The following is a 72,089-nucleotide window of genomic DNA, read 5'->3' on the forward strand; positions in this document are numbered from 1 at the left end:
ATCACCGATCTTCCCAGCAGGGCAGCACACTCATTAGAGAAAGCAATATATTGTGATCTTCAGTCTGCCATTAATCTGGGCACAAAGCGCTGCCCTCCCTCACTTGACAAGCTCTCACATCATTAGCTCCAACACATTGATTAAGACTGGGAGTAGGAGAGCAATCGCCTGCAGGAAGTAGATAGTGTACAGGAGCGCGGAGCCTTCTGGGAGATGTAGTCCTGGAGCCGGACACCAGCTGTAGGGGGGCGGTAGAGAGGACTTCATTTCCCAGCAGCAGTGCGGCGTGTCCAGTGCCTGCTCAGAGCTGTGCTCACATCTCAATCCATTGTACTGTGTTGTTGGTGCTTTTCACATTCCACTGGACGGTGAAGTGTAAAGTGCAGAGCATGGGAGATGAACAGGAGATCATGTGTAAGCTGGAGAGCATCAAGGAGATCAGGTACTGTGTGTATGGCCGATCGGCGGGGGATTCTCTTCTGCATGGACACTATCGTTGTTTTAGGAGGAATTCGGATAATCGGAGACGATCATTAGATGAGAGCGATTGGAAGTCAGCAGGGGGTCGGGTGGTCCAGCAGGTGCTGCAGCCAGCATGTGGATATAATGGAGGTAGAGGAGCCATTCCCCATTGGGGATCCCTGGCTGTCAGGATGGATCTCCGCACAGCGATCACTTGTAGATCTGATCCATTCGATCATCCTGGTTTGCTTTCTCTCTTTAGTAGATTTATGACAGATCAGGGGGCGAGAACAATGAGCCCCAATCAGAGGAGTGGGCTGAGTGTCCAGTGTGGACAGGTTCGATCCCCATTCATTTCCATGGATGTTGGACACAAAAGCCATCTGATTTCTTCCTGCTGGCCTCCAACATAAGGAGAAGAGAGATGATTGTGTCCCTTTGTAACCTGTGTCTGATGGAAGCTGTACTGATTTTTAAACATCCCTCTGTATTGTCTGTAACTATGCCGTGTCCAAGTGACATTAAAGTTGGCCATACGTTACAAAAAATCTGAGCCGATTTCCCCATCTACACATTGGAGGTGGATGGGGGAATCCTCCCCGCTGTGTCCTTGTAGCTCTGCAGCCCATCAGATCGAACCAGATGACCTTTGTAGAAAGCGCGCATTTGTGTGTCATTTTTTTTAATGACACTCCAAATGCGCTAAACGTTTCATTGGGAAAATACAAAAAATGTGTAAAAACGCATTATTCAAAAATGTGTCGGCTCCAAAAAAAAAAAAAAAAAAAAAAAAAAGCACTGGAGCTACTTGAGGTGCGTTGAGGTTTCTTCTTCAGGGGCGCCTTGGCAAAATGCCTAAAAATTGCCCAAAAATTGTATACAAGTCAGTGGATGGATGAGACCTGCTTTTTAGTTACACAAAGCCACAGGTTTTCATTGTACACCATTACGACCTTCTAGCCGCTGGCATCCTAACAACCAATGACATCATCAGTTGATAAGGAGGATGTCCGTACAGCATCCTGGTTTGATGCTCCTCTTAGTGATGGAGAAAAATTGAGGAATAAAAGAAACATTGGAATACTAATTAGTACCAATGTGCAAAAGTATATTTAATTTGGCAGAATAAAAAACCTCTAACGTTGGGTGTGCTATGTGTGTGGATGTTGGTACATTAAGTTAAAACTATTAGAATAGCTTTTACATTTTAGAATGGGGTGCCTTGAGACTATCCATAATTTTAGAGGATGCCTTGACTGAAAAAAAAAAGGTTGAAAAACACTGCAGTATATGCAATTTTTTTTAGGTGCACCCCCATTAACTTCTCTTAGACCATGCATTTTCATGAAAGCGCATCAAAGTTCTGCATGGTTGATGCACTTTCAGTCTAATGCCTAGTACACACGATGAGAAAATCGGATGAAAAATACCGCTTTCAGAGCGTTCGTTTGATCATTGGTAGACCGCTTTCGGGAGCCGATCACAGCAGTTCATGCAAAATTATCCAAAGGGGCAAGCACGAAAATTTTTCTTGTACGTTAACAGAACAAACTATTTTCATGTAATTAGTTTAGTATTTGTTAAAAAAAATAAAATCGTGTGACCAAGACTACGCATGCTCGGAAATGAAGGGATACATTACATCACTTCCAAAGCTGTATTCTGTCGTATGAGAATTTTCGTATCTTTAGTAACCTATTGGGTTTCCATATGAGACTAGAATGCAAAAAAAAAAATAGACAATCATTCGTCGGATATTTTTATTGTGTGTACAGGGCTTAATAGAAGTAAATGGGAGTGCACGTAAACCGCACATACAATTGTACTGTGCGTCAACTGCAGCGCACCGGTGTGAACCCGGCCTTACTGTGATTTTTCTGACACACACCTAGGAAGTGAGCAAAAGAGAGTCACTAGGTTCCTGCTTTCAATGGGACCATTGAGAATGAATATAGCAACCCTGTAACAGGAAGTCCGATCACACGGGTAACAAAAAAATACATTTTGAGGCATGGAAAATGCTGAAAGCAAAAGAAGTTGGTGTGTGTGTGTGTGTGTGTTTTTTTTTTTTTTTTTTGTACGATGACATAGTTGAATAGAATATTTTTAAAACGGGTATTATACCCAAAAACATGTATTATGTCACAGCTTTCCAATTCTTGGATGTGGTGGCTGCATTCTTTTTCTTTTTAGGCTTTCTTTCCTTACTGGCAGGGTCACTTGAGGACCTAGCGACCCTGCCAGTAAGTGTTATTTTTCCACAGAACAAGTTGTCCTGCAAAAGTAGCAGTTGGAGAGTTGAGACAAATCATTTATCACTAAAAGGGGTGCTTACAACGATCAGCTTTTATTTATGTACAATCTTTATTCTAAAAGATGAAAAAACAATTGCTGTAACTGCTTAACCACTTAACGCCAAATCACGTACATGTACAGCATTTGGCTTTAAGTGCAGCTACAGGCATTATCCCGGTATTTATTTCTGCTGGCGGACGACTTTTATGTAAAAGCCATCCTAGCGGCTAATTAGCCGCTGGATGTCTTTTATAGGCGGCAGGATGGGTCCCCCTCCCGGAATGAAAGCCAGCGCACCAGTGCTTACCGTAGAGATCGTTGAGGACCGGAAGGTCCCCAATGCTCTCTGTGGTATAGAAAACCAGAAGAGATGAGCAGTTTTGTCACTTCCAGTTTCCCGGTTTTAAACAACACCATTTTTAAATTGCTAAAGCATCTGAACACATGGATCTTTGTGTGATCAGATGCTTGTCTAATAAACCCCAGATCTTTCCATAAAGAGTACTTGTCGCTGCCTATTGCTGTCACAAGGGATATTTACATTCCTTGTGATGGCAAGAAGTGATTAAAAGGAAAAAAAAAAAAAAACAGTATAAAAAATAAATGTAAAAATGTAATAAACATTTTTTAAAGTGCTACCTGTCCCCCCCATGCTCATGCGCAAAGGCGAATGCATGCATACCTAAATGCCGATCGCACCACACGTGAGCTATTGCCGTGAACGTCAGAGTGAGAGTAATAATTCTAGCACCAGACTTCCTCTATAATTGTAAAGGCTTTTAAAGCAGCGCCTATGGCGAAGTAGTATGTCGCCATTCTACGAACGTGCACAATTTTAAAGCATACCATGTTGGGTATCTATTTACTCAGCGTAACCCCATATTTTATATTTTGCAAAAAATTGGGTATCACATTGTATTTGTGTGCATTAATATTTATTAAAGTGTATTTTTTTCCCAAAACATTTGTGTTGGAAAGACTGCTTCCACAAATACAACGTGACATATAAATCGTCAAAATCCACCGTTTTATTCTCTAGGGCCTCTGCTACAAAAAATATATAATGTTTGGGGGTTCTAGCAAAAATACAGATTTTTACCTGTAAACAAAACGTGTCAGAAAAAAGCCTGGTCTTCAAGTGGCTAAAGAGTGTTAGCTGGAGTTTGGCTTTGATTTTTTTTTTTTAAATATACTTTATATATAAAGTGTGTAAAAAAACAAATAAGGGGTACTTTCTCCCCTGTACTGCAACACAGCACATAAATACACCACATAACAATACAGTCCAATCATGCAAATCAATGACTTTCACTCAGCTGTGTGATTTCCAATATGTTGTGCAGAGCAAAGTTCCCTGAACCATCAGTTCACGCATGACGCCTCTTTATCCCGTAAGCTTCTTGGTTATCACAAAAAACCTCGTGGGGCCTTGTCAGGTGTGCAGCGCCTGAGATGAACACCTGCTTCACATGTTTTACATGCCATGGCAACAACAAACTAACTGTACAACATGCTTTAACCACTTCAGCCCCTTCCTGACCAGAGCACTTTTTACAATCTGGCACTGCGTCGCTTTAACTGACAATTGCGCGGTCATGCAATTCTGTACCCAAACAAAATTTGCGTCATTTCTTTCCCACAATTAGAGCTTTCTTTTGGTGGTATTTGATCACCTCTGCCGTTTTTATTTTTTGTGCTTTAAACAAAAAAAAGTGCCAATTTTGGAAAAAAAAAATATTTTTTACTTTTTGCTATAATATCCCCCCAATTTAAAAAAATAAATAAATTTCTTCATCAGTTTAGGCCAATACCGTATATACTCGAGTATAAGTCGACCCGAATGTAAGCCGAGGCACCTAATTTTACCACAAAAAACTGGGAAAACTTATTGACTCGAGTATAAGCCTAGGGTGAGAAATGCGCAGCTACTGTAAGTGGAAAAGAGGGTCAACAATGCCCTCACTGTGCCCATTTGCATGCCTCACTGTGCCCATTTGCAGCCATAGGTCCTCCGAACTTCAAACTCTGTTGTTAAGGGTTCCTAGATGCCCCCTAGCTGCAGCCAAAATTTGGAGTCTCTGGACCCAAAGGGTCCCGAAATGACTTTGCTGCAGATGGACACAGTTGACCGACTTTGGGGCCCCGTATCCCAGGGCCACCTGGTGTGCAAACCCAGTGGAACTAGCGCTACAACATATCCAAAGTTGGGGTTCCTAGCACCAAGTGGCCCCGAGATACGGGGCCCCAAATTTGGTTCGGAAAATGTCAAGCACTTTTCTGCAGCAGAGTGACATTTTCTGAACTGATTTTGGGGCCCTATATCTCAGGGCCAGTTAGTGCTAGGAACCCCAGCTTTGGCTATGCTGTAGTGCTAGTTCCACTGGGTTTGCATACCTACTTTGGGGTTCCTAGCACCAAGTGGCCCCGAGATACGGAGCCCCAAAGTCGGCTCGGAAAATGTCAAGCACTTTTCTGCAGCAGAGAATGACATTTTCCAAACCAGCTTTGGGACCACTTCATGCTAGGAACCCCATCTTTGGATATGTTGTAGTGCTACAGTTTACACTGTTTACACACCAAATTTGGGGTTCCTAGCACCAAGTGGCCCCGAGATACAGGGCCCCAAAATCATTTTGGAAAATGTCATTCTTTGCACCAGAAAAGTGCTTGACTCGAGTATAAGCCGAGGGGGGCACTTTCAGCACAAAAAAAATGTGCTGAAAAACTCGGCTTATACTCGAGTATATACGGTATGTATTCTTTTACATATTTTTGGTAAAAAAAAATCGCAATAAGAGTTTATTGGTTGGTTTGCGCAAAAGTTATAGCGTCTACAAACTATGGGAAAGTTTTATGGTGTTTATATTATTTTATTTTTTTACTAGTAATGTCGATGATCTGCAAAATTTTTTTTTTTTTTTTTTTAGCGGTATTGCGACGGACAGATCGGAGATTATTGACATTTATAGAGTGATCAGCGCTATAAATATGCACTGATTACTGTATAAATGTCACTGGCAGGGAAGGGGTTAATACTAGGGGATGATCAAGGGGTTAACTGTGTTCCCTGGGTGTGTTCTAACTGTAGGGAGGATGGGACTAACTAGGTAAGATGACAGATCACTGTTCCTACTTTGTAGGAACACACAATCTGTCTCCTCTCCTCTCCTCTGATAGCACAGGGATTGGTGTGCTCTCGTGCATTCGATTGTGTGTGGCTGGTGGCGATCGCGCCCGCCAGCCCCGCGCATCGGGTCCGTGCTGTGCCATTCTGCTGCAGTATATCTGCGTGAGCCGGTCGGGAACCAGTGAAAAAAAGCAATGGGGGTGAGAAGGAGGGCTTCAGTTTGTTAGTGCATCTAAATCTGCTGGTACATCTAAAACTACCCTCTCCGTAGGTTGGGGGTCTCCAAACTTTCTAAACAAAGGGCCAGTTTACAGTTTTTCAGACTTTAGGGGGGACGGACTGTGGCCTGTCGGAATATAATTTTTTTTTTTCCTGGCATCAGTGGGAGTAGACAGTACTTGTATCATTGGGATGAATAGTGCCCAAAGGGCCTAATAAAAACAAGCAAAGGGCTGCATCTGGCCTCTGGGCCGCAGTTTGGAGACCACTGCCCTAGATTACTAATGCTGCCATCCAAAGATGTCTTTGTCACTCCAGCCAGACTGCAGACACCCTAAAGGCCAGTACACACGATACAAAAATCTGAAGCAAAATTTTGTCCGACGAACTGAGCAAAATCAGAGAGAGCACCACTCTCCTATAAGGTGATGGGACTTTCACGGATATGTCACTGTCTCTGAGGTAAGCACATACACAGTGGGTAATAATAAAATATAACTTTGTTACTGTACAAAATATACAAAGCATAAAAACTATTTGACAGTAACATTAGGCCATATAGAGAATTGACCAAAAATGATACTCAATCCACATAAAATCTTGAAAGATGCTTGTGTATGCAGTAAGCCGACGCGTTTCGCAGACTTATCTGCTTTTTTTGGGCAGCTCAACATGCACAATTAATCGTTAAAAAATCGTGATCTTGATTCACCTCCCCTGACGATCTCTCCTGCTGAGTTTGCCGATTCTTTCATATAAACAAGTGGAGAGATTATCCAGGCAGTCTGCCAAGTTTAGAACTTGAAACATTGTATCTAACTTCCTTCTTAGATCAAAGGGATAAACTTCTCTGTGTAAACAAATAACCTGGGCAGTCTACCAAGCTTTAAACAACGTGTAAATGCAGGAAGTTTAACCACTTAAAGTCTAAGCCCGGGTTCACACCTATGCGAATTAGATGCGGCTTACACCGCATCTAATTCGCAGGACATTTTAAAATACATTCATATGAATGTATCTGGTTCACATATGTGCGTTGCATTCGCACTGCGCATTGCACAAAAAACGTGTGCGTTTTTTGGGCATTGCGGTGCGAACTACAAGCCTATTATCTCCTATGGGAACGCATCTGATTCGCAGATGCATTGCGTTCTGAACAAGGATTTTCTCTTTCTCCTCACTACACCTCCCCCTCTCCCCCCCCCCCTCCCTCCCCCTCTCCCTGCTCTCTAATCCTGAGCAAAAACGCAATGAATCCGTTGAACAGGAGATTGTTATCTCCCCAGTGAAACCTGAGCTTCAATTCGCACCGCACATGTGTGAAACCAGGCTAAATCTTTTTCTGACACTTCTTTCTTAAGTTAAAATCAATATTTTTTGCTAAAAAAAATTACTTGGAACCCCCAAACATAATAAATAAATATATATATATATATATATATATATATATTCAATATTTTTGGGGGAAAAAATACACTTCAATAAATAAAAAAAAAAAAAAAAACGAAACAGTAAAGTTAGCACAATTTTTTTTTGTTTTAATGTGAAAGATGATGTTACGCCGCGAGAATCGTGATCTATCCTCTAAGCAAAAAAATCGTGATTCTCATTTTAGCCAGAATAGTGCAGCTCTAAAATATATATATATATATATATATATATATATATATATTATTATATTCAGATGCAAAATCCTTTACATCATCATATATGTAGGAGCATAAAAACGACGAACGATCTGCTGATTTTCTGATCAACAACCGAACAACTGGATGTGCAAGCTATAAAATTTTTGTCGAATGTGAACGCAACGTCTGATTTTCATTGAATTAGTACAGTTTACATTTTAAAAAAATCGTAAGAGCAAGACTACGCATGCTCAAAAACGAAGAAACACATACAACGCAATTCAACACATTACGTCACTTCTGAAGTTGTACGAGAATTTTCGTATGTTGAGTAACCTTTTTCACTTGAGACTAGCATGCAACAAAAATCGGACGAAATCTGATCATGTGTACCTGGCTTAAGACAGGAAGTGTTACTGGTCAGACCACCAGGTCAAAATTAAGGAAAAAGCCTAAAAACGAAAAATACTGCAGCCACAGCATTTAAGGATTGGTAAGCTGCAATATATTTAGTTTTGGGTTTAATACTGCTTTTAGTGTCATTTTAAATGACATTACTATTTGCTGATGTCTGGTGAATCTCCCCCATTCCAATGTAGGTTCCTGTCCATAGGTCATGCAGTGATCATTGATGTGTATTAGAAATTAGCAGCCCCAAGGCGCAAAAGATCAGTCAGCAGTTTTTGAATGTAAGCGGGACCTGGGAATTAATAAAAGAAAATCAAGAAATGCTCACAGCGAAGTAAATTACTGTTCTTAATCTGCCCATGTATATACTTTGATTCTTTTTGGTGTGATCTATTTTTAAAGCTGATTTCCAGGTTTTGTTTAAAGGATAAGTTGACCTTTAAGCACCTTCCTGTCCGGCGACGTACCCGTGTGTCGCTGTACTTTTGGTGGCTATACACTTTTTTTTTTTTTTTTTTCCCTGCAAAATGCAGTGTTTTGCATGTAATAGACTTCAATAGACCAGCATCCAAAATGCAAGTACCGCGTTTTTGCCACGATTTTTGCCACGACTTGCGTTTTGCAGTGTGTGTGTGTGTGTGTGTTTTTTTTTTTTTTTTTTTTGCTGTACATTCACTTATATTACTGGTTGCTAAGGAGGAGGCCCGGGAAGCCAGCCACTGTGTCCTTAACAACTGAGTCATCAGCTGTCACCGAGCTTCCCTGCTGACAGCTGAATGTAAAAAAAAAGAACTGCCAACAAAAAAAAATTGTGAAAAAAAACCAGCGTGGGTCCTTTGGGTCTAGTATGGATTCGGAGGGGACCCCCCCCATACTTCCTGGACCATACCAGACTGCATGCCCTCAATGCCCCTCACCTTGCCCCCATGTTGATGGGGACAAGAGCCTCTTTCCGACAACCCTTACCCAGTGGTTGTCAGGGTCTGCCAGCGGGGGGGGGGCTTATCGGAATCTGGAAGCCCCCTTTTAACAAGGGGGCCCCCAGATCCCACCCTCCCCCCTATGTGAATGAGTATGGGATACATTGTACCCCTACCCATTCACCAAAAAAAAAAAAAGTAGTGTACAGGCAGTCCCCGAGTTACGAACACCCGAGTTACGAACGACTCCTACTTACGAACGGCCTCATATGCCGGCCACTTGTCCTCCATGCGGGTCCTGTATACCTTTTCGAGCACTTCCGAACACATCCTACACTGCCGTACTACGCCCCAGATAACATAACAAGCGCCCGGAACATCCCACATCCATGCACAGGCGGCAGTTACACTTACGAACGCAGTGTTCCGACCGGAAGTTACACTTACAAATGCAGTGTTGCAACTTACGAACAACTTCGACTTACGAACAAACCTGCAGTTCCTATTGTGTTCGTAACCCGGGGACTGCCTGTAGTGTGAAAAAAATACAGTAGACAGTTTTTGACAATTCTTTTATTAAAAATATCTTCTTCCTGCATCTTCCTCCTCCTGGCTTCTTCTTCCGCTCTTCTTCTTTCTACTGTCTTCTTTGTCTGGTATGCTTCTTCCTCCTGCCGACGACCCTCTTCCGATGCTGCTTCCTGCTGATCTGTCCGCGTTGATGTCAAGCATTTCTTAGATAACGATGGGGGTGTGGCCATAGGATGATGTCATCCAGCGGCCTGCCCTCTTGTGACATCACTGACCCATCAATGCCACGGGCGGAAACGTCACAAGGGAAACGTCACAAGGGGGTGGGGCCTCTGGATGACATCATCCTATGCCACGCCCCCATCGTTATCTAAGAAATGCTTGACATCGGCGCGGACAGATCAGCAGGACGCGGCATCGGAGGAGAGTCGACGGCGGGAGAGGCAGCAGAGGAAGAAGCACACTGGACAAGGAGGACAGGAGAAAGAAGAAGTGGGAGGAGGAGAAGCCCGGTGGAGGAGGAAGATGCAGGAAGACCGGAGGAAGAAGATATTTTTAATAAAAGACTTGTCAAAAACTGTCTACTGTATTTTTTCACACTACACTACTTTTTTTTTTTTTTGTGAATGGGTATGGCTACAATGTACCCCATACTCTCACATGGGGGGGGGGGGCTTCTTAAAGGGGGCTTTCAGATTCCGATAAACCCCCCGTCCGCAGACCCCGACAACCACAGGGCAAGGGTTGTCGGGAAGAGGCCCTTGTCCCCATCAACATGGGGGGGAAATGTGCTTTGGGGGGAGGGGCACAGAGCCCCCGCCCCAACACCCACCCCTCCATGTTGAGGGCATGTGGTCTGGTATGGTTGGGGGGGGGCGTTCGCTCGTTCGCTGGGGGAGGGGGGACCCCATGCCATTTTTTATCTATATATTTTTTTTTTTTTTTTGGCGTGGGGGGGAACTCTCCGAATCCATACTAGACCCAAGGGTCTGGTATGGACCTGGGAGGGGGGACCCCATGCTGTGTGTGTGTGTGTTTTTTTTTTTTTTTTTTTTTTTTTTTTTTTTTTTCCCCTTCAGCTGTCAGCTGATGACTCATCGGTTGTTAAGGACGCGGCGGGCGGCTTCCCAGGCCCCCTCCTTAGCAACAAGCTATATACAGTGTAAAAAAACCCCCGAAAATCGCGGGAAAAAACGTGTGTCCAAGAACGCAGCAAGCACCGCAAAAAGCACTGCAGAAACGCTCAAAAGCAACATGCCTAGATGTGAATAGAGCCTTACAACTGATCCTTTCAGGTTAAGAATTGATTGCCTGGGTTCAATATTCCTGAATGATTACTGATAAGCCTGCAATGGATGTTGTATTGCAGAGCTCCCCTTGCGTCTTTGTAGGTTTAACCACTTAAAGTGGATGTAAACCCAGTGTCATCCTTTCTAAACTACTGCCATAGGGGTTATCTATAAGGATATACATGCCTCCTGCATGTATCTTTACCTGTCAAATGTCTCCCCTCTGTCTATTAGACCCGAAAAATCATATTCTGTGGGTGGGTCTGTTGTCTGGAGCTCGGTGGGTGGAGTCATGATGTCAGTAGACTCCCCGCCCACCTCTACACTCCCCTTGTCAATATGCATTTTCTCCTGTGTATTTCTTACACTGAACTTCTGCTAGGATCTCTAACATCCAGTGAAAAGACAGGAAAGTAACCACATGACTTCAGCATGCCAAATCATACTGAGGTGTGGAACAGCCAATCCTTGCAGAGCTGCTGAAGAAAGGAGTGGGGGTGGGAATTAAAAAATAATGCATGTCTTAGGCTAGTGCACGAGATATGTAAATCACCTGTCACTCACAGCAAGGGGGAGGATTTGACAACGTTTTTCTCTGTTTGTAAAGTTTTATCTCACTGAACAATGAAATAGGATTGCTCAGAGATGGATTAACTCTTTGTGGCAAGACTGGGCTCAAATGATAGAAATTCTTATACTCTACATTATGACTAAAAAAAAAAAAACAATTTCGGGTTTACATCCACTTTAAGGACCAGGCCTTTTCTGACACTTTTTTTTGTTTTACAAGTAGAAATCAGTATTTTTTGCTAGAAAATTACTTGGAACCTCCAAACATTATATACAGTGCCTTGCAAAAGTATTTCATTTTTCGTGTTTTGCCTCACAACCTGGAATTAACATGGATTGTTTGAGGATTTGCATCATTTAATTTGCAGAACATGCCCACAACTTTGAATATGGTGTGTGTTTTTTTTTTTTTTTTGGTTGGTTTGTTTGTTTTTTTATTGTGAAGCAAACAACAAATAGGACAAAATAACAGAAAAAGTCAATGTGCATAACTATTCACCCCCCTAAAGTCAATACTTTGTAGAGCCACCTTTTGCGGTTATCACAGCTCCAAGTCGCTTTGGATAAGTCTCTATGAGCTTGCCACATCTTACCACTGGGATTTTTGCCTATTCCGCCTTGCAAAATTGCTCCAGCTCCTTCAAATTGGATGGTTTGCGCTTGTGAACAGCAATCTTTAAGTCTGACCACAGATTTTCTATTGGATTGAGGTCTGGGCTTTGACTAGGCCATTCCAAGACATTTACATGTTTCCCCTTAAACCACTCAAGTGTTGATTTAGCAGTGTGTTTGGGGTCATTGTCCTGCTGGAAGGTGAACCTGCGTCCTAGCCTCCAAATCACACACAGAGTGGTACAGGTTTTGCTCAAGAATATCCCTGTATTTAGCACCACCCATCATTCCCTCAACTCTGACCAGTTTCCCAGTCCCGACTGCTGAAAAACATCCCCACAGCATGATGCTGCCACCACCATGTTTCACTGTGGGGATGGTGTTCTTTGGATGATGTGATGGGTTTGCGCAAGACATAGCGTTTTCTTTGGAGCACCTTTCTCCATACATTTTGGGAGTCTCCCACATGCCTTTTCGCAAACTCAAAACGTGCCATTTTGTTTTTTGCTGAAAGTAATGGCTTTCTTCTGGCCACTCCACCATAAAGCCCAACTCTATAGAGCGTACAGCTTATTGTCGTCCTATGTACAGATGCTCTAATCTCTGCTGTGGAACTCTGCAGCTCCTCCAGGGTTACCTTAAGTCTCTATGCTGTCTCTCTGATTAATGCCCTCCTTGCCCGATCCGTGAGTTTGGTGTGCGGCCGTCTAATGGCAGGTTTGCTGTTGTGCCATGTTTTTTCCATTTGGTTATGATAGATTTGATGGCCCTCCTAGGGATCATCAAAGATTTGGATATTGTTTTTATAACCTAACCCTGACTTGTACGTCTCAAAAACATTGTCCCTTACTTGTTTGGAGAGTTCCTTGGTCTTCATGGCAGTGTTTGGTTAGTGGTGCCTCTTGCTTAGGTGTTGCAGCCTCTGGGGCCTTTCAAAAAGGTGTGTGTGTGTATATGTAATGACAGATCATGTGACACTTAGATTGCACACAGGTAGACATCATTTCACTAATTATGTGACTTCTGAAGGTAATTGGTTGCTTTTTATGGGCTTCATAACAAAGGGGGTGAATACATACACACATGCCAATTATCATTTTTTTTATTTCTGAAAAATAGTTTTATGTATATATTTTCTAATTTTATTTCACCAATTTAGACTATTGTGTTCTGAACCATCACATATTTGAAAATATAAAAAAACATTGAACCTAAGTCTGTAATGTAACAAAATAGGTAAAAAAGCCAAGGGGGTGAATACTTTTGCAAGGCACGAGAGAGAGAGAGAGAGAGAATGAGAATGAATATATATGAATGAATAAAATGGCAATCGTTGCAGTTTTTTATGTCGCACAGTATTTGCGCAGCAGTTTTCCAAACCAAATGTTTTTGGAAAATATACACTTTGATAAATATTGTGTTTTTTTTTTTTTTGTATTAACAGTTAACCCATTTTTGGGTAAAATACAAAAGATGATGTTACGACGGGTAAATAGATACCAAGGGGAAGCCAAGGGGGAAAAGCCTCCCTCTTCTTTTTGGTTCTGGTTTGTGGTGCTCAGATGTGGTGTAGTTCCGCTTTAAGAAAAAAGTATTCAATGCCCTTATTTTTGCAGGGGGAAAAAAAAAAAAGTGCGTTTTTATTTATTTATTTTTTTTACTTTCCCCTCAGGAACTTGCAAAGCATTGTGCCCACGATCAGTGGATTGCAGGTACAAAGTCGGACTCATGCAAGCTCTTCTCTAGCTCCCTACCTGTAATTCTGTACAGGCTTTTCAGTTAGAGAACTGGATGAAGTGTCAATGTACTATGAGTGCGCTGATTGCTGTACTCATGTTTTATTCATAACTACATGTCTGTGCTGCAGAGGCAGATGGGACTTGTAGTTTATTAATTCGCAGTTCTTTGAATAACGGCTCGAGGGGTAGGGGGATGCTTAGCACACAGCCATCAAATATCTCAGCACTATAATATCCAAGCATCTTCATGGAACCTACTCACTGAATTTTCCTCCCTTATCGATAAAAGTTCAATTCTTACTTAACCATTGCTTACTGGGCACCTAAACCCCCTTCCTGCCCAGACCAATTTTCAGCTTTTAGCGCTGTCACTCTTTGAATGACAATTGCGCGGTCATACAATACTGTACCAAAATGAAATTTTTATCATTTTTTTCCCACAAATAGAGCTTTCTTTTGGTGGTATTTGATCACCTCTGGGGTTTTTTATTTTTTGTTAAAAATATTAAAAAACACCGGAAAAAAAAAAAAATACAAAACCGTTTTATATTTTGTTAATAAATTTTGCAAACGGGTAATTTTTCTCCTTTATTGATATACGCTGATGAGGCTACACTGATGGCCACCGATAGGCTGCATTGATGGGCACTGATAAGGCGACACTGATGAGGTGGCACTGGTAGGTCACACTGATAGGCAGCACTGCTAGCTGACACTGAGGCACTGATAGGTGGCACTGATTGCCGGCACTTATGTACTGGTGAACACTGATTCGTGGCACTGGCAGGCGGTACTGGTGGGCACATTTGAGGCGGCTCCGCCTCCTCCTCTTCGGGACCGATGTCCCTTCAACAGAAGCCAGTGATCGGCTTTTTTTTCTCCTCACGCTGTTAGTGTGAGAAGAAAAAAAAAACTATTACCGATCTTTTGTTTACATCACGTGATCAGCTGTCATTGGCTGACAGCTGATCACGTGGTAAGGGGCTGGGATCGACACCTTACTCCGATCTGTGATCACCCGAGTCTCATTGACTCGGATGATCACAGCGCACGCCCTTCAGAGGGGCGTGGCGAGCGTGCAAAGGGGAGGACGTCTCTTGATGGCCTCCCGGCAAAGCAGATGCGCGCTGTAGCCGTCATTCGGGTATATCGCGGATCTGAAGGGGTTAAACACTGGAGTGCTGCTCTGTTTTCTTTGTTCAGACTCTGCAATATAAAATGACTAAATATATTCTCGAGAATCCCTCCTAAAAATCATTCCTGGTGTTCTTCTACTTTACCAACTCATTTTAAAAACTCACCCGCTCATCAGCCCACCCAATGAACGAACTCTGACGAAAAACAATCAAACACTACAAGCTTGCTCTGCATCCTTCTACTGTTTTCCCTATAGTGGGCAACCCAAATTTTTCCCAAGGTTTGAAGGACCCCTGTTTTCAGAGACTGTTTGTTTATTGCTGACATAATGTAACATAACCTGATAGTTGACCACATCTCCAGCAGGTTCAGGGAGTGTCAGGGTACATGGAGGGGAATTGATCAAAACTGAAGCAGACAGAATCTGAAGCATGTGTGCATGATGACTAATCGGTTTCTATCTTTTATTTTCAAAATTTAACTGAACAAGCTGAAGATAGAAGCGGATTGGTTGCTATGCACAACTGCTCCAGATTTGATAAATTCCCCCCATGGTGTTTGCAACTGTTGGGGTGCGGTACCAGTAGGTAGCGATTTTGGATTAAGATTCTTGGTTTCTGTGGATGACTTGTAAGAAAGTGTGAGTGTTTTGGCACTGCTAGTAATCTACCAGACAGATGTCAAAGTGGCTGCACTAACCCATGGCTCTGTGCAATGGTACACTATGATAACAGCTCACATTAATGATGTTTTGTTGGGTCTTCATTAGAGGTCGACCAATATGGGTTTTTCTCTGGCCGATGCTGATATTTAGAAATCACGGCGGACGATGGCAGATATGTTAGGCCGATTTTTTTTTTTTTTTTTTTTCCCCCTTCATCACATAAAATCTAACAGTTAGACCCCTTTCACACTGGGGCATTTTTCAGGCGCTTTTGGGCTAAAAATAGTGCCTGTAAAGTGCCTGCAAAACAGCTCCTCTTCATACTGAGGCGATGCACTGGCAGGATGTTAAAAAAAAAAAAAGTCCTGCAAGCAGCATCTTTGGACCGGTGTTTACGTGTTTACCGCTCCTCCACCACTCCTACCCATTGAAATGAATGGGCATCGCTGCCGAAGCGCCTGCAAAGAGCTTCGGCAGCGGCGCTACACGGGCGCATTTAATCCCTTCATCAGCCACTAGCTGGGTTATAAGCGCCCTGCTAGCAGCCGAATAGCGCTGCTAAAATGACAGTAAAGCGCCGCTAAAGCTAGCAGGGTTTTACCGTCAACGCCTGCCTACGCCAGTGTGAAAGCAGCCTTAAGTAATAAGTGATACAGAAAATTTCTTACATTTAAACATTTATTAAACAAAACAAACCTCCAATCAGTTCACTTGTAATGTATAATTTAGATGAAAAAAAAAACTATATCTTAAATAATAAATACACAAAAACAGGTAATCCAAAGTTTTGGATGAAAAAAAATGGGCTAACTTTACTGTTTTTTTTTTTTGTTTTGTTTTTTTTTTTAATTCATTAGTGTATTTTTAAAAAAAAAATGTGTTTGAAAGACTGCTGCGCAAATGCCGTGTGACATAAAATATTGCAACAACCGCTATTTTATTCCCTAGGGTCTGCTAAATATATAATATATATATTATAATGTTTGGGGGTTCTAAGTGATTTTCTAGCAGAAAATGCAGGATTTTTACTTTGTAAGCAATAAGTGTCAGAAAAGATTTAGAGTTCAGTCCATTGATGAGTATAAACATTGCATCTCTTTGCTTCTTTTCTCAGACTTGGCAGGCTGCCCAGATAGGAGAGACAAGTGCTCCACAGGAAGACTTCAGGCAACTTGCATTGACTTCTATTACAGAAGTCATTTGCAAGTCGCGCAGAAGTTTTCAATCGGCCGATGCCGATTAATTAAAAAATTCCAAATATCGGTCGACCTCTAGTCTTCATACAATCCAATAAAAAAAAATAGTTCCATCTATTGCTAGTCAGTAAAATTTCTCAAGGACTAGATTTTTGTTCATGCGTGCAACAGCCGTCTTTTGTCTATAACTTTTAGTTTAAATGTATTTTTATTATAAAGTTTAAAAAAGTATACAAAAGTTAACAAAACATGACTTGGCTTCATATACAAATACAGAACACAACATTTCGACAATAGTCTAACAAGGTCTTATGTCGTGTGTACGAAAATGCGACACACATTGCCAATACATATTGTATAGGATCAGTGGCCACAGCTTTTTTCTTCAGAGGAATCATTGTCTTAGTATACATATAGTGCACTTAAAACTTTTTAAAAATGCTATGCTCCTGGCAACACGCCTTGGGAATAGATGTCGTCAGTAGAAGTTGGTAAAAGATGAAAAATGAAATCTTATCTCCACAGTAAAGAGGGAGAGGGTGAAGGGGTGGGGTGGTGGCGAAATAGTAGGTGAGACCCTGGGTCAACTTTTGAGTCCGAGTTGCAGTATATAATTTATGACCGGCGTCTAGGCGGACCCAGGGATCCCACACCTGTTCGAAGGTCACAAGAGTAATATTTATTTTTGCTGTAAGAGTTTCCATGAGTTTAACTTCTTGAATGTAGGAAGGCAGGTTATGTTACAGTTGAAAAAGGATTTCAAATTGGTTTTCCTTATAGATAGTGCAAGTGGAGGTTTGGTGGATTGATGCCAAAATTCTGCTCCATTCCACTGATTGTTTATTTAATATCTGTCTCCATTTTGTCTCATAGTTATGCTTTAGGTGTGTGTCAGACTGTGGAGCCATCAAGAGTTGGTATATATCTGAAAAAAAGGGGTAGGGGGTGGAAAAGGGGTGGAGATTGTGCAAAGTGTTTAATTTGCATATAACTGCATAAAGCTCACAAAGGCAATCTGTATTGCTTTTGTATGGTTGTAGAGGGCAGAAAAGATTTTATCTTAGCGTCTATGAGATTGCCTATGTGGAAGAGGAACTTGAGCTTCCATGGTATCGACATACGTTGACATCAACACTCATTATCACTGCTCCAGGTGAGTAGCCTCTAAGGCTCCATTCACACTAATGCATTTTTTGATGTATTTTGCATTTTGCAGAAATGCATGGGAATTTTTTAACATGGGTTCCTATGGAACATGTTCACATCAATGCATTTTTGTACCTCTGCATTTTTGGAAAGGGTCAGGGACTTTTTTTCATGCAAAATGCAGCGTTTTGCATGTAATAGAATTCAATGGACCAGCATCAAAAACGCAAGTACAGTGTTTTTACTGCATTTTTGGCGTTTTGTTTTTCTTCTTTTCACTGTATTCAGTATAAAAAAAAAACTGTAAAAAAAAAAAAAAAGAAACGCTGTAAAAACACTGCTCTAAAACGCGGAAGCACTGCAAAAAAACACTGCAGAAACTCTCAAAAGCAACATGCATAGATGTGAATCAAGCCTAATAATCCCTTCACAACTCCTCAAGTCAGGTTCCAGCTTGTGTGCTGCACAATGGAAGAGAAGGAAGATCCGGACAGCTGCACTTCAACAGTCTACTTTATTCAGTATTAACATTAAGTTCTAGTTCACACCAGATGCAGTTCTGTGCGCTTTTTTTCTGCACTAATAATGCACGCAGTGTTTTTTATGTATTCCAATGGCCCTAGTTCACACCAGTGCAGAAGAAAAAGTAGAGCGTGCTGCATTTTTTCTGCACAGAACTGTATTGGAACCTAGCAAATTGTATCAAAAATGCACTGGAACTGTGTGTGGTGTGAACTGTAAGCAAAACTGATCCGGAAAGTATCCGGAGCGCATTTTTATGGTGTGAACTGGCCCTAAAAATGCATGCACAGTGTTTTCCATGTATTCCAATGGCTCTAGTTCACACCAGTACAGTCAGTCCCAGTCAGTTTCCGGTGCAGAAACTGACTGGAACTGGCTGCATTGGTGTGAACTAGTGCCATTGGAAAACACTGTGCATGCATTTTTAGTTCAGAAAAAAAGCACACGGAACTGCATCTGGTGTGAACTGGCCCTAAAACCAAATGACAGATGGAAAAAGTACATTGGGAGACGAGCAGATAGACCCATTTCTACCGAGTCTACCTGCTTGTCCCCACTGTACTTGTTCTATTATTTGGTTTTTAATGTTTATACCGAATAAAGTGGATTGTTGGAGTGCAGCCGTCCGGATCTTCCATCACCATATGGTAGGTGAGGCTATCAAGGATGGCTGGTGTGTACAGGAATAACATCACGGGATAGACATCTGAAATCGGTGTGAATTTGTCTGACATGTTTTCTGGATCTCTTTAGTAAACTTATATTTGGTAATTAGATGGATATCTCTATACTCAGTGACTGGGCCCCAAATCATGGAGTTGCAATGTGTCAGTGCAATCCCAAATGTTTGTCTTTTGACCATTAATTATAAGAGTACAAGGCAGACCAGAACAGCACTAATCTGAGATGAGACACATAGTAGTATTTTATGATATCCGGGAATGCCACTCTGTGGCGTTTACAGCCCCCCCAGGTGAATCAAAGGAGATCTCACTGGAGTTTTTTTAATGTTGTCAGCGGAATTTTGAAACATACAATTTTCAAACATTTTTCACTTGTAGGGTGAAGTTGAGGTCCTCATCCGATGATGTGTAGGATAGGCCTCTAACACTTATGTTATAGTAAACATATAAAGGGGGTCAGCGCTAAAGAAAAGAAATGGGCAACTTGCAAAAGATAAATATACAATACTCAAACAACAAAGAAAATAATGCAGCGCCTCCAAATATACAATATTACATACTTAAAGCATGTGCTATCAATTCAAGTTGGTACCAAGTTGGCTGGCCAGTTGATCTGGGAATTTTCTCTGGCTTTATTTTACATTCATTGCCCTTCCATATGCTCCTTGCTGCAAAGGCCAGTTATAGGTGGGGGCAGTGAACATTTGCTTTTACTGTTGGCATACTGGTGAGGGGACGCACTGGACACCTTTGCTGCCTTTGTGCTATGTGCTGGGTGTCCAGTGCACCCCTGTGCCTTTTAAGGAGGGGTTTGCTCACTTGCCCTTTGCCTATCCATTATAATGCATGTGCTTCTACAATGGAGGCTCTCAAAAATGTATAGTTAGGGCTGGGGATAATAAAGGGGGGCCTTGTCGCGTCCTCCGCAGCTTACGCATGTATTTGCAAATGTGTGCTTGCTATACCCCCGTTTTTAACGCAAACTGTTAGGTTAATACGAGGTTGGCTGGCGAGTTAAGTTGGGAATTTCTTTAATTTTGTTTCCAATGACCTTCCATGTGCTCCTTGCTGCAGAGGCCAGTTATAGGTGGGGGCAGCGGCCATTTGTTTGTACATATGCTATCAACATAGTATTCATAATGTAGAAAAAGCATCCACAATATTCAAATATGATGAAAAAAAATGTAATTGGTGTAAATGAAATCCAATGCAAAAATGTGATAAATATTACAGCAAAGAAAGTGTCTTCCACCAGCTAATATAAATCCTCTCCACCATGCATGCAACAGAACTAAATACACTCACCAACATTAAAGCTGCCAGAGGAAAGCAGCAATGTGCGTGTTTGTGTCAACAGGATCCTTTTACACGTCAACCAGCTCCATTCTCACAATGGGGACACCCTTCTCACCACTGGGGACAGTCAGAAGGTTTGCTTGATACTGTCTGGGTAAAAAAAAGCACTCCCCTCACCTCACCTGATATAGTGTAATGTTTTTATTAAAAAGTATAGATTTCACATAAAGTAAAAGGCTTCATCAAAATGCCAGTAAAACAAGGAGAGCCGCCAGTTCCAAGCATGGAAGTGGCAGCTAGACGTCAGCGTGTAGCTCTTGTCCCAATGCGTTTCATGCAAACGCATGTCTTCAGGGGGACGCGTGACCGTGTGTTTTTACTGCCACCCCCAAATTGGCAAAAAATTAAAAAAAATATAGCCTATACAGTTGCGACACAAGTCATATTGTAATTGAATGTTATTAAAAATTACCTTTCCCCTTCAATCTGTAGCTCTGTCATTTTCTGTAAAATGCAATGCAGTATCTGGCTACCTGGAGGTGTTCACAGATGGTGTACGGAATGCCCCCCAGATATAAAATACCCTGCTTGTGTAATTGGCTTACTGAATTTCCCAGAAGTCTGCACTGAGATACAAATCCAATTTCAAATGTCAACTCTGCAGGTGTGAATACAAACCAGTCTTGATTGAAAATTCATAATTTTTTTTTTAATTTTTTTTTTTTTGTCTGATCTCTATATCAAATTAAATTCTACACTATAGAGTGCTCCTCCTCCCTTTTTTTTTTTTTTCTTCTTCCTTCTTCCCTACTTGACACTGCAATTTTTAAAGGTTGTCTTTTCAGAAGTATTTTTTCAATAAACATTTAGTTGTGGTAGGAACATTAAATTAGAAGAAGCAGTGGGCAGAAAACTGCTTGGACTGGTCAAATGTTGTGTGAAGCGATATCAGTATCAGTATTAGTAATTCTATGCGTGAAATATTAAATTAATCTTTACTGACAGATTAAATTTGTGATGTCTGATAAATGTAATCATGTTGTTCCTTCCAGGAACAAGACTCTTCAGATGGAGAAGATCAAGGCTAGACTGAAAGCTGAGTTTGAGTCCTTGGAGTCTGAGGAACGACATCTAAAAGAGTACAAGCAAGAAATGGACCTTTTACTTCAAGAAAAGATGGCTCATGTAGAAGAACTGAGGCTTATTCATGCTGACATTAATGTGGTATGTATTAGAGCCGTTAAAGTATATTTAACCAGTTCCCACCCAGGCCAATTCTGATATTTTTCTTCAGTACGTTTTGATTAGCTCAGCATGAAAAGAGCTTTCCTGAAGCATTTCAGTTCTTGGTAGTGCAACTGAAGCAAACCATCAACTATGGGTGGCAAGGCACTGTCAAAAGATCTCTGGGATTAGATTGTGGACGGGCACAAGTCAGGAGATGGATACAAAATTTCAAAGGCTTTCTTAATGCCTGGAAGCATGGTCTATTATTAAGAAGTGGACGGTATTTGGTACAACACAGACCCACCCTGGATCAAGACCTTGCTCCAGACTGGATGAAAGAGCCAGGAGGAAACTGGTCATAGAGGCTACCAAGAGGCTTACAGCAACTCTGAAGCAGTTGCAGGAATTTATGACAAAGAGTGACATGTGACAACAATATAAAATTGAGGTTTGTATGGGAGGGTTGTAAGAAGGGCCATTTGCAATCATGAATGAGCTTTGCCAAAACGCACCTTGAAGATCCTGAGGCCACATAGAAAAAGGTGTTCTGGTCAGATGGGATTAAATTAAAATTGAATTATTTGATTTCAACACCAAACGATATGTCTGGTGAAAATCCATCAAAATAACACCATTCCTACAGTAAAGCATAGAGGTGGTAATATCTTGTTATGGGAGTGTTTCTCTGCAGCGGGGACTGGAGCACTTGTCAGCATAGAAGGAAAAATGGATGGGGCAAAATACCATCAAATTCTTGAGGGACATCTGCTGCCCTCTGCCAGAAAGTTGCCAGTGGGAAGAAGGTTTACCCTCCAAGCTCCGATATGACAATGACCCAAAGTACAAATAACCACATAGTGGTTGAATGAGAAGACTTAAACCCCGTTGAAAATCTATGGAATGACTTGAAGACTGCAGGCCTCAAACGGTCACCATCAAATTTAACTGAACTTGAGCAGTTCTGCAAAGAAGCGTGGGCAAATATTGCAAAGTCTGGATGTGCAAAGTTAGTAGAGACCTATCCCAGCAGACTAAAGGCTGTAACTAAAGCAAAAGGTGGTTACACTAAGTAAATACAGCTGGATAAAACAAATACTGTGTCTGTTTTCACTTCAGGCTGCAAAGCAACAAAGTGTGATTATTTTAAGGGGGGGGGGGTGATTCTTTTCTATGCCCACTGTTCACTAGCTGTTGGACTTGAGCTTGAATTTGGTCAGTAGTGGGTATAAATTAAGTGTAAGGTAATGAAACTTCTTTGGTGACTTTACCGCCTAGGTAGGTAAAGGTGTTCACTATTTTAATCCTCTTGATGCAGTCTGACAGCTCCCCATGTCATGGTATCCAAGGGAAGGAGGGTAGATTAGTCCCAATTAATAACCAAACCCGACTGGGAGCAAAACTCTGAAATCAGGTTCAAGGAGATCAAGGAACAGGATTTGTTACCTAGGAACAGTAATGCATCATCAGCATACAGGACTGTCCTTTTTTTCCCACCACATCAGAGCTAGGTGTCTCTTAGTCTGTTTACCTCTAAAAAGTCTATCTATACATGGTTACATACAATGGGCATGTTTAGATGCAGAGCAACAGTGTGTCAACTGTAGATATCTGGGTGATCCACACATTATCACCTCATGCTCAAATGGATATTCTACCAACCTTAAACAGTTGGTTAATTGTCAAACAAAGTTTGGGGTCTACCTTGTAACATGTACCATATATGTGGGTAGGACCACAAGAATACCATGATAGAATGTGGGATCACATTTCCAATATCAATTCGACCAAGGACACTAACTTAGCAAGACACTTCAGAAATTCCCACAAATCATTGAAAGAATCAATTACCCTCCTAGAGGCGGAGATAGATTTTCCCTTCTATGTAAGACCCCTTTCACACTGGGGCGCTTTGCAGGCGTTACAGCGCTAAAAATAGCACCTGCAAAGCGCCCTGAAAGAGCCACTGCTGTCTCTTCAATGTGAAAGCCCCGAGGGCTTGTGCGCTGGCAGGACGCTAAAAAAAGTGGGAGTGGTGTATACACCGCTCATGCCCATTGAAATGAATGGGGCAGCGCGGCTATACCGCCGGCATAGCGCTGCCGTAGCAGCGCTTTGCGGTGGTTTTAACCCTTTCTCGCCTGCTAACGGGGGAGGGTAAAGGCGCCCCGCTATCAGCCGAATAGCGCCGTGAAATTCACGGTAAAGCGCCGCTACAAATAGCGGCGCTTTAGCGCCGACACACCCACTGCCCCAGTGTGAAAGGGGCCTAAAAGTTAGGCATACTGGGTATTCAAACTTGACTCCCACATTCCTAGGGGTCTCACCCACTATTATGAATAATCTCTGAACCCCTCTTTTTGTCCTCTTTCCTTCCTTTTTGCCCCGCCCCCCCCTCCCCTTTTCTTGTAATACCTAAACATTTTAGTCTTTTTATTTCTCTAGTACATTCCTGACTGATCATACGACTTACTTACTTTCAAGTTTTTCCTTATGAGTTTTTAATAAGCAATGCCATTTTATACATAGCTTTTTTTAAAACTGGGTGGGAGAGGAGACCATTGCTAGATGGTTTTGGGGTGGGGTGGGGGTTGCTATGTGTTTGTTAGGTGCCTGTATTCCATTGTCTATTGTGCCTGTCTGCCTTAGAAGAAAAGTATTATGGAATGTGTATGTGTATGTGGATTAGCTGTGAGGAGGGAGGGGGGAATTCCGCCAACAGCTCTCCCTGCTGATAGGACAGTCTACTGATGAGAAGTTTAAATACACCTGTGTGTCTGTTACTGAATGTAGTCTACCCCGCCCTGTGTCATTATGCAAAGGAGCGGGGATTGTCCTCTGAGTGTATATCTTTGTGTGTCTCTGTTCAGATAAACAGTTCATGTTCCATTTCAGCAGCCAAAACGAGTACTGCCTAGTTTATGGTTGCAAGCGGCTGTAATATCTAATATCTAATATCTATATTCAGACTGCAGGAAGCCGGTATATGACAGAAGCACTCAAGCGGAGTGTGGGACATTCCGTTATAGTTGCTAACCTTTTTTGATTTTTCCTTTTTAGTTTTGGTCATGCTTTAATTTTTATTCTTATTTTTACTTTTTGTTTTCGTTTTTGAGAGGGGTACTTTTTACATTTTCCAGTTTCCTCTTTAACCACTTCCCTACCTGCCTATAGTCATATGACGTCCGCAGGAGCATGCTGCCATCCTGGGCAGGCCTCAAATGAGGTCCTCTGCTATATGCTGCTCCTGCGGGCCCCTGGGGGCCCGCATCACGGAGATAAGGGATGAGGCATGTCCCTCGGACACAGCCCATCCCAGATTTGTGTAAAGAACCAATAGAAATCGGCTTTTCACCACGTGACCAGCTGTGTCCAATCACAGCCGGTCACATGCACTGTCCTTGTGCACGGCGTGCAGATCGGCGATCGGGGACAAGGCTTGTCACCCTGACACAGCCCATCCCCGATCGCGGTAAAGAGCCAATAAAATTGTGTCCAATCATAGCCGGTCACAGATTGTCAGCCAACCGCGGTAACGAGCTGTTACCGGGTTCTCCCCCTCACACACCGATCGCGTGTGAGGAGAAGATTCTGGTAACATCTCGTTACCGCTTACAATGTACACCCAATAACACTGATTGCCCCCTCCCTAATAAAGAGGACCTGTCGCCAGCCCATCTGAGTACCCGAGTACCTGTCGCCAGCCCATCTGAGTACCCGAGTACCTGTCGCCAGCCCATCTGAGTACCCGAGTACCTGTCGCCAGCCCATCTGAGTATCCGAGTACCTGTTGCCAGCCCATCTGAGTCCCTGTCACCGGCCCACCCGAGTACCTGTCACCTGCCCTCTCCCTAATAAAGAGGACCTGTCGCCAGCCTATCTGAGTAATCGAGTACCTGTCTCCAGCCCATCAGATTACCCGAGTACCTACCTGCAGCCCATGCCTCATAGAATATACCTTGGGGTGTTTGCTTTCCAAAATGGAGTCATTTTGTGGGTAATTACACTGTCCTGGTGCTCCAGGACCTTCAAAGGTGTGATAGGAAGGAATGAAATGATATGTGTAATTTATGCTCCTAGAATGCCTGAAGGTACTACTTCAATGTTGGAACTCTGTATGTGGCCAGGCTGTGTAAAAGTCTCACACATGGAGTATCGCCATACTCAGGTTGAGTAGCAGAATGTATTTTGGGGTGTGATTTTTGCTATGTACATGCTGTGTGTTAGAAATATAATATAAATTGACAACTTTCTGTAAAAAAAAAAATTAAGTTTTAATTCTCTTTCCACGATTTTCGAAGACTTGTGGAAAGAAATGAACCGTTCAAAAGACTCATTATGCCTCATAGAATATACGTTGGGGTGTTTGCTTTCTAAAATGGGGTCATTTTGTGGGTAATTCCTGTCCTGGTGCTCCAGGGCCTTCAAAAGTGTAATAGGTTGTTAGGAAATGTTATGTTCCAAGAACACCTGACCGTGCTCCCTGCATGTTTGGCCTCTCTATGTGGCCAGGTTGTGAAAAAGTCTCACACATGTGGTATCGCCATACTCAGGAGGAGGAGTAGCAGAATGTATTTTGGGGTGTAATTTGAAGTATACACATGCTGTGTGTGAGAAATAACTTGTTATGACAATTTTTCGTGTAAAAAAAAAAAAAAAAAAAAAATTCTTTATTTTTCCCAAGAATTGTGGGAAAAAAGTACAAATTCAAAAAACTCGCTATGCCTCTTACTAAATACCGTGGACTGTCTACTTTCCAAAAAAGGGTCATTTGGGGGGGTATTTGTACTTTCCTGACATTTCAGGGCCTCAAGTCAGTGCATCAGGTGTATTCAATTTTCAATGATTTGCACCATAGCTTGTAGACTCTAACTTTCACACAGACCTAATAAATACACTTATTTTGGGTTATTTTTACCAAAGATATGTAGCAGTATAAATTTTGGCCAAAATTTATGAACAAAAATTACTTATTTGCAAAATTTGATCATAGAAACTAAAAGTGTTTTTTTTTTTTTTTTTTGTTTGTTTTTTTCTAAATTTTTGCTCTTTTTTTCTCTCATGTCGCAAAAAATAAAAAACCCCGTGGTGATTAACCACTTGCCGCCCGCCATATAGCAGAATGACGTCGGCAAAGTGGTTTCAATATCCTGACTGGACGTCATATGACGTCCTCAGGATATTGAGCCACTGCGCGCCCCCGGTGGCGCGCATCGCAGCGATCGTTGTTGCGGGGTGTCAGTCTGACACCCCGCAACACCGATCTAGGTAAAGAGTCTCTGACGGAGACTCTTTACCACGTGATCAGCCGTGTCCAATCACGGCTGATCACGATGTAAATAGGAAGAGCCGGTGATCGGCTTTTCCTCACTCGCGTCTGACAGGCGTGAGTAGAGGAGAGCCGATCAGCTGCTCTCCTGACGGGGGGGTCTGTGCTGATTGTTTATCAGCACAGCCCCCCCTCGGATCCTACCCAGGACCACCAGGGAAGCCGCCCAGGACCACCAGGGAAACCAGCCACACTGGACCACCAGGTATGCCCCCTAGACCCCCAGGGAAATACTGATCTGTGCAAAGGCAGCTGCCAATCAGTGCCCACTCCCATGCCTACCACTGCCAGTGCCACCAGGGATGCCCATCAGTGCCGTGTATCAGTGCCCATCAGTGCCACGTATCAGTGCCGCCTATCAGTGCCCAGCAGTGCTGCCTATCATTGCCCATCAGTGCCACCCATAAGAACCCATCTGTGCAGCCTTTCAGTACCCATAGGTGCTGCATATCAGTGCCACCCATCAGTGCCGCCTACCAGTGCCCATCAGTGCCGCATATCAGTGCCCATCGTCAGTGCCCGCTCATTGGTGCCACCTCATCGCTGCCGCCTTATCAGTGCCCATCAGTGCCGCCTTATCAGTGCCCATCAGTGAAGGAGAAAACTTACTTATTTACAAAATTTTTAAACAAAAACAAAAGCAAAACTTTTATTTTTTTTCTGAATTTTCGGTCTTTTTTTTATCTGTTTCGCAAAAAATAAAAACCGCAGAGGTGATCAAATACCACCAAAAGAAAGCTCTATTTGTGGGAACAAAATGATAAAAATTTAGTTTGGGTACAGTGTTGTATGACCGCGCAATTGTCATTCAAACTGCGACAGCACTGAAAGCTGAAAATTGGTCTGGGCAGGAAGGTGTCTAAGTGCCCTGTATTGAAGTGGTTAAATACCACCAAAAAAAAAAAGTTCTATTTGTGTGAAAAAAAAAAAAAACGATGAAAATTTGGTTTAGGTACAGTATTGAATGACTGAGTAATTGCCATTGAAAGTGCGAGAGCGCTGAAAGCTGAAAATTCGTCTGGGCAGGAAAGGTGTATAAGTGTCCTGTATTGAAGTGGTTAATTGGGAGTAAAATGCATGCCGACACATGATATATTATTTGCCACACATGAAGAAGACCAGAAGTGGCTGCTAGCTATACAAATCCATTTTTTTCAGTCTTCAGGCACCCCAGTTCTTCCTCCTTTCCTCTCTTCAGTCTTCACACGTTTGCTTGATAATAAATCACCACAGTGTCCCAAGATGCAATATACTGTATATCCTTCCTACCACAGGGATATCCTTACCTCCATGACTAAGCCCTGTGGGTGGGGCGAAACATTAAGCCTTGAATTTTTATCGGGGCCAGTTCACACCATAGAAGCGCAGTCCGGATGCGTTCCAGATGCTTTTCTGCATGCGTGTTTTTGATGTAGTCCAGTGCTTTTTTTTTTTTTTTCCCTCTTTTTTTTTTTTCCTAACCTTAAATAAGGACAAGTGTGTTGTAGTGCATTTAGGTGCGTTCTGGTGCATTTTTGATGTGTTTTACAGCGTTCCAGTACAGTCCAGTGCAGGAAAAATGCAGCATGTTCTACTTTTTTTTTCTGGAACTGGAACGCACTGGAACTGCAAGCACTGATGTTAACTATGCCATTGAAAACCATATAACTAACTTTCCATGCTTTTTTGATGCAGAAATAAAATGCACTGGACTGCATGTGGTGTGAACTGGCCCTCAATGAATACAAGGTTTCCTCTGATTGGCTGAGGTGGAGATCGTGATGGCATCTGCCTGTCTCTACAACCCAGCCAATGAGAAGAAGCCTTGTATGTATTTTTACTAAATAATAATAAAAATGTTTTTTTTTTTGTTGTTTTTGTTTTTATCAGGATACTGTGCAATTGGTTATTGGTATTTTGAACTGAAACTTGAATTGTTATTGATTTGTGTTATGTGTTCTGTAGATGGAAAACACAATTAAACAGTCAGAAAATGACCTGAACAAACTTTTGGAGTCTACACGTCGCCTACATGAAGAGTACAAGCCACTGAAGGAACACGTGGATGCACTAAGAATGACTCTAGGACTACAGAGACTACCAGACCTGTGTGAGGAGGAGGAAAAGCTGTCTTTGGAGTAAGTTAGTCAGAGTATGGCCGTATATCCTTTGGCATTTATACTTGCTTATGATTTCTAATTCCTCTTTTCACATACAGTATATCGCACCATTTACATTATTACATATTATATTGAGAAAAATAACAAACACCTACCCTGTAATTTTAAAATATTTAAATTGGTATTAAACTCTAAAACAAAAATGTAATATATTGCAGCTTATCACTCATTACATGTAGTGGCTGCATTAGTTTTCTTATAAGCTTTTTCCTCCTCTGTTTTCACCTAATGATCTGGCCAGTAATGCACCTCCTGTATTAGATTACCCCCATACTGGATGAAGGAGCACAGGGGGCACCTTTGGACCGCAGCATTGTCAGTCTGGGAGAGGGGACTGTTAGATGGACTAGCAGATTTAGATACTCTAACACAGTGGTCATCAACCCTGTCCTTAGGGCCCACTAACAGGCCAGGTTTGCAAGATAACTGAAATACATCACAGGTGATATTTTCTGCTCAGTGATTGCAGTATTCTAGTCTGCATCTCCCCAAGGTAATACATAAAACCTGGCCTGTTAGTGGGTCCTGAGGACAGGGTTGATGACCACTGCTCTAACACATTAAAGCCAAACTCCGGATAACACTTTTATAAGCAGTTACAGCAAACTTTCTTTTTTTCTGTCTGGGATAAAGGTTTTACATAAATAAAAGCTGATCATTGGAAGCACCCTGTCAGTGGTAGATGGTTTGTCTCAACCCTCTAACTGCTACATCTGCAGGAAAGCTTGTTCTGTTGAAAAATCACAGACTTACTGGCAGGATCACCAGGTGAAAATAAAGGAAAGAAAGCCTAAAAAAGAAAACAAATGCAGCCCTCACATCTAAGAATTGCTTACCTGCAATATCCATGTTTGCTTCTGGGTTTAATAACGCTTTAAAGAAGCATTTTTATTTCTTTAGTCTTAAGCAAAAAAATTACATTCTGCTTCGACTGCTCTACAAAACCTAGAGTGAGAGAAGCTTTTTGGATAGCATAGGGAAGGGTTATCACCCCTGCAACATTTTGTTTTGCTGTATGTGTCCCTGGTCAGAAGATTTCACCTCACTTTCTGTCCCAATGACAATTGGATTTTGAAAATTTTGGGTTGTTGTGGAAACAAGGCTTGGTGATAAAGCTTCAGTGGAGGTACATTTTCCCAATAATAAGTTACAGGAGAGAATTTCCCTTCTTAGGGGTAGATTTCCTCTCACTTCCTGTTGTCTCCCTCTGTTTGTAAGTAGGAGTTGTTTGTAACTAGAGGACCGCCTGTATATAGAACTGTACACAAAATTTTGTCCCAACCGCTAAAGAAATTTACACTCTAACAATCCATACCATCAACAAACTGTAGAGGCAATTTGGTCAAATGCTAGTTAAACTAACAGAGGTTTTTTTTTTTTAAATATATGACTTCTTACTATAAACACTATACTTTAAGCTGGCCAAAAAGAGCAACACTTACAGAGAGTGAATTTACTGACTTTTTTTTCTTTTCTTATGTGTAATTCAAACCATATGAAAATTCTAAACTACTAGGGAAATTAAATATCGTGGTGTGCAGTAACCTGTGGCAGTCAAACAGAATTTAGTCTTCAGCAGCCTAGACTAGTTAAGTATATGAAATCTAATGTCTGGTTAATTGCTGTAATTATTGTACACCACTATTTTTTTTTTTTTTCAAATTATGAAAAATGATATACCTAATGCACAGTCTACAAACTATTTAAACGTTCCATTTATTACAAAACCCCACCACAACATATCAGTAATATTGCTTACCCATAATAAAATCTCAGGCACTGGCAAAGCCTTTTTAAATTCCTGTTTTCCTATTATTTTTTTTCTTCAGTACATTGTTAAATGCTTCTGCTCTTATGTCTTGTTGCAGCTACTTTGAAAAACAGAAAGCTGAATGGCAAACAGAGCCCCAGGAACCACCTATACCAGAGTCCCTTGCAGCAGCAGCTGCAGCAGCGCAACAGCTACAAGTAGCTAGAAAGCAGGACACCCGACAGACAGCCACCTTTCGGCAACAACCACCTCCCATGAAGGTATCCTGGTTTTTTTCCCCCTTTTCTTAAGTCTATCATTGTTTTCAGACAGGTAATGTCAGGTGGGGTTTTTTTTCAGATACTTTTGCAGAGGGTGGTTCTAATAAGATGTCAGTGCTTCCGTTTGTATCATTACATTGTGATTTCATGGTACCCTGGTGGCCATTCTTCAGGGAGAAGGTTAATGACGTCATACACTCATAGTATGTCCTCAGTTTTCCGGGTTGAATGAAATTGGAATTCAATAAACTGCTAGAAGACTGAGGACATCTTTGGTGATAATGAAGTGTTGTTGTGAACAGTGCTCAATTAGAGGGTATTTGTTTCTACTGCTAGAGGGACTTTTAATTTAAAAAAAAATATATAGCCCAAAATTTGGCTTTAGGAATGTTGCAGAAAGCTGTGTATGGAATTTATTCCTCTGACAGTAATAAACAGTGAAGTGATGGTCAGATGACCTCTACAAGGGGATCTAACAAATATTCTGTATATTTAAGCCTAACTCAAGGTTTCTTGTGACTTTGGGCTAAGCTGGCCCAAATAAATTATTACCTTTAGTAAGAGATGCAGCTACTGTCAGCACTGTATCATACTGTATGTATTTAGGCTTTAAATTGGCTTTCTTTATTCCTTTTCACTACTGTAAGTCTTGTTCTTTAACACTTTCCTGGCCCTTTTTTGTTTTTTCTTTCTTTTAAGCTTAGATCATTAGATCAAGCTTAAAACGCTTAGATCAAGCATTAGTGTCTGTCACTTAAAGTGGCTCTAAAGGCAGAAGGTTTTATATCTTTAACCACTTCAATACAGGGCACTTATACACCTTCCTGCCCAGACCAATTTTCAGCTTTCTGCACTGTCGCAGTTTGAATGACAATTGCGCGGTCATCCATCACTGTACCCAAACTAAATTTTTATCATTTTTGTTCCCACAAATAGAGCTTTCTTTTGGTGGTATTTGATCACCTCTGCCGTTTTTATATTTTGCTAAACAAATAAAAAAAGACCGAAAATTTTGAAAAAAATAAGTTTTGCTTTTGTTTCTGTTAAAAAATTTTGTAAATAAGTAAGTTTTATCTTTCACTGATGGGCACTGATAAGGCGGCACCAATGAGGTGGCACCAATGAGCGGGCACTGATGGGCACTGGTAGGCGGCACTGATGGGTGATACTGATATGCAGCACTGATGGGCATTGATAGCCGTCACTGGGCACTGGTAGGCGGCACTGATGGGTGATACTGATATGCAGCACTGATGAGCATTGATAGGCGGCACTGATGGTCACTCATGGGTGGCACTGGTGGACACTGATGGGCACTGAAAGGCTGCAAAGATGGGTTCTTATGGGTGGCACTGATAGGCGGCACTGATACGTGGCACTGCTGGGCACTGATACACGGCACTGATAGGCATCCCTGGTGGCACTGGCAGTGGTAGGCATTGTGAGTGGGCACTGATTGGCAGCTGCCTGGGCATTGATTGGCAGCTGCCTGGGCACAGATTGGTATTTCCCTGGGGGTCTAGGGGGCATACCTGGTGGTCCAGTGTGGATGGCTTCCCTGGTGGTCCTGGGCGGCTTCCCTGGTGGTCCTGGGCGGCTTCCTTGGTGGTCCTGGGCGGGATCCGAGGGGGGGGGCTGTGCTAATAATCAATCAGCACAGACCCCCCCCCCGTCAGGAGAGCAGCCGATCGGCTCTTCTCTACTTGCGTCTGTCAGACGCGAGTGAGGAAAAGCCGATCACCAGCTCTTCCTATTTACATCGTGATCAGCCGTGATTGGACACGGCTGATCACGTGGTAAAGAGTCTCCGTCAGAGTCTCCGCAACAACGATCGCCGCGATGCGCGCCCCCGGGGGCGCGCAGCGGCTCAATATCCTGCGAACGTCATATGACGCCCAGTCAGGATTATTGAAACCACTATGCCGCCGTCATTCTGCTATATGGCGGGCGGCAAGTGGTTTAATGCATTCTTTTCATTAAGATAAAAAAACCTTCTGTGTGTAGCGGCCCCCCTAATACTTACCTGAGCTCCATCTCGATCCAGCACAACCAGGCTGTCCGAGACTCTCTCTTCTGATTAGCTGAGACACACAGGAGCCATTGGCTCCTGCTGCTGTCAATCAGTCAGTAAGCCAATGAGGAGAGAAAGGGACACACAGAGCAGCGGTTCAGCTTGGCAGGGGCCAAGAGCATCGGGGAGGGGCCCGAGAAGAGGAGGATCCAGGCTGCTCTGTGCAAAACCATTGCACAGAGCAGGTAAGTATAACATGTTCTTTTTTTTTTTTTAAACAAAAAAAACAAGACTTTTTAGTATCGCTTTAAAGTGGTTGTAAACTCTTACATATACCCACAGAAGTGACTGGCCTCAGGTGATACAGAGATGAGACAAATCCTCCTACATAATTTTGTACCTTTTTATCTGCAGTCTTCTCTCCTCTACAGCTGTTCAAGGTCCTTAATTTATAAAGTTTGAGCTGTCACAAAAGAGGTGGAGCTCAGTGAGGAGAGTTCTGAGAGCTGTTCGGAGGGAGGGAACGCACCCCCTTCACACAGCACACAGGAACAGAGCTAAGAGTGTCAATCAGCTGGAGCTCCCTCCCCGTCACCTTTTTTTCTTTTGGTGTCAAGGGAGTTGTCAGAAGGAATTCATGCTGATAGTAGAGTAATGTAGCAACAGACGGAAATTACACTTAGTGCTCTTAATTGATACAAGTACACACTATAGAAGGGTATGCTTTGTTCATATTTCATGTCTGAGGTTTACAACCACTTTAACTTGATGATAGTAATAGTATTTTTTCTGTTGAACAGTGAGTCTGAGAACTAGGAATACACACAGGTAAACATTCTTGGTTCTCTACTGCTAGGTTCATTTACGTTTGCACGGCAAGGAGCAATTTACATTTGAATGTCTATAGTTTCATTGCAGTGGGTGAATTTCTTAAACTACTGTTTTGGTCCTTCTGTTTTTTCTCTTTTCTTATTGATGTGACTTTCCTTCTTTTAAAACTGTACTTACTATTTATATTTTCTTTTCCAGGCCTGCTTATCCTGCCACCAGCAGATACACCGCAATGCACCAATCTGCCCACTGTGTAAAGCAAAAAGCCGTTCTCGGAATCCAAAGAAGCCAAAACGGAAACAGGATGAATAGAATGACCTGATTCCTGCTCCAAGCCCAAACACTCCTTTACCCTGACTTCTGTCTAGTACTAATGTAACCGTGATTGCCCCAGTTCCTGTGCAAACTTGAACTAAACATGTGGTGTTTTCTATTTCGTGTGTTGTAAGCACAACGGGGCTTGTTTCATTATGATGGCACAGTTACAATGTAAAACCAAGCTGCTAATTAAAGCCAAAACTAACATGGCTGCTGTTTTGCTGTAACTTTGCCACAATCCTACATTCCCAGTGTTTGTTGTACCTTTTTGTTAAAGAGAAACAAAAATGAATTATTGACGTTTTGGTGCTATTTTCACTTTTATGCTCTCTGAACAAAGCTTTCCATTGCTAGCAGAGGATATCTGTGCTATTACAGAACACAAAAAGACTGCTACAAAATAATTATTTTCCAGCATTTCAGTTTCATGTTTCTAGTAAGAAAATGGGTCAGTTAAATAAAACGGAGGCTGTTCATAGAAAATGTATTGTGTGCTTGTGTGTAAGAGAGGGTTTTAATTTGTCCCAGTAATGGTATAGTCATTTTAAAGCCTAAGTGCAGTCAAATTCACAAACCCTGTTGGTAGTGTCCACCTTTTACTTCTGGCTGCTACATTCATAGAAGCCGAACTACAGCTTCTGTGAATGATACAGGATCTCTGAATGGAGGGGTGGAGTTATTCATAGAAGCTTTAGAAGGGCCTCTTTAAATGGAGCAGGTGGGAAGAAAGGGCAGTCATAGCTGGTCTTTCTTGATGAGAGCCTGTGACCGCACGTTTGTGTTTAAAGGATGCTTGTTTTTGCATTAAAATAAAAAGGATGTTTCACTTGCTGTTCTGTGCAATGATATTGCACAGAGCAGTCCCTTACCTCCTCCGCCAGTACTGTCTGCTCCTCCTTCCTCCAGCTGCCTCCACAGTAAGCTGGGAACTAGGGGGGCACCTATGCACGTGTACTCCCGAGCCAGGCTGTGTGCATCCATGGACACATACAGTGTCGATAAACAACCCCTCCGCACCCTCCCCACAGGAGTTTCACAGCAGCAGAAGCCATAGGCTCCTTCTGCTCTGTGTGTGTCCTGTGAGATTAGGAAGTGAGAGGAGCGGTGCTGCAGCCCGTACAGCACTGGAGCAGATGGAAGAGCCAGGTGAATGTTTAGGGATGGAACAGGTTATTTTGTAACAGGTGTTTTTTACATTAATACTTAGAATGCATTAAAGTGGTTGTAAACCCTTTACAACCACTTTACACTACAAGTAAGCCTATAATAACGCTTTCCTGTAGCTTCCGTGAATATCTCCTAAACCTGCACAGTTTAGGGGAATCCCCTGTATCAGCATGTGCCGACGTCATCAGCACACGCGCACTGAAGCAACGGCTTGTTCATGGCCATTGCTTCAGCTGATGTGCTGTTACCGGCGGCTCCCACGCGCATACGCGGGAGTGACGTCATTGCGGCTCCGGCCAATTACAGCGCCGAAGCTCGCGATACCCGTAAAGAACTCCAGGAGACATGTCGCCGGGCAGAGCAGTGGGACGGGACTGCTGCGGGGGCTTAGATCTAACTAAGGTATTTCATAATGCATACAAGCTCATTATGCCTTTTTTGTCTTGCAAGAGGTTTTTTGTTTTTTTTGTTTTTTGTGGGTTTACAACCACTTTAAGGTAGAAAATGGTTTGACTTTAAAACCACTTTTTAATATTCCCCACACCTGAAAATTACAGCAGGGTGTGGGGTTGGATGGAGGAGGATTTTCACTAACAGTGGCGAGATCGGCACAAGGGACACATCCTACTGAGTATTAAGTTTTACGTACTTTGTGCTGATTTTGCTATTTGTGATTTTGGCTGCACTTTGATGAGTGGTGAACTGTCTTAAAGAAGGTCTGTAGTCACAACATACACTTTTTTTTTGTTTACAGCATCAGCATTGTAATAGCAATACCAACAATAGTTATATTTGACAATCCAATATAAGCTTAGTTGAAAAATCATCTTTTGTATGGTAAACGGCGGCCACCTCTTTCCAAAAATCGCATGCAATATATTAAGATTCAGTTCTTTGTCTTGCAACATGGTAGATACCTTGAAAACAGTAAATACAGCATGCAATGATGTGATGCACAGTAAACCTCAATTCATGAAAACAAAAGTGCGCTAATTGGCACATGGCTATAGCTGGTGTTCTTTTCTGTCAGGTGGCCGGAGTGTTCATTTCAGGTCAAAAGAATGTAGCTTTTTGAGAATACCCTGCTAGAATTTAAACCACAATAAGGCAGAGAATCTGAAAAAGAGGAAGAGCAGTGGTAATATGTAAATACTCCTTTCATTGTTAACACATTCCTAGATTACTTTTTTTGAGGTAGTCACTGTGAAAAAGTTCAGGTTGAAGAAGCAGCTAATAATGTTACTCTACATTGAACCATGTGTTAACCTTGACTCCATCACACAATATAGTAGAGCTATACCATAACAAAGCTATTGGCAGTTTTACTTTTTTTTTTTTTCTCCAAGCCATCCTATCAAATGGTTGCTGGTTAGGTAGTGGGGATTTCCCAGGCCTTGTTTTCCAGCATGAGGTTCTATCTGGCTTTAAGAGAATTGCCCCGAAGTACATATGTTTCCCATCAACCAGGCAAGTTATGGAATCAAGTAATTCTATGCCAGGTATGCCTATTGTAATGGGATTGATTGCACCACTTGAAAAGGCGCACGTTTACAGAAACCATAAAGCCTATCTTTCCCGCAATATTCAAGATGTCTGTGACGCACAGATGCTTATTCACAATGTTGTCACTAGAATTCTCAGGCTGTTTACATGACACTCACATTTTGAGGCAATCTCAGCTACATGAAGACTGAAAATGGAACACTAAGACCCCTTTCACACTGGAGGCGTTTTTCAGGCGCTTTAGCGCTAAAAATGGCACCTGTAAAGTGCCTGAAAAAAAGCCTCATCTGCAATCCCAGTGTGAAAGCCCGAGTGCTTTCACACTGGGGCGCTGCGCTGGCAGGACATCAAAAAAAGTCCTGCAAGCAGCTACTTTGCAGCAGTGAATACACCGCTTCTAAAGCGCCCCTGCCCATTGAAATCAATGGGCAGCGCTGCCTTGCGAGCGCTTTTAACCCTTTATTCGGCCGCTAGCGGGGGTTAAAAGCGCAGCTAAAGGTAGCGGTGCTTTACCGCCAACACCCGGGCACTGGTAGTGTGAAAGGGCTTTTAGTTGAGGCTGGCTGCTTGGTAAGATATATTTAAAAAAAAATTTAATTAGTTCCATAGACTAATCAGCCCAAACGATTCATGTAACACCATTTATGATCTTTGTAAAGGCTATTAGTTACTAAATAATCTGATACAATCTGATGTCAATGAATATAAAATGAATGAATATAAAATGCATTATACAATGTAGTACAATGGTCTTGCAAACATACCACTTAAATGTAGAGCTGAGGGTTTTTTTCGTCACAATAACATTTCTAAATAATCAGATTTCCTGAGTTGAACATGTCCTGTAGAAATTGAGAAGAGATAATTCATGTAGCATATCATTTTTTTTTTTTTTTGCATGTACATCTATTACACGTGGCATATCAATACTTACCCCAGGGTAGGGGCCATGTTTACCTACCCGTGAGTGAATTTTTCCGTGCATCCCCTTTCATGCTGTTACTTCCATGGATATCTGTTGGTATGTAGCATCCTCAGACGCAGCTGCTGCACTGACATTTGTGGTGTGGGCATACAGATCCAAAAGCATTGTGCAAATTTGGGGCCCTGCACCCACATGAATGTAAAATTGGAAGCAGCTACTTCTTGTGTAGCTGCTGCATCCCAATAGACATATTAATAAGGCTGACTGCTCGCATTGGGGTAGCTTCCCAGTACAGGTAAATCTGGCTCTGCCATGTATTTTGCAGTAAAATGCCATGTGTGAAAGATGCCATAGAAGTAAATTTAGCTTCCTATTATGCATTTCTTACAAAATTGACCAATAAAAAAAGTGGAAGGACTTATGAGCCAAATTGGCCATATCATGTACTTTGATAATGTTAATTTAAAAAAAAATATATAAAAAAGGTATATAGCCAAATATAAATAAAAAACAAAACAAAAACTAAATACATTCTATGCATTAAAGTAAAAAACCTTCTGGGTGCAGCTTCCACCCCAGCCCGCCCCCTCCCCCTTTTATACTTACTTGGGCCCCATCTTGATTCAGCAATGTGCATGAGAGCAGTGGCTCTTCTAGGTCTCTCTCCCCTCATTGGCTCCTGCTGCTGTCAATCATGGCCAATGAAAAGAGGGCGGGGCCGAGCCGCGCTCATGTGTGAATGGACACACATGCTGCACGGGAGCTTGCCTGCTCGAATGCTCCCATAGCAAGAGGCTTGCTATTGGGGCACTCAGCAGGTGGGAGGAGCCAGGACCACCAGTGGGGGACCCAAAAGGAAGAGGATTGGGGCTGCTCTGTGCTGGTTATTTTCCATTTCTGTATGCTTATCCCTGAAAAACTTTCTCTTACTAATATGATTGACTATTTCTATTTACTACGCCCTTGGGGTTCTAGATTATTGGGATTTTTATGAACCCCCTGGAATAACCAGAGGGATTTCTTAGAATTCAACCCCTACATCCTGTCATCCAATACCCGACAGCTGCTGCTTTCCAAACACCCTAAAGGCTGTGCCTACATGCTGTTGGGAGTGTTTTTTTATTTTTCCCCCCTAATATTTTATTGTCTATGTACTAATATCTTCCAGACATCCTCTTTAGCCCGATAATCTTCCCCATGTCTAATTTATCAAAAAATGATTTTGTTGAGAACATGCTCTTGACACTATCAATTGCCCCTTGTAGAATGTTTCTTTTTCTTCTTATGAGGATACTCCTTAAGATAGCACAGAGGTAGTTAATTTCTCTCAGGCTACAGCTTCCTAATCCTCTCTACTTGAGGAGGTTAGTTACACAACCTAGAACCCAAACCACAGTTTTACCATGACATGACCTCCCTAACATAACCCTCAGGCCTTGTCCTGAGTGCCAGCACACCCTTACCTATCCCTGCCCCAGGTGCAGTTTTCCTATTTGCCCATTCCAGGGTAAGGTGATTAGACGCCCCCCCGCCTAGGTCTTTTGGTGGTTCCCCTTCCTCTCCACCTATAGCAGCTTTGGCACTTGCCTCCCATGCTCAGCCATCCATACTCCTTAGAATATGGATGTGCGATAGCCTGGCCAGGCAATCTCCTGATCTACTTACCACTTGGATATTCCCTAAGCTAGTGTATTCTACCCTTGTGTTGGATGCAGTAGTGGCTTGTCCATAAAGGGCACACCGGCACCCCCCCTATTAATGCATCCGGCCCCCTGATCTACATATCTATGGATTGAATGGGGGGGTGTTTTTTTTAAGCACCTGATTAGAGCCAGAGGCTCTAATAGGCTTCAAAAAGGGTGGGCTCGGGCACAGTGCTCTGTGATCCCACCCAGTTGTGTGACGATGGCAAATACATTTTGGCTATTTTTACACCAAAGTTCCTCCTAGTCAATCAGGAGGTTTTCCGATTGGCCAAAGCATCAGGCGATCCTATTGGATGCCCAGCGCTTAGGACAGAGGAACAGAGAGAAGACACATGGCTGAGGAAGCCACGGGAGGAGCGGACACTGGAGCAGCTGCCCGCACCCCAGGAGAGAAGGAAAGGACACCACAGCCTCCCAGAGGAGGGTGGCTTTAGTGCCGTTCCGCCACCCGGAGGGGGGGTTTCGCCCCCCTCAAAAGAAAAACCCACCAGCTACCGCTGGTTGGATGCCTCCTCTTACATCCACGTTTAGACAGGTTGTTTGCCCTGCACTGTAATCTTTTGGTCAAACAGCTCCGTCTAGTGGGCCAATAGAAAACATGTTGTGTTCCATACACTTCCCTTATTCCTTATGTACCTTGACCTGGCCATACTCATGGCATTTCAATTAGAATTCTGTAGGTCCTGGTTGACCTTATACAACCGTTTCACTCCTTGTGCAACCTTCTACTACAGAAGACTCTTCCTCAATGGTGTACTAAGGGGGTGTGAGCGGTGCGGTCTTCACCAGGTGCAGACTCACAGGGGATGTTGTGGCCACCTGACTGGGGGGGGGGGGGGCAGGGGTTTCTGTACTGAGGGGTCTTTCCTGGAAGAGGGTGCATATGTACTGGGGGAGAAGTGTCTGTACAGAGGGGTCTCTACTAGGGGGATGTAGGAATGTTAGGAGGGTCAATCTGTGCTGGGGGGGTATTTCTGTACTGAAGGTTTTCTACTGGGGGGGGTGATCAGTCTGTGCTGAGAGCTCTGTGGTAGTGAGTGGGGGGGAAGGGGCGGTTCTGTGCTGGGGGGTGGGGGGGGGGGGGCTGGGTTGTCTGTAGTGAGGAGTTTGAGCTTGGGGGTCTGCAAGTGCCCTGCAACCATGAGCAATGCACAGGGTTGTCCCTTGCTAGTGTGAGGATCAAAGGGTTAAAGCAGGTGGTAAGAAAGCAATACAATACCTCGCTACCTGTCAAATGCTCTTTTCAGAGCACTGCTAGTGAGTTGTAGATATAGTAATTTTTAGCAGGGGTTCCCTGAGACCAGAAAGTTATTTCAATGGTTCTGCTGCATTGAAAAGGTTGAGAAAGGCTGATCTATACAATATTTGCTGGAGTTTAGCTTCAATGTGTTAGTGTATTTAAATCTTCTAGTACATCTAATGCCGCGTACACACGAGCAGACTTCTTGTCGGACTAAACTCCAAAGGACTTTTCAACGGTTTTCCGACGTAACGGACTTGCCTACACACGATCCCACCAAAGTCTGATCGTTTCGAACGTGATGACGTACGACCGGACTAGAAAAGTAAGTTCAATAGCTAGTAGCCAATAGCTGCACTTGTGTCATTTTCAGTCCGTCGGACTAGCATACAGGCGACAGTTCTTTTCGATATGAATCGAGTTCGTCGGAAAGATTTGAAACATGTTCTATTTCTAAGGTCCGTCAGATTTTTTGACAGAAAAGGTCCAATGAAGCCCACACACGATCGGAATGTCCGACGGATTCTTTCCGTCGGACCTTTTCTGCCGGAAAGTCTGCTCGTGTGTACACGATATAACACTCCCTTCCACCCAGACTGACAATGCTGGTGTCCAAAGGTGTCCCTGTGCTCCTTCATCCAGAGGGGAGGCACTCTAATACAACAGGTGTGTTGTACATGTCTGTGGCCTATGTATGTGCTGAGCATAGGGGGAGTAGGCTTAGGTGTTATTTACCTATACCACTTAAGTGCCTCCCACTGTTAACACATATTGACAATGCCTAAAATTTGCTGCGGCACGCACAGCGCACAGTTTTATTTATTTTAACCAGTTCTTTTCTTGGGGAGTATAAAGAAAAAAATGACCGACCCTGAGTTCCAGACATGCTATGGTGCACCACTGCTCTTCCTTGTCACCTGCTTGGACTCCTACAAAACCTTGTGGCATCTTGAGCATTATCTCTTCAAACAGAATTACCTCTGGGAGGACCCTCATAAGATCCATTCCTCCCTTTTCTGTCCCATCAGAAGCAGTAACTTTCCTTGGATTCCTCTTCCACTTGGAGACAAGATAGCCTGGAGGCTGGTGTTCTCCTTAACTCCTGTGATGTTGCTAGTTGTTCTTAACCTCCCTGGCGGTATGATTCTTTCTGATTTTAGGTGCTGAAAGCGGTACAATTATTTTGCATGGAAATTTGGCGTTTTATATTGTAGGCCTGTAATTCTTAACAATAACACACTTAAATCTGTCCAAACAAGAGCCTAGTAGATATCCCGGGTATGATAAAGTTTGAAACACAAAAACATAAATTATAATATAATAAAAAAAAAATAATAATTAAAAAAAATAAAAATAAATAGTAATAAAATAAATTTCCACACGATTCACTATCGCTCAATTCTGCAAGTGTTCTAATTTACTATCGCTGTTTTCTAGCTGGTCTAAAGCCATTTTTGACGTAAAGGGACACTTTTTGGTTGCTATGGACAATCTCCAGTTTCCAGGCAGAAAGAACAGTATATGCAATATAAAACTGCATGCAGGGCATGGGCCAGAGCACTGGGGACAAATGGGATGTGAAATGATTTCATACAGTACTGTAATCTGTAAGATTACAGTACTGTATGTGTTATGCTTTTTAAATTTTTTTGAATTTGCCGCCAGGCTCCGCCCCCGTGCGTCGCGACGCTCGCAGGGAACGGAGCCTGGCACAGAGAGGCTTCGGAACAGGACACAGCCCGCGGACACTGCGGGGGACATCGCAGGATCCCGGGGACAAGGTAAGTAAGGAGGCACCAGGATCCTGCGATGCAATCCCGAGTGTGGCTCGGGGTTACCGCTAATGGTCCTGAATTTTAACCCCGAGCCACACTCTGGAAAACCGCCAGGGAGGCTACATTCTCTAGTCATGTCCTGCCGGCTGGCATGACATTTTGTCTCTTGATCCCCTTAGGAGTTATGCCGCGTACACACGATCGGATTTTCCGACGGGAAATGTTGGATGTGAGCTTGTTGGCGGTAAGTCTGACCGTGTGTATGCTCCATCGGACATTTGTTGTCGGACTTTCCACCAACAAATGTTGGCTAGCATGTTCTCAAATTTTCCGCCAACAAATGTTTGTTGTTGGACTTTCCGATCGTGTGTACACAAGTCCGTCGCACAAAAGTCCAAAGTACAAACACGCATGCTCAGAAGCAGAAGCGGTCAGTCTTGTAAACTAGTGTTTGTAATGGAGAATTAACATTTGTGACATGGCAAATTATGAAATCTCGAAATGCAGCGCACATTCTCTTCTTTAGTGGGATAATAATGAAGCTGCTTTGCTGGTGATACTGATGGAGTTATTGCAAACAAATTTTCAAAGGCTTTTCTTTTCAAGTGATATCAAGAATAATATTATTATGCTTTTTTTTTTTGATTTGTACAAGTTACCACAGCACCATTATCCTGTAGTTTTTAAGAATAAAGATACAACTATGTTGGTGTCCCTTGTTAATTTTACATTGTATTTTTTTTAAATGTAACTGCCTACTCCCAAACTGTCATTTGAAGTAAAACACATAGCCAAGTATTATTCTACACACATTTTTTATTGTGCATTAAAAAAAAAAAAAAAAATTAGACACGCTATCTGCCAATAGAAAATAACCAAAAAGTGCATTCTATGCATCCCAAAATATTGAAAATATACCAAATCAAATCATTATTCAACCAAAAAATAATGTCAAAGCAATAACTCCAAGGCCAATAATAAATAACACATTATCGCCGCCGATTCCGCAACATGTCTGGTTGACGAACGGCCGCTCAGAAACACACGAAATGAAAAGCGATTAATGAAAAATGCGAAAAGAAAAGTGCAAATCAACACTCACCAAACTTCTACTGAAAAAGGAAAAGTACCCGCTCAATGAGATATGTACTAGAGACAGAAAATTATTTGTTGGAACTGCTGCCACTACCAATTACTTCCACTAGGTGGAGTGTAATGTTGAAAAAAGGAGTAGATATGGCGCCGTTCCGGACCTGATGGATTCAGGTATGTGCTGCTCCCTTGAATGGGAGGGAAATATTGGATGGGGAAAAAGGAATGGCAGGTGGTTCCTATTGAATAAGTGTCTTCTACTCAAAAAACAATGTGCAATGAAAGTGCAGGTTAATGTGAAGCCTTATTAAAGACTCCTAAGTGTGCATGAGTGTCAAGCTGTATACCTGACACAGTAAAGTGCAATGTGTATGACACCAACTTGTTCCATAAATGAATAAATAAATGAATAAAAAATAAAAATGAATAAAAATGTGACATAAAGTGCAATATTCCTAATTGTTACTAGGCATATGTATCAACCATATAAACAATATAAACAAGGTATAAACAATAGTGCAAATTAAGGTTCTGGTGTGGGTAAACAGGTGAACATCTGATTAATAAGGTAATGTAGTGCCGGTGAAGGGGTCCATTTTAGGCTCTGGTGGACTTTTCAATGAATAAACCCTCGGTGCGTGCCTTAATCGTGCTCTTATAATGACTGCACTCACCAGATCCTTCACCCCCTCTTGGGGTCTACCACATCCACAGTATATGCCACTGTGTAGCAATGCAAGGTAACTTCGTCCTTAATGTAGACTATGAGGGGATCCCATTATGAAAAGAGAAAAGGGAGCCCACATAGCGTAATACTGTAAAAAGAACTTGTTTATTGGTGCAAACGCTTAAAAAGGTACTCACATTCGGTAAGGATAAAAAAAGCCTATATTGCTGACACAAGCCGCTGAAACAGGAAGTGATGCAAGGACGTATGCTGACTCCGCCCTACGCGTTTCATCACTCTGACGTAATCTGGAGCGTGCATAGTGCCTGCTACAGTTCCTATTTATAATGATTTGGTGTTTTGCATAATGTTTTGGTAATTATGGCCGACATTTTGTAAGTGATATTGCAGACCGAAGTCCCGTCGGCCATTTTTGATATGATTTGCAGACCGAAGCCTCTATGTAAATAATCTGATGTGGAGGATTCACTGGCTTAATGTAATTTAATAAACTATAATAATGTTTATAAGTAAATGCTATAAATACTATATTTTGGCCCCTTTGATAAACTGAAAAGAATCCCCTTTGGGAGATGTTCACTGTCAGAATAGCCTCGCTGCCTGCAGACCGTCCGATGTTCCGGTGGCCATTTTGCGTATGACAACAGAGACTGAAGACCAAGCTTAGAAACACCCCGGTGGCCATTTTGTGTGTGACTATAAAGGCCTAAGACCACAAATATAGAAACATCCCGGCGGCCATTTTGGATATGATAATGCAGACTGAAGTCTATTAGTTGATAGCTTATACATTATGAATATACTGCTGAATCTGAATTGGCATAAATAGATTATATATTGTCCTTATTTAATCCACCTAACGTTAAATGCAAAGCACTCTATATTAACTCGACATGAGGTATGATACATATACATATATGATAAACCAAGTATCCCGACATAAATATAATAAATCAATAATACATAATAATAGATATGTGACACATTTAAATATAAAACCAAAAATATCCCGACCTGAATATATTCAATCAATAATACATAATAATAAATACAATTATAAATAAATAATAGCATGTATAAAAAGAGGTATGTCTATGCTATGTATGTGCTACGCTTTATAAAAGCCTTCTAAAATGTACCAGAATTAAATCAAATACCAATAATATAAAAGGTGCCTAAAAAATAATAAAAATTGAAGCCTTAGATAGGGTGAGAAACTAATAAATCAGAACCGCTTGTTAATATTTAAAAATTAGTTAAAAAACAATTGAGGTCTATATCTATGTTCATTCCTTTTGGTTGAAGGGTATCTAATTGGAAGATCCATTTAGTCTCGTTTTGGGAGATCTTAGTTGTCTTATTCTCCCCTCTCCAATGTCCTTTGATTTTATCTATACCATAGAAGACCATGCATGTGGGATCCTTATTGTGATGGTCCCTAAAATGTCTTGATACGCTGTGTTTATCGAATCCATTTTTTATGTTGTTAAGATGCTCTCGGATTCTTACATGCAACTCTCTTGTTGTCCTACCCACGTTTTGTTTGTGGCAGGGACATTCTAATACATAAGTCACGTGGGTACTGGTGCATGTTATCAGTTCTTTTATAGTGTATTTAGTACCTCTTGACATGGAGGAGAAATCGTTTTTTTTTCTTATTGGTTTTTTTGCTGACTTTGCATGGAAGACATTTGCCACATTTGTAAAAACCTTTTAAATAGTTTGAAATTCTATCCAGGGCATTGTGAACTAGTTTATTACTAAGATTTGGTGCTTTCCTGTAAATGAAGGAGGGTTTTGATGGTATACTGGTCCTCAAAATCTGATCAGATTGGAGAATTGGCCAGTGTTTTTTTATTATTTTTTCCAAAGCTTTGTGTTGAATATTAAAACCCGTGATGAAAGCCACAGCTCCAAGGTGTTTTTTGTTTTTTCTGTTCTCCTTGCCTTTATCTTCTATTAAGGAATTTCTGTCCATGTGTTTGATGTTCTCTTTAAATGCTATTAATTCCTTTTTCTTTTATCCTTTTTCTACGAATCTATCTATGATAGTGTCTGCTTGTATATTGTAATCTGCCAGGCTACTGCAATTTCTGTACATTCTCATTAATTGTCCTTTCGGGATATTTCTTATCCATTGGCGATGATGGCAGCTGTTGGTCGATATGTACCCATTTCTATCTGTGGTTTTGAAGAAAGTCCTAGTACCTATATTTCCATTGTTTTTATAGAGTTGTAGATCTAGGTAGTCGATGGTTTGTTGGTTCCAAGTTCCAGAGAAGGTAATTCCATAGATGTTCTGGTTAATTTCATCGAAGAAGGACAATTCTGTCTCCGTGCCACTCCATACGATTAAAATATCGTCAATATATCTTCGATACAATTTTAAATTACTCCTCTCTGTGCTGAAGATTTGTTCTTCTTCCCAGTGATTGAGGAACAGATTAGCTACACTGGGGGCGTACTTAGCCCCCATGGCAACGCCTTTTATTTGGACAAAATAGTCTCCCTTGTGCCAAAAGTAATTATTGTTCATCGCTAATTTCAAGCCTTCCAGGATATATTGGATTTGTTCCTCTCTCATATCAGTTTGATTATGTAAAGCCCAATCAACACTATTGATTCCATCACTCTGTATTATATTGGTATACAGCGAGTTTACATCGATTGTTACTAGGATGTCAGTTTCTTCAATTTTTAGGGTTCTTAATTCATCCAACAGCTGTCTACTGTCCCTAAGGTAGGATCTTCCTTCTTTTACTAGTGGTTGTAGGAAGTTATCTTACTATTACTAACTTACTATTGCTCTTCCTGGTGGGTTGGTTTGGCTCTTATGAATTTTGGGGACGTAGTACATGACAGGTGATTTGCTGCCTCTGGTATCAAATAGGTTGCCTCCTTTTTCGTAAGAATTCCTTTGTCCTCCCCTTTTTTAACAAACTTTTTAAGTTTCTTTTGATATTCATTTTTTGGATTGCCCTTCAATTTTTTATATGTGTCTGGTTGGTTCAATAGGTTGGACATCTCACGTTCATAATCAATTTTGTTGAGGATTACTAGTCCCCCCCGTCTGCTGGTCGTATGATTATGTTTTTTTTCCTCTCTATTTCTTTTATGGTCTTCCAAATATTGTTTCTTTTTGATTTTATTATATCCTCCTCCACCATTTTTTTTATAAAAACCACTAGACTCTCATTTTGTTGTGTCTTTGGATTAAAAGTGGAGTTGTTCTTTAGATTATAGTGCCTGTAAATAGTGGCCTCTTTACATCTTTCTGTTCTTTTAAATCCAAAGACACAAAAAATAAGAGTCTAGTGGTTTTTAAAAAATGGTGGAGGAGGATATTAAGAAATTGGATATAATAAAATCAAAAAGAAACAATATTTGGAAGACAATAAAAGAAATAGAGAGGAAAAAAACATAATCATACGACCAGCAGACAAGGGGGGGGGACTAGTAATCCTCAACAAAATTGATTATGAACGTGAGATTTCCAACCTATTGAACCATCCAGACACATATAAAAAATTGAAGGGCAATCCAAAAAATGAATATCAAAAGAAACTTAAAAAGTTTGTTAAAAAAGGGGAGGACTAAGGAATTCTTACGAAAAAGGAGGCAACCTATTTGATACCAGAGGCAGCAAAAACACCTGTCATGTACTACGTCCCCAAAATTCATAAGAGCCAAACCAACCTACCAGGAAGACCAATAGTAAGTGGGATAGACTCACTCTTCTCTCGGCTGGGAGCATATTTGGATAACTTCCTACAACCACTAGTAAAAGAAGGAAGATCCTACCTTAGGGACAGTAGACAGCTGTTGGATGAATTAAGAACCCTAAAAATTGAAGAAACTGACATCCTAGTTACAATCGATGTAAACTCACTGTATACCAATATAATACAGAGTGATGGAATCAATAGTGTCGATTGGGCTTTACATAATCAAACTGATATGAGAGAGGAACAAATCCAATCTATCCTGGAAGGCTTGAAATTAGCCATGAACAATAATTACTTTTGGCACAAGGGAGACGATTTCGTCCAAACAAAAGGCATTGCCATGTGGGCTAAGTACGCCCCCAGTGTAGCTAATCTGTTCCTCAATCACTGGGAAGAAGAACAAATCTTCAGCACAGAGAGGAGTAATTTAAAATTGTATCGAAGATATATTGACGATATTTTAATCGTATGGAGTGGCACGGAGACAGAATTGCAATCCTTCTTTGATGAAATTAACCAGAACATCTATGGAATTACCTTCTCTGGAACTTGGAACCAACAAACCATCGACTACCTAGATCTACAACTCTATAAAAACAATGGAAATATAGGTACTAGGACTTTCTTCAAAACCACAGATAGAAATGGGTACCTATCGACCAACAGCTGCCATCATGGCCAATAGATAAGAAATATCCCGAAAGGGCAATTAATGAGAATGTACAGAAATTGCAGTAGCCTGGAAGATTACAATATCCAAGCAGACACTATCATAGATAGATTCGTAGAAAAAGGATATAAGAAAAAGGAATTAATAGCACTTAAAGAGAACATCAAACACATGGACAGAAATTCCTTAATAGAAGATAAAGGCAAGGAGAACAGAAAAACCAAAAAACACCTTGGAGATGTGGCTTTCATCACAGGTTTTAATATTCAACACAAAGCATTGGAAAAAATAATAAAAAAAACACTGGCCGATTCTCCAATCTGATCAGATTCTGAGGACCAGTATACCATCAAAACCCTCCTTCATTTACAGGAAAGCACCAAATCTTAGTAATAAACTAGTTCACAATGCCCTGGACCCCCCAAAACAAATTAGAATTTCAAACCATTTAAAAGGTTTCTACAAATGTGGCAAATGTCTTCCATGCAAAGTCAGCAAAAAAACCAGTAAGATATAAAAGAACTGATCACACGCACCAGTACCCACGTGACGTATGTATTAGAATGTCCCTGCCGCAAACAATACGTGGGTAGGACAACAAGAGAGTTGCATGTAAGAATCCAAGAGCATATTAACAACATAAAAAACGGATTAGATAAACACAGCGTATCAAGACATTTTAGGGACCATCACAATAAGGATCCCACATGCATGGTCTTCTATGGTATAGATAAAATCAAAGGACATTGGAGAGGGGAGAATAAGACAACTAAGATCTCCCAAAACGAGACTAAATGGATCTTCCAATTAGATACTCTTCAATCAAAAGGAATGAACATAGATATAGACCTCAATTGTTTTTTAACTAATTTTTAAATATTAACAAGTGGTTCTGATCTATTAGTTTCTCACCCTATCTAAGGCTTCAATTTTTATTATTTTTTAGGCACCTTTTATATTATTGGTATTTGATTTAATTCTGGTGCATTTTAAAAGGCTTTTATACAGCATAGCACATACATAGCATAGACATACCTCTTTTTATACATGCTATTATTTATTTATAATTGTATTTATTATTATGTATTATTGATTGAATATATTCAGGTTGGAATATTTTTGGTTTTATATTTAAATGTGTCATATATCTATTATTATGTATTATTGATTTATTATATTTATGTCGGGATACTTGGTTTATCATATTTGAATATGTATCATACCTCATGTCGAATTAATATAGAGTGCTTTGCATTTAACGTTAGGTGGATTAAATAAGGACAATATATAGTCTATTTACGCCAATTTAGATTCAGTAGTATACTCATAATGTATAAGCTATCAACTAATGGACTTCGGTCTGCATTATCATATCCAAAATGGCCGCCGGGATGTTTCTATATTTGTGGTCTTCGGTCTTTATAGTCACACACAAAATGGCCGCCGGGATGTTTCTAAGCTTGGTCTTCGGTCTCTGTTGTCATACGCAAAATGGCCGCCGGAACATCGGACGGTCTGCAGGCAGCGAGGCTATTCTGACATCTCCCAAAGGGGATTCTTTTCAGTTTATCAAAGGGGCCAAAATATAGTATTTATAGCATTTACTTATAAACATTATTATAGTTTATTAAATTACATTAAGCCAGTGAATCCTCCACATCAGATTATTTACATAGAGGCTTCGGTCTGCAAATCATATCAAAAATGGCCGACGGGACTTCGGTCTGCAATATCACTTACAAAATGGCGGCCATAATTATGTTATGCAAAACACCAAATCATTATAAATAGGAACTGTAGCAGGCACTGTGCATGCTCCGGATGACGTCAGAGTGATGAAAGGCGTAGGGCGGAGTCAGCATACGTCCTTGCATCACTTCCTGTTTCAGAGGCTTGTGTCAGCAATATAGGCTTTTTTTATCCTAGGGTTTGCACCAATAAACAAGTTTTTTTACAGTATTACGCTATGTGGGCTCCCTTTTCTCTTTTCATAATGGGATCCTCTCATAGTCTACATTAAGGACGGAGTTACCTTGTGTTGCTTCACAGTGGCATATACTGTGGATGTGGGAGACCCCAAGAAGGGGTGAAGGATCTGGTGAGTGCAGTCATTATAAGAGCACGAATAAGGCACGCACCAAGGGTTTATTCATTGAAAAGTCCACCAGAGCCTAAAACGGACCCCTTCACCAGCACCATAGCACCTTATTAATCATATGTTCACCTGTTTACCCACACCAGCACCTTAATTTGCACTATTGTTTATACCCTGTTTATATTGTTTATATGGTTGATACATATGCATAGTAACAATTAGGAATATTGCACTTTATGTCACATTTTTATTCATTTATTTATTCATTTATGGAACAAATTGGTGTCATACACATTGCACTTTACTGCATCAGGTATACAGCTTGACACTCATGCACAAGGCTTCACATTAACCTGCACTTTCATTGCACATTGGTTTTTGAGTAGAAGACACTTATTCAATAGGAACCACCTGCCATTCCTTTTTCCCCACCGAATATCTCCCTCCCATTCAAGGGAGCAGCACATACCTGAATCCATCAGGTCCGGAACGGCGCCATATCTACTCCTTTTTTCCTTTTTTCACCAAACTTCTACTAACACAAAATTAGCAGAAGGAGCCCAAAGGATGGCGCTAAAGAGCTGAAAAACCATGTAGTACGTCTAGTACGTCACTACGTTCGTAATTGTTGGCCAACATTGGTGTGACCGTGTGTATGCAAGACAAGTTGGAGCCAACACCCTTCGAACATAAATCCACGGTTTTGATGTTGGAAAGTTTGATCGTGTGTACGCGGCATTAGGGTTCAAGCAGGACATCTATGGCTTTGCGCCGTGTCTCAATTGATGGGCCTGTTGTTGCGATTTAGCTGTATTGTTGCCTATGCCCCAATCATTGCTCATGGTCTGTCAATCGATTCCTTTATCATTTGCTGTATGAAAAAATAAGAGGCATTTTGAAATACTTGTATCTGTACCTGTGTTCCATATCTTGGAATATAGTACAAGACAGGTACATTCTCTATCATTTGTGCGCTCTCTATTGCTTACTAACAGAGCTGGAGTCCTATGTGGAGTGGGTAGTGTTATTTGAGGACACTAGGGGGCAGACCCAACAAAGCATGTCCCAAACCATTTCACACTGAGGCCGTTTTCAGGCGTTTTAGAGCTAAAAATAGCGCTTGCAGGACGGTAGAAAAAGTCCTGCAAGCAGCATCTTTGGGGCGTGTTTGGAGCGCTGTAAAAAGCTCTCCAAAAATGCCCCTGCACATTAAAATTAATTGGCAGTGCTTCTAGAGCGCCGTAAAAATGGTATTTTTTTTTTTTAAGGTTACATTGTAATGTGACCTTAAAAAGATTGATCCACTAGCTCCCGAAAACCACCGCAAAAGCACTGCAAAAACACCCGGTGCGTTAGAGGCTGTTTTAGTAGCGCTTCAGTGTGAAAGGGGTCTGAATCTGGGCTGTGGAAGATCACGGCTCATAGTTGGTTTCTGGTGTAACAAAAATAACAATTTTAGCAAACCCAGCCATTCTGGATGTGTTTGGCAAAGGATTGTACATAATTTCTTGAGTCCATTCACAATCAAAGTTCCACTTTACATTTTTAAATCTACCAGCCTTATGCTTTAAATACTATACAAAACCATTTAGTAAATATAGTAGCTCATGTAGTAAAGTTTGCAGTGAGTAGAAAGTAGCTCAAAGTAGTAACGTGAGCTTGTTACTTTGGTCTGTAGGACAAAGTATAGGTTCATTTAATGCACCTGGGCAATTTAGGCTTATCATATGATAAAAAATGCATAATTATATTTTTTTGTATTACTTTTTCCTGTAAAATAAAAGAAAAACTGGCATAGAATAGTGAATAGATTGCATATCCAATGAAAACTATTTCTAGTGACAGTTATTGTTATTTATGGACCCAAATTGGGGTTTTCCTGATTTCATTTATGCAGTTCACCATTGCACCTCTAGGTGGAGATCACACATTATTTATCACCTAAAGTAAGTTTTTCTGAAATTATCTTACATATTGAAATAATTCTGTAACATATCTTCTGGGACAAGTAAAACATTTAAAGCAATGACCTTTGTGCAGTGAAACAAATAAACAAGACAATAAGAACAATTAAAACTAAGAGAAAGATGGAAAGTAATTTATACTTTTTATTTATAAATGTACAACCATCACTTGGGAAGTAATTAAAGATGGAAAATAGGCAATAGGACGCTGAGTAGTGTTGTTCCTTATAGCAATGGATATCAAATTAACCACTTTAGGATCGACCGTCCGCCCACCCGCATTGTACTGCGGACGGGTGGCTCTTACAGACGTACCTGTAATTGGACACAACGGGACTTTTTCAGCAGGTCCTGGCCAATGATTCATGGCTAAGACCTGCTGTTTGCCTATGTCCAGTCACAGCCCAGAGCTCTGTGTTGACAAACAACACAGGGCTCTGTACAAAGGGAACAATCTATTTGTTTCCTATCCCTGCAAAGCAGGGAGAAGGAACAAATGGATTTTTAGTGAAAAGCAGAAAATAATACACACATTACACATTGTTAGGGCTCATGTACACAGGGCAGTTGAAAACCTTTTCTGAACGCTGGAAAATTGATAGCTGGAAATAGACGGTGAAAAACATCAGTTTTACAACTTTTACATACCATGCTTACTGTCTTATTTTTGGGTTTTCACTATGGATCTCATCATGGGCATGTGTGAGGAAATGCTCCTGATGTTGCTGAGGCTCCTAAGACGTAGAAAATTGCACGAGAGGACCAGAGTTCATCGCTACTGGACTCATCCATTGATGCGGGCAACAGCCTGTTCAAAAATGATCAGAAATGTTTTCCCCTTTAAAAACGCTTATAAACTCAAACACGCATAGACGCAGTTTACTGCGGTTACAAGCATTTGGCGTTTGAAATGACAGTAAACTACAGTCCTGAAAGCGATTCTTCTGCTTTCAAAAAAATGCCTGTAACCTCAACTGCCTCTAAACTACTATAAACAACTGAGTGTACATGTACAGATAAGATAACATTGAGGAGAGTTAGGCCTCATGCACACGAGATGCTGTTAAACGCGCGTTTAGAGGCAGTTGGACACTTTTTTCAACTGCCCCTGAACTCATTCAATGTTATCCTATGTGTCCATGTACACAGTCTCGTTTTTTGTCGTTTTTAGGCAGTTGCGTTTAACCTTGTTTTTCCAGAAGCAAAAAAAATGGGTTCAGACGCAAAAGTTTTCCACGTTTCAGACGCCAAATGCGGCTAAACGCCGGTACCGCATTTAGCCACGCTTGCGTTTATAAGTGTTTTTAAAGTAACCCTATTTTTTGGACCAGAAAGCAGAAATATGATTGTAAACTGCAGCAGAGAATGACATTTTGTGACCTAACTTTGGGGCCCCATATCTTATTAGTTCCTAGCACTAAGTGGCCCCGAGATATGGGGCCCCAAAGTCGGGTGGGTCACAAAATGTCATTCTCTGCTGCAGAGAAGTGCTTGACATTTTGCGACCCGAATTTGGGGCCCCATATCTCGGGGCCACTTGGTGCTAGGAACCCTACATTTGGTGTGCAAACACAGTGGAACTAACACTACAACATATCCAAATTTGGGGTTCCTAGCACCAAGTGGCCCCGAGATATGGGGCCCCAAATTCGAGGGGCTGCTGAAAAAAATGCCCAACTGCTCCTAAATCTCAGTGTACACGAGGCCTTAGGCACACACTTAACCCTTTGATTACCCTGAGATGTTAACCCCTTCCCAGCCGGTGTCATTAGTATGGTGACAGTGAATAGATTATCACTGGTCACTATATTAGTGTCACTGGTGATGTCAGAGTGTTTTTTTTTTTTTTCAAAATTTGTGGTATTTTTTCGTTTATATAATAAAAAAAATAAAAACCCAGCAGTGATCAAATGCCATATTATGTATTAAGATTTCTTATACTACATTTAAAGCCCCACAATGTAGATTTCTGTGTTCATTTAGTGATATTTCATTTACAATAGAACACCCACAGAATGTGCAAAATAATTGTCATCAGGGCCCCAGAAACTTTGAAATATATGCATTCCACTATATCCCCCCAAAGAAGGGCAATATACTTTCTTCTATATACATATACACACCCATATATATAGAAAAATATGTACATTAATCTCCAACTGATGAATTGTTATAAAGGGCTGAGGACGCTCTCCTCACCGCAATGTGACAGGACTAGGTGACTAAGTGGTTAATTGTGTATGAGCAACGTATAGAGTAGTTTTACAGTAGCGTGGTGTAGTGATCCAATTTTGTTCTTCATTCTTTATAAGGCCAATATAATTCTGTGTACAGAAGGTCTTGGTTTGCTGGTAAATTTAGTGATCTGTGTCTGGATGAACACTGGATTGAGCAGCACTCAGCATGGATTGAGGTATGAATCAGTGCCTGTGACTCATACAGAGCCACAATAAGGAAGTGGAAGTCAAGTTAACAGCTACAGGTACCCGGACAGTGAATGAAATGAAAATCAATACCTGGAGGGCAGGAGGCGGAGCCTAGCGGAGCAGACATGCATTGTTAGAGCTCCACACCGCTGAGGAGAGAAGAGAAGGACAAAGCGGAGCCTGCAGGCTCAAAAGGTATCCATTTGAACCTTTTTGCCCCTGGGAACAAACTGTGAAAGTTTGGGCAGGAAATATGGTACTGGGAGGAAACCGTGGCAGAAATAAAAATCACCTCACAAAGAGCTCACAGGCACTCACTGCAGCTGAAGCAGCTCCAGTCACCTCACAAGATACAGCATCAGGGCGCTCTCACAGACAGAAAATGTCACAGCAAGACTCTCCATTTGAGTCAGATACAGAACAAATCCTCTCACAAACTTCTCCACAAGCCTCCTCAGTATCCCCAGTAATATTATTACAATTTGAAAAGATGCTTCATAAGGCTTTAAAACAAACCTCAGACCAAATAACAAAAAGCCTAACCAAAGAAATAAGAGAGCTGGGAAACCGCACCACAGCTTTAGAAATAAAAATGGATGAAATTGAAATTACAACCCAAGAAAATATAACAGAATTGGAACAATTAAAAAAAGAGAATTTAATACTTCAAACTAAGCTCGAAGATTACGAAAATAGAGCCAGACGTTCAAACTTACGCATAAGGGCAATACCTGAAACTGTGACAGACCTGCAATCTACTATTACTGCTCTATTACAAGAACTAAAGCCAGATATCCCTATTGAACGTTTAGAACTGGACAGAGTACACAGAGCCCTCACAGCCAAAAAGAAAGATGGACCCCCACGTGATATAATCACAAAATTTCATTATTACAGAACGAAAGAACAAATACTAAGTGCTGCAAGAGAAAAAAAGGAACTTAATTTTCAAGGACACAATTATCAAATTTTTGCTGACCTATCCCAACTTACTATTACTAAAAGACGATCCATGAAACCCCAACTAATGGAACTGCAACGCCACAACATTATGTATCAATGGGGCTTCCCCTTTTCAGTCAGATTTAACTACCAAGGTACAATTTACAGAAGCAGATCAGCAGATGAACTACAACAAACCCTTTTAAAATTAAATCTGACAGAACCCACAAGCAGCAACACTCCCACACGCAGAAGAATGGCATCATCTTCACCTTCAGGCAGCACCCAGAAAATTTCAGAACAAAATGGGAATCATCATTCTCACAAAAGAGGCCGTTATGCCACATCATCCATGGACCAAGAAGATTCAATGGACTGACATCCTAATTCCTGATATCTCTTCATTTATTATACTAAGAGATGGTTCTCTATAAAAAAACTATATTTATAACTGAATGTAACTGCATTCTGATAGTCACACACTGTGTGGGATCATGTTACATTCCAGTTATATTTCTTATTACTTCTGATTCATATAGCCTTAGAATATATAAGTGAAATAAGGAAATTCTTGTTCAGTTATATATTATCAGGTAATAACAATAGATTTATTACTTTTTAGGACAAATATGTTCAATAATCCAGAAGTAATGGAAGCTTTTTCTTTCTTTTCTTAAAACAAATATATTATTACCTAACTAGTTCCTAGAATTATGTTTTTGTTTATTCTAATCTGAAGCAATACAACCTCAATTTTATGAGTTAACATATCTAAACAGTTACGTATGAATAAAATATGTAATTGTTTACTCTAAAAGGGTTAAAATCCCAAAATAATTCAAACTATCTTCATCAATACCAAAGTTATTAACAGTACCTTTCTAACTGAATTATTTAGCCTAGGGCAAGACTAACCATATACAACCACCCTGGAATAAATAATTTCAACAAAAACTATATTCTGCACTCCAATTAATGAAACATCATTTTGATGTCTTTTGACATAGCACTTCTCTCCTGTAAGCGGAAGATCCGTGTACCCCCATTAGCCCTCCTCATTCTCCCAACCATATTATGTGGGAGTGTGACGAAGGCACTTATTCCCCTGAGAGAGATATTTATTCTCTTTCACGTGTAAATTGTGATTACTTGCAAAAAATAATTTATACAATGTATCATCTAATCTCGTATGTTTTTTGTTTACTCTTTACTCCAGAATTCACTGGTTTCTTTTCTATCTATTCATCTCTTCAGTCCACACAGGTTGATCTGCGCAGTGAGCTCTGCATAACAAAAAGTAAGTCAAAACTATTTGATCTATTGCCATGGCACCACTGAATATACTTTCCCTGAATGTTCAGGGAATAAATGTCCCTCAAAAAAGGACCAAAGCCTTCCGTACTTTCCATAACAAGAAGGCTCACATAGTATGCCTCCAAGAAACACACTTCAACAAAGATTCTACTCCAAAATATATTTCTCCTTTTTATCAACAAATTTACACGGCTTCTGCCTGTACCAAGCAAAGGGGAACTCTAATTGCATTTCACCGATCCACACCATTCACCTTATCATCAGAAATTAAAGACCCAGAAGGTAGATACCTGATACTCATGGGTTATATAATGGATACAGCAATCACGGTGATTTCCTACTACGCTCCTAACAAACAACCTACACCATTCCTCTCACATATATTACAAGTGATTAATACACACAAAATAGGAACAGTGATAATGTGTGGGGATTCGAACCAGGTCCTCCTCCCATTTCTAGATAAATCACCTTTTACACCATCCAAAATAACCTCTAGATTACCTTTTTCTCAACTTCTTTCCAAATACAATCTGGTAGATTCATGGAGAGAAAGTAACCCAATGAAAAAGAAATTCACTTATTTCTCGCACCCTCATCAAACCTTCACCAGAATAGATCATATTTTTCTAACAATAGGAATGATACCAGAAATTATTGCATCAGATATAATTCCGATTCCGTGGTCTGACCATAATGCAGTATACACTACTATAGCCTCAGCCATACCAAAAGCGCATGACCCAACGTGGTACTTACCGGACATAATGCTCAAACACCCACTACATCAGATGGCCATTGAACAAGCTTTAAAGGAATACATATCAATTAATAATACAACAGACATCTCCCCAATAACACTGTGGGAAGCTCATAAGCCTGTCTTGCGTGGTACAATACAAACACAAATGGCACTATTTAAACAGGAACGCAAAAATCTAGCAAAAAAACTAGAACTCAATTTTAATGCAGCCTACATATCATTTCAAGATAATCCATCTCAGAGTACAAAATCTCATCTGGAAAAATCTAGATTGGAATACGATCTATTTCTCACTGAGTCAGTTGATAAATCCCTCAAACGCTCCAAACACAATTTCTACATGAATACAAACAAACCAGGTACATATTTGGCTCCGGCATTAAATTCAACTAACAAATCTTTCAAACCAATACGTTTGAAATTATCAAAAAATGTTTACACTTGTAATCCAGTTAAAATAGTCCATAAATTTCACTCACATCTCGCAACTTTATACAAGACAAACAATGAATTTAATCCTACAGAGGCTGAATCCTTCTTCTCAAAAATAACCTTACCTGAGTTATCTCAAAATCAAAAAAGCAGTTTGGATGAGCCTATAACTATAGATGAAGTTGCTAACGCCATAAAAGACCTAAAACTTAACAAAAGACCAGGCCCAGACGGCTACTCGGCTTTATACTATAAAACATTCTCAGAAATACTCTCTCCCATTCTCACTGAAACTTTTAACAAACTTCTAGATGGACATTCTTTTCGGCAAGAAACACTAATGGCAATTGTTTGTATGATCCCAAAACCCCTTTCTGATGATACTTCCTGTGTGAATTATCGGCCTATCTCTCTGTTAAACCTCGATATTAAATTATTAGCAAAAATAATAGCAAAACGCCTCAATAGCATTATAGGAAAATTAATACATAGAGATCAAGTAGGCTTCATGCCAAATAGACAGGCAGGCGATAATATACGCAGGGCAGTGTTATTGGCACATATTGCTAAAAAACGGAAAATCCCTTTATGTTTTCTATCTCTCGATATTAAGAGGGCATTTGACACAGTATCCTGGCAATATATGCAATATTCATTACAAAAATGGGGTTTTGGACCCCACTTTTTAACATGGATCAAAGCATTATATAATAAACCCAAAGCCTATATAAAATATGCTGGATACAAATCTGAAGCCTTTAATATCGAAAGAGGTACCCGACAGGGTTGCCCATTATCTCCCTTATTATTTGCCCTTATACTCGAACCCATGGCCCAATACATCAGAACAAACCAAACTATAACTGGCATAGAAGTAGGAGGTATTACACACAAATTATGTATATTTGCAGACGATATATTACTTTTTCTATCATCACCACAGGTCTCTGGTCCTAACTTAATACCAGCTCTTGATGGGTTTGCAGCCCTATCCGGCCTTATGATTAATCCTAAGAAATGCCTAGTGCTTAATATTTCACTCACAAACATGGAATTGATCCCAGCTAGGGCTGCACTCCCATTCACATGGGCAGAAAAATCAATCCCATATCTTGGAATTCATTTAACAGCATCTCATTCTGACTTATTCTCAACCAATTATCCTCCTGTATTAAGACAGATCACAAATCTAATAAAACAATGGTCGCAACTTCCTTTATCCTGGATAGGGAAGATTAATGCAATCAAAATGACTATTCTACCCAAATTGCTTTATCTATTCAGAGTCCTCCCTATTCCAATTCCTTCCTATTTTTTGAGAATAGTACAAAAAAGAGCAACTTCGTTTATATGGGGCTCTTCTAAACCACGTATACCTATACACACACTACATCTTCCCAAAAATAAAGGAGGCCTGGGATACCCTAATTTTACTAACTACTACAGAGCAGCACATTTGGCCAGTCTGTCCAAAAACCATGCAAAACAGGAAATCCCATTATGGGTATTTATAGAGGCTTCAGAAAATGACCCTCTATTAATATCAAATTTATTATGGCTTGATCCTAAAGACCGCTTTAAAATTCATAATCCCATAACTAAACACTTCTTATCTCTCTGGGATAAACTAAAAAACAAATATCAGTTACAATCTCCACACAATCCTCTCCTTTCTTTTATCAGAAATCCGGCCTTTTATCCGGCATGGATCTACCCAAATTCTTTTAAAGCTTGGACAACATCAGGCATTCAGACACTAAATGACTTCATAGCATCTAAATCATTCCTTTCATTCCCATCGCTTAGAGAAAAATATGATCTACCAAACTCTGAGATATTTAGATATCTCCAAATCAAAAATTTCTATACACCATTCCTAAAGGGGGATACACCATTATCCCAATTATCCATTTTTGAATCAATCTGTACAAAAGATCCATTTGCTAAAGGTACAATTTCATCACTTTATAATCAATTATATGGAGTAGCAAATCTTAATAGACCCTCTTACGTTCAGAGGTGGGAGGAGGACCTGGGACGAACTTTAGAAGACATGGACTGGTCTAACATATGGCTCACATCTAAATCATCTTCACCCAACATCTTAGCACTGGAGACAAATTATAAAGTCCTAACTCGCTGGTACCTTGTACCTGCTAGAGTGGCAAAATATTCACCTAATACCACAGCTCTTTGTTTTCGAGGATGCCCAGAAATAGGCACATATTTACACATATGGTGGACGTGCCCAGTAATCCAAACCTTCTGGAAGGAAGTCTTCGTGATTGCATCTAAAATATTTAAAAAAATAATACAACCAGATCCATATTTAACTTTACTTAATCTAAAACCGGAATGGTTAACACTCTCTCAATTCAAACTTATGATCCAACTAATAACGGCTGCAAAACAAACAGTGGCCAAGGCATGGAAATCTCCTACATTGGTACTAGCAGAAACAATTCACAGAATGAATAATACAATGTCCCATGCTAAGATGGTAGCCATCGATCAAAATCAAATTCCAAAATTTGAAAAACTTTGGCATCCTTGGATAAAACAACAGTTCCTGTCAAACTTCAATGACTCTGTCCTGTTGCCATGGTAACAGATTAAATGACTTACAGAGACACCCATTCTAAGGCTTCAAAGAGAACTAAAAAGAATAATAAACTGACGAGCGGGACAACCTTGTGGACCATACCTCTACCTTTCAACCCTTTTTCTTCTTTCTCTTTCCTTTTCTCCACCTTACGATTAAAGCTCATTATCAGAATTTATTTGACCTATATACACTCTACTTGTAAACAATATGTATAGTAGGTATAAATCATTTAAATACCTACAAAAGTAACTAAGGAAATGATATATATCTTTAATTTAGGTTTACGTGAACCCAATGTTTAATATTTGAAATTTCATGATATTTACCTATATAAACCCTACTGTAAAACAATGAGTTTACTTTATAGATCCTTGTAAACTTACTTTATGTATCTTTATAACATTGTATACTCAATAAACTTCTTTTGACAAGGAAAATCAATACCCGATTTTCATAGTAGGTAACAACAATCACTATCTACAGAAGTGCCACAGTAAGTAAAAAAACATGGACCAATGGAAGGAGTGCAAGACCAAAGGATAAAAGAGTTCAAATGAATTTAGCGGTGTACACTAAAAACATTCAACGAGTCTTAAGACCTAGAAGAGCCTCCTCCTTCATCAGGGCTAAATTTATGACATAAATATATATATATGTGCACATATATGTATAACATACACACATACCTGTACTCATGCATGGGAATAAAATAAAAATAAAGGAAGTCTTTTAACCACTTAAAGACTAGCCGCTGTAGTTGTACTGAGGCAGGTTGGCTCCCCTGGGTGAATCACTGTCATGGCACGTCGGCCACTTTAAGACCTCTAGGGGGTGCGATGCCAGAGCCAATGCGTGCGGCCGGTGGCCGGCGGCCGCGATGTCCGCCCGCCAACTGCGATCGCTCCGGAGAGGTACAGAACAGGGATCGGTCAATGTAAACAGACAGATCCCCTTTCTGCCAGGGGAGGATAGATGGATCGTCTGTTCCTAGTGATTAGGAACAGCAATCTGTCTCCTCTCCCAGTCACTACACTGCCCCCACAGTTAGAAACACCTCCCTAGGGAACACTTAAGCCCTTGATCGCCCCTAGTGTTAACCCCTTCCCTGCGAGTGACATGTATACAGTAATCAGTAGCTTTTAGCTCTGATCACTGTATAAATGTCAATGGTCCCGAAAAAGTGTCAAAAGTGTTTCGATCTGTCCACCACAATGTCGCAGTCCCACTAAAAATTGCTGATCACCGCCATTACTAGTAAAAAAAAAAAAATTATAATAAAAATGCCATAAATCTATCCCCTAGTTTGTAGACGCTATAACTTTTGCGCAAACCAATCAATATACGCTTATTGCGATTTTTTTTTACCAAAAATATGTAGAAGTATACATATCAGCCTTAACTGATGAAGAAATTAGTTTTTTTACTTTTTTGGGAATATTTATTATAGCAAAAAGTAAAAAATATTATTTTTTTTCAAAAATTTTTTTTGTTTATAGCGAGCAAAAAAAAAAAAATGCAGAGGTGATCAAATACCACCAAAAGAAAGCTCTATTTGTGGGAAAAAAGGAAATAAATTTTGTTTGGGTACATCGTCGCACGACCTCGCAATTGTCAGTTAAAGCGATGCAGTGCCGTATCGCAAAAAATGGCTTGGTCATTAAGGGGACTAATCCTTCCGGTCCTTAAGTGGTTAAACAAGTGCAACTTTTTTAGACATCTGTGCAATAATGAAGAGTTTCATTTAATTTTTAATCTGCAAATAATAAATAGTAAAGCGCTACCCCTAAACTATGCTTTAAACATATAAAGTGCCGCTACATGCAATATATTGCACAACAAATAGGGCAATAACCACAAGTACATAAATAATATTATACAACAATATAAATCATTTGTAAGTAATGAGAACCATGAAAATTACTAGGTGAAAAAAGTATCAAAATAAATAGATAAAGCCACATCAAGTGAGGTCACTCCGCTCAGTGGTAACACTCCATTCGATAAAGTTCAAATACGAAACAGTGAAGAAAGTCCTTAATGTGAACACAATCTTCTGTGGATCAAGTGTTAATTAGCACGAATCACGTCGCGTGCTCCTCCACCTTCCAAACCAAGCTATGTGCTCACCTCAAATATAGACCTTCTGCAGGTCACTATGAGCCTTCCCCTTTAAGGGGTGTATAAATCCAACGATTAGTTGTTATGGTCCTGATCTAGGTACACTCATTCCAGCATATAATAATCCATATAAGAGGTGCCCATAAAAAAAAGAAAAAAATCTGAAAATTGACATAGTGCGGGGCCTAGTGATGTCATCACGCAAGTGTAGGAAGTTTTTTCCTAACTCTTCAGATCCCAGTTTAACATCCAAGTGACTTTTAAGGGGCCTACACACCCCAAATGTGCCAAGTACATTGCCTAGGTGCACTAGAGGAAGTGCACTGAAAAATGTGAGTTTACATTTCTAAGTTTTAATAAAGATTGTTTTTAAAGATTCAGCACTGTCAGTTTTCTGATTTTTTTATGGGCTCGCTGTAAAAGCCAGCAGGATATTTTGTGTAAACCAGGGATCTTCAAACTTTCCAAACAAAATGCCAGTTTTGCCAGTGGCAAAAATTGTGCTCCATCGTTGGTGTCAGTGGGAGGAATTGTGCTCCATCATTGGTGTTAGTGAGAGGAATTGCCTCTTCCTTGGTGTCATTGGGAGAAATTGCATGCCTTCATTGGTGTCAATGGGAGGAATTGTGTCCAATCGGTGTCATTGGAAGGAATTGCCCCTTCATTAGTGTCAGTGGGAGGATTTGTGCTCCTTCATTGTTGTCAGTGGAGGGAATTATGCCCCATTATTGGTATCAGTAGATGAAATATTGCCTTAAGGGCCAGATAAAAGCAAGCAAAGGTCTGCAGTTTGGAGACCACTGGTGTAAACCAATAAATTTATTTGAACTCTTTTTTTCTTTGGGCTGGCGCTCCTTCCATCTGTGTATGTTTTTTTTTGTTTTGTTTTTTCTGGCAACCTCCTGGAGTATAGCTTTGTCTGTTGTAATTAACCCAACCTGAGCCAGTGAGCTCTCTGAATATTTTTGCCCTCTGACTACTTTCTATGAATGAACCTCTTGCTTTTTTTCCTTTATTGGAGTGTACAGTAAGTAAAATATCCACTGAATTGTTGTTATCATGATTATTATAATACTGAACAAGGTGAACTAGTACTGCAGTTCACCTCAAAAGCAACCAGTAATATATTCCTACCCTTTGAACTATGGTTAGCTGGCTTAGAGGGGCCATCAAGGTTTTTTTATGTGTCATCCCCCTCACTATAAATGGGGGCTTTTGTCAGTTTGTGTTTGTGACTTTAGCAAGGCTATACAAAGTACTGTATTTTGCAATATTTTGCTGAGATAGATAGGTGCTGCTACAAAGCACTATACAGAGCTATACACATTGCTGTACTGTGCTACAGTATAGTGAATTACAGTGTGGTGGGCTACGTATTAATGTATACTCTGCACTGTGTTCCCAGAGCATAAACCCAACAGTCCCTTTTAGGACTACCTTTTTGTCTGTGTCAACAACAACTTTAATTGCTGTTTAGATGCCGTGATTGGTCACAGCTGATCATGTAGTAAATAGCCTACGTCATAGACTGTCTACCACGATCAGAGATGCGGTGTGTCAGAGTGACACACAGCTCCATCGATCGCCACGCTGCACGCCCCGTGGGCGTACAATCGTAGCTTGTCCTGCTGGACATCATATGATGTCCAGTCAGAATAACAGAGCCACATTGCGGATGTCAATCTGCAATGGGGTAGGCGGGAAGTGGTTAAACCAAATATAAACCCCCCAAAAAATAATATAATGCAGCTTGCCAATCCTTAAATATAGTGGCTGCAATACTTTTCTTTTTTTAGACCTGGCTGCAGACAGCAGTGACAAGCAGTGACTAACCATATGTTTGCACCCATGGATTACTGGGTACCCAGACTGGACCACTGGCCAGAGCTTTCACAGTACTCACTGGAGCTTTGGGCTTGCCATGAATCCAATATGCTGTCTGAGAGGGCCTTCAGCACGTCAGGTGGCATTACAAGCTCCTGTAGCCTCTTCTGCTCTATTCTTGTGATCTTGCACTGTAAAGGCACATACATTATGTTTCCACAGCTGGGTGTCAGCTGTGAAATTTTTGCTGCAGAGTAAATCACAATTTATATCTATTAGCTTGGGACCTATACCATTGCTCCAGGACTCAAAAATATTGAATACACTCTAATGCTTATTTCAAGATAAAACTGCCTTTATCTCTATCTTTGGCTCTCTCTCTCTCTGCAATTATGGCCCAAGAAAGTTGCTTTCATGCTGTTCATTGACCGTGCAATATTTCTGGATATTGTCTCTGAAATTTTACACTCTAATTTTAATTTCTTCATAAAATCTGCCTTGTATTTCCATTTTAAATTGCGGCCTAAAGCTGATTACATACTCTGCATTCATTTTATGATATTTCTGGCTATTGTCCATAACAGTGTTTCTCAACCTTTTTCCAGTCAGGGCGCCCTTGAGAAGTATTTTCAGTCTCGAGGCACCCCATTTTAAGGCTTGGCTCACATTACTGCATGTTGGGGAACATGCGCAAAATTGTGCACAATCCTGACATGAAGACAAATGTGCTGCTCTTTAGCAGAAGCAAAGGGGTGTCATTAATTCCTAATGCTACCCCTACCGATTGGCAAATGCAGTGCGTTTAAAAAAAAAGGGTCGTGGACTTCTGTCCCTGTTTTTCTGCAGGTAGGGAAGCCCATTGAAATGAATACACACACCATCACAAATGTGACCCATCACTTTGGGATGCTTACCTCCACATCCCAAATCTCCCCTCTCTGCTCACCTCCATACCCTGAAACCCTTTTCTGCTCACAACCACACCTCTCTCTGCTCACCTCTGTACCCCACCCCCCTTTTGCTCACCTCTGTACCCCCGTCTGCTCACCTATATACCTCAAACCCCCCCATCTGCTCACCTCAGTACCTCAACCCCCCATCTGCTCACCTCGCTACCCCAAACCCCATGTCGCCTCACCTCTGTACCCCAAACCCCCTGTCGGCTCACATCTGTATCCCAAACCCCCCCTCTCTGCTCCCCTCTGTACCCCAAAGCCACTCTGCTCACCTGTGTACCCCAAACCTCCCTGCTCACCTCCTTACCTCTGTAGCCCCAACCCCCTCTTTCTGCTCACCTCTGTACCCCCAAACCTTCCACTCTGTTGACCTCCACATCTCAATCCCCCCTGTTGGCACAGCTTTGTACCTCACTCTCTGCTAAAGCCAACCCTCACTCTCCTTTCTGATCCCCTCGATGCCTCTTCTAACCAAAGCCACAGGGTAGGACCATTCTTCCCTTTGCAGTTAGGCAGGCCAATTACGAGTGACATACAGTTGGCTTCAGGGTGAAGCATAGGATCTGTGGCCGCTTGCAGTGTCAGGACCCAGGGCACTCCCCCTCCTGTATCGCCCCTACATGCATGGTATCTGGTATTGCCCTGCAGGGGTAGGCAGAGAGCTCAAGCGCTTCACTGCACTGTCCCGACTGAGGTCCTGCTGTGCCGATGTACATTCGGTGGAGCGGGACCTCGGTCAGATTTGACAGCCTTTTTCAACAACGAAAGCCGCAGAACCCCTCAGGACCTCAGGTGGCACCCCAAGGTTCCGCTGCACTCTGGTTGAGAAAGGCTAGTCTATAACAAGAGGCAACTGTCATTGGTTGCTAGGTCGCTGGTGACCCTGGAAACAGGCCACTGTGGAGGGAGAATAATTCTTGTCAGGGGACTGGAGAAGGGTCATAGCTGAGTGGCTGGTAGTGGATGCACCAGTTACTAAATTATGATACACAGACCAATGACTAGGGTTACAAGGCTATTTCTGCCACAAAGGAAAAGGGTGCATTAGCTGCACTCTAACAGAAAGTGGCTGCAATGTTACAAAGTTTGGTTGAAAAAAGACACAAGTCTATTTAGTTCAACCAATAAAAGGAAAAAAAATATACAATCCTATATACACAATCCTATACCCACAGTTGATCCAGAAGAAGGCAAAAAGCCTGCATGATCCAATTTGCTCTAGCAGGGGAATAAATTCCCTGGATCAACTTTACCTATCAATGTTAGTATCCTCACTTGTCCTTGAGGAGAAGTAATTGCCTTTTGCAGCTGACTTGTCTCATTGAAATGGTGCTTCCACCAAGCTCTTTGATGCAAAATCATGTTTCCTTATGCATGTCGTATCCAAGTGGCTGGTACATTTACTACAGCTGATATGCTGCAGATAGAAGTTGCACATCACAACTGTGCAGTGAGCAGCAGATAAGGTTAAAAAAAAGGCTAACACTGCATAGCTCTTTTAATTTAATGCTCATTCAAGTGCTTGCATAAAGTCCTGACAGTAGTTAATTTCTACCAAGCACATACCTGGAGTATTCAGGAATAATTATGGAGTATTCAGGAATAATAGGGGATGTTAGGATGGTTAAAGGTTTGGGAATGGAGGGGGTTGTAATTTCAAAGTGCTTTGTGGACTCTGTTTTGACATTTTATTACATTTTGGTACCACAACTGGCCAGCTTGAACAAAGTTGAGGGCTTTAGTTTTTTTTTTTTCTAGGTACATTTTCTTAAAGTTTTTATATCTGTTGTGTTTGTTAATTCCATTGTTAATCCCATTGTTAAATTAGGAAAAAATGAAAGGCTGGATAGCTGCACTCCAAATATTCACCTTTATTGAAAAGTAAAATCAAGGCATCAAAGGTAAGTACAGACTAACTGCACTGTTGCTGACATGTTTCACACCAGGCACGGTGCTTAGTCATAGCTAGAGTGCTGAATTCACATACAGACATTATATACACCCCGCACCATCCCTGCCCTGCGTGACAAGCTTGCTCCTCCACGCTGCTCTGTATACAGAGCAGCGTGGAGGAGCAAGCTTGTCACGCAGGGCAGAGATGGTGCGGGGTGTATATAATGTCTGTATGTGAATTCAGCACTCTTGCTATGACTAAGCAGTGTGCCTGGTGTGAAACATGTCAGCAGCAGTGCAGTTAGTCTGTACTTACCTTTGATGCCTTGATTTTACTTTTCAATAAAGGTGAATATTTGGAGTGTGGCTATCCAGCCTTTCATTTTTCCCATTATCTCTGTTGCAAACAGAGCCAGAACCCTGTTTAACTGTGGAGACAGCTGACCTCAGGAGAAGTTAACACCCCCATTGTTAAATTAGCTAGATAAAAATCAGGTTACATAATTACATAGTTAGTCTATTTGAAACAAGACACAAGTCCATCTTGTTCAACCAATAGAAAAAAAACACACACACACACACACACACACAAATAGAAAACCTCCATTTACACAATCCTATACCCACAGTTTATTCAGAGGAAGGCAACAAAACCCCCAATAAAGTACAAAGAGTGGGAGTGGATTCTGTACTGGAGGGGGGGGTCTATATTAAGAGGTCTGCACTGTAGGGGAGGGCTCAGTACTAGGGGGTTCTATACTGAGGGGTCAAAAATGTGAGGGGCGTTCTATACTGAGGGGTCTGTACTGGTGGAAGGGATGAATTTAGGAGAGGGTTCTGTGTTGGGGGGGCAGTCTCTGCTTGGGGGTCTGTCCTGGGGGGGTCTGTCTGTTCTGGGGCAGGGTCTGTAGTGAAGGGTTTGTGCTGGAGTGTCCATATGTATTGAGGGTTCTATGATGTTGGGATCGGTCTGTGCTGGGAGGGGTGGCTGTACTAATGGTTTGTGCTGGGGGGATGGGGGGGTCATGCACAGCTGCTCCAGATTCTGTCTGCTCCAGTTTTGATAAATTCCCCTCCCTGTGTTTTACATTTCATACTCCTGACCACTGCACTAAGTATATTACTTAGTGCAGTGGTAAGGTAGGCTGCGTGTAGAAAAGCATGGTAAAAGCATGTGGGTAAAAGGACTGTGACATACTGTATGTGTGCTGGGTATGGTAGTAGTTTATTTACCTATGTCATTTTAAGCACCTCTCACTGTTAGTGCAATTTGACTACACCCACAATTATTTCTTCTAACTGTTTTTTGGGGGAGGGTTGAAAAAACATTATTTATTTATTTCAGGTACTTATATAGCGCCGTCAATTTACATATATATATTATACATTCACATCAGTCCCTATACCCTCAAGGAGCTTACAATCTAAGGTCCCTAACTCACATTCATACCTATACTAGGGCCAATTTAGACAGGATCCAATTAACCTACCAGCATGTCTTTGGAGTGTGGGAGGAAACCGGAGTACCCGGAGGAAACCCACGCAGACACAGGGAGAACATGCAAACTCCAGGCAGGTAGTGTCGTGGTCGGGATTCGAACCAGCGACCCTTCTTACTGCTAGGTGAGAGTGCTACCCACTGCACCACTGTGCCGCCCCATCAGCCCCAGGTGCCATGTGTGCTAGGTATGCCAGTACGGTAAATACACTCCTTATTTTGTTTGACAAACCCTTGTCTATTAGCCTGAAATGACCAGAATTGATTTTCAAGATTCACCTTCCCCTCACCTTATAGAATTAATGCGATTTGAATTTAAGTTTGTAGTGTTCAGACTTTATGATGGGTTCGATGAACACCCCTTAAACCAAACCCAGGCATATTCATTTACAAGAGTGAGAGATTTACATGCCTTCACTTGCATTCGTATATCCAGGATATGTCCAGAATTGCAAATGGGTACATTTTGCTATGACAGTCTCACTTTCTTTTTTCTATATGATAAATATAAGATAGGCAATGATCAATGCCCACTCACACAAAAACTTTTCAAGTTGAAAAATCTCTGTGTGCGATAATATTCTCCTCTGACACAAGTAATGCTCAAGTCACATTGCTTATAAAAACTAAGTATTGTGAGGCCACCCTAACAAAATATTCATTTCACAATGCAATATACACATTTATTAAATAATGAATAATAATGGTTATAAATGAACCTCTAATTATATTGGATTGAAGTTAGCTCTAATTTACTTTATTTAATTTGAGATGACATTGGTGTCACAGAGCACTGTGGTTTTTTTTTTTAATAGACAGCATAACGGAAGCAGTTCATCTGACTCACTCTCTACTTGTAACTCTATGGAGGATATTTATCAACCAAATTAGCAGCACAATTAGACATATATTGGTCTGCCTCTACTTTTGCAAAGTCTATGCCACAGTATTACTTTATATTTGTGACCCCTGAGCCTGAAATCCTGGGAAACCAACTGTGACAGATTTTCACGTTCCCAAACAGATTTATCAATTTAAGATCAGACATGTTTTCACTTGAAACAGATGTACATATAAGATGTGGTCAGGGTCAGGATTCATATAGTTTGCAGTGCTACTTCAGAGCAGTTATGTGTATATGAGCTTTAGTTGATGAACTCTGTAAACATGCTTTTTTTTTAACAAAGCAGCTGAGAATAAAAAGGCAAACATGTGAAATGTAAGCTAGCACTCCACCTGTTGGTTGAAAACGTATATATGAAATATTCATATACTTGTTTTTTTATTTCCCTGACTGAAATAAAAATTGTAGTCCTGAAACAAGTTCTACAAAGAAAGAAAATACAAGACAGCCACCACAATGTCACGGTAATTAAGAAGAATTATTTTATGGTACAAAATTGTAAATTAATAATTGTCTCATTATAACAGTTAAAAAAATAAAGCACTCCCTGAATGTTTCAATTATAAAACGTTCGTGTTAATACTGCAGAACAAAAAAAATGCCCATTTGAGTTTCACAGAACATGAAATAAAAAACAAACCTCTGTCAAAGTAGTTGAAATAAAGGATCAGCCTCAGCATCACACCTAATAAAACGCATCTCATTGTCAAAGTATTCCTCTCATTAGTGAATATGATACTTAATGCAATAAAATGCCTATTTTATTGCTGCTATAGATATCCTTTCAAATTCACAGTAATTAAATTACCAATTAAAGTCAAAGTAGTTACTCAAATTACACAACTCAGTGTTGGTAAATAAAGTACCCATTTTAATGTTTCAATAAATAAAATCCAATATACAAATGACATGGTTAATTAACAGAAAAACCCTTATCCCTTATCAGAATTGCACTTAGTAAAACACGCATCCTACAACCAAAATATATACAATGCTTATATCAACTTTATATAAGCTGAAAGATAGTATAAATCATTGTGCAGTATAGGGGGCTTACTTATACAGCAGTAAAATTGATTTTTTTTTTAAGTGTTTCTCCAAAATGTTGATTTTAATTACAACGGCAAAGTATTAAAAACAAGGGGAACTCCATTTTCTTTTCTTTTTTTGGTCCCTGGTAATTTTTTTTAGGACCGTTTGGTTTTGTTTACAAATCTGAAAGATGATTTCCAATGTTACTTTTCCTATATTTCTAATGTCTTTTGGTTGTTCCCCCATGTCATCTTTTGTTCAGGGTACAAAGCACTTAGCGGAGTGGAACTGTGTGCAGGGTGGGGAGGATGTAAGATTGTTACTCTTTATTTTTTATTTGGAGTGTTTTGTGCATTTATGGTTGGTTTTACTAGTTTCACTATTTGTTGCTTTAATATATAATGTCCTTGTGTGGTACTGTGGAGCCCTGTGGAAAATTGCAATTTGGTCTGATCTACTATCTTTCCTTGTAAATGGCACCATCT

The 72,089-nt window shown here is 40.9% G+C and overlaps 1 protein-coding gene across 1 annotated transcript; it reads left to right on the plus strand.

The window, feature by feature from the left end:
- The first annotated feature begins 234 nt into the window (after window positions 1-234).
- Window positions 235-34,830, plus strand: ZC4H2 (zinc finger C4H2-type containing). Its single transcript, XM_073599459.1, has 5 exons — window positions 235-442; window positions 21,497-21,668; window positions 28,942-29,114; window positions 31,025-31,187; window positions 34,228-34,830. The coding sequence occupies exons 1-5, from the start codon at window positions 390-392 to the stop codon at window positions 34,339-34,341; spliced, it is 675 nt and encodes a 224-aa protein (XP_073455560.1). The 5' UTR covers window positions 235-389; the 3' UTR covers window positions 34,342-34,830.
- Window positions 34,831-72,089: the final 37,259 nt, after the last annotated feature.

The sequence above is a fragment of the Aquarana catesbeiana genome, linkage group LG09, assembly GCF_042186555.1.
Source record: "Aquarana catesbeiana isolate 2022-GZ linkage group LG09, ASM4218655v1, whole genome shotgun sequence".
Lineage (NCBI taxonomy): Eukaryota > Metazoa > Chordata > Amphibia > Anura > Ranidae > Aquarana > Aquarana catesbeiana.

Bases quoted from the DNA above. Each gene is read 5' to 3' on its own strand.
- ZC4H2 (XM_073599459.1), top strand. From the start codon at position 390: ATGGGAGATGAACAGGAGATCATGTGTAAGCTGGAGAGCATCAAGGAG. The intron at 443-21,496 runs GTACTGTGTGTA...TGTTCCTTCCAG, and splicing joins GAGAGCATCAAGGAGATCAG to GAACAAGACTCTTCAGATGG. The intron at 31,188-34,227 runs GTATCCTGGTTT...TTTCTTTTCCAG, and splicing joins AACAACCACCTCCCATGAAG to GCCTGCTTATCCTGCCACCA.